Source organism: Coregonus lavaretus (genome assembly GCF_964263955.1).
Source record: "Coregonus lavaretus genome assembly, chromosome: 5".
NCBI classification, from domain to species: Eukaryota; Metazoa; Chordata; class Actinopteri; order Salmoniformes; family Salmonidae; genus Coregonus; species Coregonus lavaretus.
The window spans coordinates 23,545,808-23,606,755 of NC_139992.1; the positions used below are offsets into that span (position 1 = coordinate 23,545,808).

General features: G+C 43.3%; 1 protein-coding gene across 4 annotated transcripts; it reads left to right on the forward strand.

Annotated features, from left to right (window-relative positions):
* The first annotated feature begins 21,612 nt into the window (after nt 1–21,612).
* Nucleotides 21,613–60,110, forward strand: LOC311129736 (M-phase phosphoprotein 8-like). 4 transcript variants are annotated; one of them, XM_084162156.1, is made up of 14 exons: nt 21,613–21,932; nt 28,198–28,359; nt 29,281–30,309; nt 30,459–30,546; nt 30,943–31,179; nt 33,828–33,950; nt 34,552–34,640; nt 51,384–51,524; nt 51,667–51,753; nt 51,959–52,113; nt 58,188–58,345; nt 58,469–58,593; nt 58,710–58,793; nt 58,937–60,110. In XM_084162156.1, exons 1-14 carry the CDS (start codon nt 21,843–21,845, stop codon nt 58,976–58,978), a joined length of 2,610 nt encoding a protein of 869 aa, XP_084018282.1. In that variant the 5' UTR covers nt 21,613–21,842; the 3' UTR covers nt 58,979–60,110. The 4 variants fall into 4 exon arrangements, with proteins under 4 accessions (XP_084018282.1, XP_084018280.1, XP_084018281.1 ...); XM_084162155.1 differs by having other exon boundaries at nt 21,616–21,932; nt 28,198–28,404; XM_084162154.1 differs by lacking the exons at nt 51,384–51,524; nt 51,667–51,753; nt 51,959–52,113; ... (2 more) ...; nt 58,710–58,793; nt 58,937–60,110 and adding exons at nt 39,198–41,427; nt 43,270–45,479.
* Nucleotides 60,111–60,948: the final 838 nt, after the last annotated feature.

Below are 60,948 nucleotides of genomic sequence, written 5' to 3' on the forward strand. Positions count from 1 at the left end.
TATTCCTCTTGTCCAGATGGGATAGGGCAGTGTGCTGTGCGATGGCGATTGCGTTATCCGTGGATCTGTTGGGGCGTTATGTAAATTGCAGTGAGTCTAGGGTTTCTGGTAAGTTGGAGGTGATATGATCCTTAACTAGCCTCTCAAGCACTTCATGATGTCAGAAGTGAGTTCTACAGGGCGATAGTCATTTAGCTCAGTTACTTCCACTTTCTTGGGTACAAGAACAATGGTGGACATCTTGAAGCAAGTGGGGACCACAGACTGGGATAGGGAGAGATTAATTATGTCCGTAAACACTCCAGCAAGCTGATCTGCACATGCTCTGTGTACTAGCTAGTATGTAGTGACGTAATGCTTGTAGTGATCAAATGATCAATTCATCAAATCAAATGTTATTTGTCACATTATGTCACGCCCTGGCCTATAGAACTCTAGCTAGTTTGGTCAGGGTGTGAATATATTCTAGGTTTGTATTTCTATGTTTGGCCGGGTGTGGTTCCCAATCAGAGGCAGCTGTCGCTCGTTGTCTCTGATTGGGGATCATACTTAGGCAACCAGTTTTCCTGCCTGCGTTGTGGGATTTTGTTATGTTCATGTTTAGGCTTGTGTGTTAGCCTTTGGACCGTCACGGTTAAAAAAGTTTGTTGTTTTGGTTACTGTTTTGTGTGTTTATTAGTTAATAAACATGTTCGCTGTTCACGCTGCACCTTGGTCCGTCCCGTTCCTTAACATACGTGACAGAAAATCCCACCAGACCTGGACCAAGCAGTGTGCCGAGGAGGAGCAGAGAGGATGGACTTGGCGGGAGATAAGAGAGGATCTGGCAAGAAAGATGGAGGCCCTGAAAGGGATCAGGGTGGAGAGACAGCCCCAATAAAAAAATGTGGGGGGGCTAAAAGGGTGGTCGGGGAGCGACAGAGAGGAGCCCCGACCACTGCACTCGTGGGGGCTCAAGGAGGAGTCCTCACTGGAGGAGGACGGGGCGCGGAGTGTAAAGGACGGAGACAGTCATAGACCTCCAGCGCCGGTTCCCAGTCCGGTACGCCCCGTACCTGCTCCCCGCACCAAGCCAGTGGTGCGTGTTTCCAGTCCGGCCCGGCCTGTTCCTACTCCTCGCACCAAGCCGGTGGTGCGCGTCGCCAGTCCGGTCCGGCCTGTTCCTGCTCCTTGCACCAAGCCGGTGGTGCGTGTTGCCAGTCCGGCCCGGCCTGTTCCTTCTCCTCGCACCAAGCCGGTGGTGCGCGTCGCCAGTCCGGCCCGGCCTGTTCCTGCTCCTCGCACCAAGCCGGTGGTGCGCGTCGCCAGTCCGGCCCGGCCTGTCCCTGCTCCTCGCACCAAGCCGGTGGTGCGCGTCGCCAGTCCGGCCCGGCCTGTCCCTGCTCCTCGCACCAAGCCGGTGGTGCGCGTCGCCAGTCCGGCCCGGCCTGTTCCTTCTCTTCGCACCAAGCCGGTGGTGCGCGTCGCCAGTCCGGCCCGGCCTGTTCCTGCTCCTCGCACCAAGCCAGTGGTGCGCATCGCCAGTCCGGCCCGGCCTGTCCCTGCTCCTCGCACCAAGCCAGTGGTGCGCGTCGCCAGTCCGGCCCGGCTTGTTCCTGCTCCTTGCACCAAGCCAGTGGTGCGCGTCGCAAGTCCGGCACGGCCCGTGCCCGTTCCACCAGTGCCTGGTCCAGCACCGGTCAGCGGCTCCACTCCGGAGCCAGAGCAGTCCGCTCCACCGGTGCCTGATCCAGCTCCGGTCAGCGGCTCCACGCCGGAGCCAGAGCAGTCCGCTCCACCGGTGCCTGATCTGGCTCTGGTCAGCGGCTCCACTCCGGAGCCGGAGCCGCCACCGAGGCTGGAAGCCCACCCGGACCTTCCCCGATTCAGTCAGGTTTGTGCGGCTGGAGTCCGCATCTTTGGGGGGGGGGGGGGGGGGTACTGTCACGCCCTGGCCTATAGAACTCTAGCTAGTTTGGTCAGGGTGTGAATATATTCTAGGTTTGTATTTCTATGTTTGGCCGGGTGTGGTTCCCAATCAGAGGCAGCTGTCGCTCGTTGTCTCTGATTGGGGTTCATACTTAGGCAACCAGTTTTCCTGCCTGCGTTGTGGGATTTTGTTATGTTCATGTTTAGGCTTGTGTGTTAGCCTTTGGACCGTCACGGTTAAGTTTGTTGTTTTGGTTACTGTTTCGTGTGATTATTAGTTAATAAACATGTTCGGCGTTCACGCTGCACCTTGGTCCGTCCCGTTCCTTAACGTACGTGACACATTATTTGGAAACAACAGGTGTAGACTAACAGTGAAATGCTTACTTATGGGCCCTTTCCAACAATGCAGAGAGAAAAAAAGAGAAATAATAGAAAAATAATAACACAAGGAATAAATACACAATGAGTAACAATAACTTGGCTAAATTGATGGGGTACCAGTACCAAGTCGATGTGCAGGGCTACGAGGTAAATGAGGCAACCGGAAGGAGGGAGATTTTCACTAAGGAGGAGAAGGAGGCCGTGCTGACAGAGATGCATGCTGGACAATTCGGAGTGAAGCGCATGATTGCCAAAATCAACCTACGCTTCTTCTGGCGTGGGATTGTCAAGGATGTGGACAGCTGGGCAAGTGAAATAAACTTTATTACTTTATTTATCAATCACATGCTATTATATATGAAATTATTATGATTTTGATGTCATATCAGAGCGCACACAGTGTTTCAATTTGTCACTTTTTGCTTATAGGTCAGTACCTGTCTAGCTTGACAGAAGTTTGAGAGGGTGAAGACTGTGGCGCCGGAGTTGAAGCCCATCAAAGTTGTTTCACCATGGCACATGATCGGTAAGTATGTCACAATTCACATTTTGCATTGATAAGTTGTTTTTTAATGGTTGCTTTATTTGACCACAGCAGAGTTCAATATTATGAAATGTTTGTGTCAGTAACCTTACAAATTTGAAAACTGCATACTGTATGACACAGATACGGGTAAGAATAAAGTAATCTTCTCTCTAACACTTTAAATGTTCATCGGACCCTTCACGAAATCCAGGAATGGCAACCGCTGGTGTCTGACGGCGACCGATTACTTCACCAAGTGGGTTGAGGCAATACCCATTAAGGTCAGTAAAGGAAGAGAATGTGCTTAACTCTAAATTCCCTTCTGTAACCCATTAAAAAGGGTGCTTGGAACCAAAAAAGCGATTTTCATGTTAAATGATACCAATCAAGGACAAGACTGGTGAGGCCACCTCCAAGGCGATGATGGACATCTTCAACACTCACAGTGCTCCTGAAGTAATCTTGAGTGACCGAGGTCGTGAACTCTGGAATAAGGTAATAATGTGTCTTGTTTGTCTCATGTTGTCAATGTGCATGAATTTGTCTGTCCATCGTGTCCATCGTCCGTCATCTGTTTTATCTGATGTTTTCCCCACCCTTGTTTTCACTGCTTGGCCGGCTCCCCACCACGGTAGGTATTTTACTATATTGCATCTTGTTGTAAATTGTATGTTATTGTAAATAAATAAAAAACATAATAACCTGTTGTAATATTGTTTCTAATTTGTATAAAGATGTGTTCTCTTTCAAGTATTTGTTTCGATATTTCACTTATGGGATATGCCCCTAGTGTATTCGTCAGAAGCCTTTATTACCCTACGCCAACCATGATTGGCTGGACGTCGAGACGTGTGCGTCGGGGAAGGATGTCCCTCCTACCCTATAAAAGGTCTGACGCAGCGTCTCTGAGTCATTCAAACAACTCTTCTCGCTTTTCATCAGAAAGCTTACCTCGACACGAATGCATTTTCCAGAAATAGCTAAACTGTCCACAGACGTGAGCTTACAATTCGCTCACGGGTGCTATTCTCGGGATTGTGCGGTGGTGACAATTTTCCTTTCCCTTCACCATAGCTAAAGGGAAATTATTAGAGGGAGGAACGGGTACAGATGTGACACGACTAACTCGTTCACGACCAAGTTAGCTGTATCCAAACAGTGACTAGTCGCCGGCAAGCAAGCCACCACGCTAGCTTTTGTTTTTTTAATTTCGGAAATAAAAGTCTTTACTAGCTACACCAAGCTATCTTTTCTAACCTGTCCTTTCGGAAATGGTATCCGGCAAACACACAGTGCCATCGTCGGCGATAACCCACAAATTGCTAGCTATCGGACTAGTCTACCACGCTAGTTTTTTCTGACAGCTAAAACCATAGCATCCAAGCTATGGTGACAAAAGCATCTCCCACCCCAAACGAGGAGAAGCTCTCGGCACAAATCTGCTCTTGTGGAAACAAGATATCGGCCAAGGACACTGACTCAGTGTGCTCCGCTTGCCTTGGGCTGCAACATGCCCAGGAAGCATTAGCCTCCCCCGGCTCCTGTCCACATTGTGCCTTCGTCACTGTGAAGAGCCTCCGTCACAGGCTATCACGCCAAGCTAGCCTGAGTCAACAGGACCCTAACATGGGGGCCGGCATCCCCGATGGCGCACCTGAGGTGATGGATATTCCCACGGGAGATCGTGGAGCGACGGCTAGCGTTAGCTGGGGCGACCAGCTCGATGCCATTGCCCCGCTATTGGAAGACTCCAGCAACGACCTTGCGACCCCCCTGTCGGGCTTCCTGATTGGAGATGACAACGACTCCACAGGTTTTTCTGACAGTCTCCTTTCGGAATCATCGGATGGAGACGAAGACTCCTTCAGCCCCTCAGGCCACCAAGCCTCCTGCCGGGGAATCCGAAACCGGACACGCAGGTGGGGCGCAATCCCCACCAGCTCTCGGTGTGGACCTGCAGAACGTGTACAAACACGTTGCGAATAAACTGGTGATTCCCTGGCCCAATGCAGTAGCAGAGACCCCCACATCCCGCTACAAGGGTAAGAGGCTACCCAAGGCCAAACAGGCAGCCAGGCAATTGCTGCCAGTCTTCCCAGAATGCCTGGAGGAGGTTACCCGTACCTGGAGTACACCTTTCTCCTCCAAGAACCCTGTCCAAGGTGGGTCGGTGTTGGACTGCGTTGACATGATGGGGATTGGATTTGCCCACATGCCCCCAATCGAACCCCTGGTGGCTTCCCATCTACACTCCAGCCAGAAGTCCTCCATGACCTCGACTGGCCCCACCTTACCAACCAAGTACGAGCGCTTCCAGTCCTTTGCGACAGAGAAGGTCTACAGGTCGGTCGCCACAGCGGTGAGGGCTCTCAGCACCGCCTCCATACTCTCGGCATACCAAGCTGAGCTACAGGAGGAGCTAGCGGTCACACCGGAGTCAGGTTTATGGGATGAGATCTGTACTGCCACAGACCTCAACCTGCGTCTGCTCAAAGCCGCTGTCCAGGCATCAGGGAGAGCGATGGGGCTCATGATATCCCAGGAGAGGGCTCGATGGCTCAACCTATCCACGGTGTCTGATAGTGAGAAGCTGAAGATCCTGGATGCTCCAGTAGACCCTAAAGGCCTTTTCGGTCCCACTGTTGAGATGATGCAAAAACGGTGCGAGGAGAAAAAGAGGGAGGCGCCCAGCTCCCCAGGCTGCGAACCCAGGGCAGCAGAGAACCTTGGACCCTAAGGGCCCCTGGTCTAAGAAGCCCCCCTTTCCACCCATGGCACCAAGGGGCCAGCCTTCCCCTAGCCCCACCCAGGGGGTGAGGAGGAAGAAGCGAATGGCCTAGCGATGTCCCCATCAGCAGAGAGGTGAGAACAGGCTCCCCCAAGCACTGTTCTATCCCCTCCTCCAATCCTGAGCCTGTTCCAGGGTGCAAGTTCTCAGGTACCTCAGTGTTCTTTCCAGCATACCGGGCCCAAGTTGGTGGTCACAGAGTACAGCCCAAAGAGAAGAGACAATGTTCAGATGGATGCCCTACAAGACCCCCCTCTTGTCTCACAAACACTCCCCAATGTCAGTTCACATAAAAAAATTTAACACTAGCGCAACCAGGCTACAGGCCAAGGGCGCAGCCAGACATGTTGTTTCTCAAAAAATCAAAACATACAGGGTGCCTCCCTATAACGCCACCAGAGGGAGCTACCGCTCCTTCTGTGGTGAAAGGCCACATAAGCGCTCTCCTGCTACGAAGCCGGACATGCACAGTGCGTCACGAACTGTCATACACCCTCCCCCCGACAGAGGGTGCTGTTAAACCTATCGGGGAAAGCCTGACCAGCACTCTCTCGGAGCAGAGAGAGAACTGGCGGACATGCGCAGTGTCAAACTGGGTACAGAGCATGATAGACAGGCGATACAGACTACAATTCCCTGTCACCCCGCCTCGATTCATGGGAATCATATACACTCAGGCTCAGGGTAAATCAGCGTGTGTACTCTATGAAGAAATCACAGAGCTAATAGGGAAAAGGGCAATAAGAATTGTTCCTCCCGAGCAAAGCCACTGCGGTTTTTACTCGAGATATTTCCTAGTTCCAAAAAAGGGTGGCGGCATACGCCCGTTCTTATATATACGTGCTCTAAACAGGCACATGAGAGTACACGTTCAGAATGTTGACACACTGCTCTGCTACGTTCTGTGCGCCCAGGCGATTGGATGCTTACTTTCACGTCTCAATATACCCCCCTCACAGGACATTTCTCAGATTCGCTTTTCAAGGCGTAATCTACGAATTTCTGTTGCTCCCTTTCGGGGCATTCGGCTGATGACGTACATAGACGATTGGCTGCTGTGCGCGCAATCGAGACAAGAGGTCTTATTTCTAGGTTTCAGAATAAACACAGTAAAGAGCGTTCTGATTCCCACGCAGACAATCTCATTCCTAGGTTTAATCCTGGATTCAGTATCTTTCAAAGGTTGTCTTTCGGTGGTAGCACTGTTTTGCAGAGGGAACCTGGTCTCTTTCAAAACATGCCTGAGGCTACTAGGGTTGATGGCATCGGGTTTAGTAGTCATCCCATTAGGACGTTTGAATATGAGAGGGTTTCAACTCTGGGTCTGAGCCCAATACGTCACAAACATCACTGTGTACAGATTTCCATAGACTGCATGGTAGCACTGCGCCCCTGGAGGCACCGGACGTTTCTGTCACAGGGTGCCCAGATGGACACTGTTTTATCCAGAACATTAGTCACGACTGACACATCTCTCTTGGGTTGGGGTGCGACCCACGAGGGCACAGCAGTCAACGCGGTGTGGGGACCCCATCTGCTTCTACTCACATAAACTGCCTGGAACTCCTTGCAGTGTCCCTAGCATTAAAGTCGTTCCTCTCATTTCTGGAGGGTCGTCATGTTCTAGTCAGAACAGACAATACCACTGTTGTGGCTTACATAAACAGACAAGGGGGACTGAGATCCCCTCACTTACACTGGCACACAGACTGATTATGTGAAGCAGTGTGCATCTCCAGTCACTGAGAGCTACTCATGTACTGGGAGTACTGAATCTGGGGTCAGATTTACTTTCCAGGGGGAACCCTCTATATGGAGAGTGGAAGCTTCACCCATGTAGTATCTAGACAATTTATGACTTTGCTGACGTCTGCAAATGTTGTCTTAGAGGATGTTGACTCAGCTTGAGGAAGCATATGGAGAGCATTTCTATAGGGGCACCCTAAAACAGAGGAAGTCTGTTATGTGGAGTCCTGGGATTGGTCTGTAGGGGAAAACACCCATATCAGGTTACATAGGATATATATACTATGGTTTGGGACAAAGGAGGGGAGAACAACATATTAAGAGATTGGGCCGTTGTTCTCCAGATGTCTGCAGAAGTCTGTAAATTGGCGCTGAGATCTTCAATGTAATAAATAATTATAATCGAGGACAGCGGATTTCTTGTTCTCACAGCATCTCAGCATAGTTCTCGACACTACATTAATGGCGACGAGGTATTTGGGCCGTGTTGCGTCTTTTCTCATTCATGGGCGCCGAGCTGACTCTCGCTCCAGAGTCCGGCAGATAAGGGTGAGTTTTCTCACCACTTTGGGCACTGGTCAGTTCGTGTGTCCGTGTGTGTGCGTTGAATGAATGCACCGTTAAGAACTTGCGTGTGTGCTTTGCTGTTATTTGCTGTGGGATAAGAGTACGTTCTAAATTTCTAAATTTGTTTGCATTGAAAGCAACGCAAACAGGGGGGAGTGTCTATAGGTATTGATAATACTGGACACAGGGATATTTTGCTTGAATAAAATTCAAAAAGAATAGAATGAAGAATGGAAGGCCAGGAACTAAGTAAAAATGTATACAAATTAGGACGTCGCGGATCTATGGCAAGCCCTCAAACGAGGCGATCATTAGGATGGACCGAAAATCCTGAAAATTCATTAGATTTTTTTTAGGTCAGTTCCGGGAACTGGAGATTGTGGTAGATACATTCGGTTGCAAGTTACCGCTCGACTTATAGTTGACGAGGTATATGTTCGATGTAACCGCTCATTGAATATCTGCAAACTCGAGGCAGCATAAATTTAGGAACAATGAAAAAACGGCGCGACGGTAGTAGCATGCTTTAGAGGTCCGTAGGAACGGATATAAGCCTCTTAAACTGTGTGTGTGTGTGTGTGTGTGTGTGGAAGAGAGTAGGATTTGTGTTCTATGTTTTGTGTTGGTTTGTGAGCTCTTAAGTGTTACTGTTTGTCTGTGTTGGGGAAATAACGGAGGGACAGCTGGTCTGTCTACTTTCTGTTGTTTAGCTTGGAGAGAGCTGCTTGGGAGCTCTTCTCACTCTGAAATCGCATTGGTGAATGAACTACGCATGCGTGTGATTTTATGAGTTTAGAGTTACGTAGAGCAAATATGCTACTCCCCTGCCTGCACTGAGCTGCTGGGAGACGCAGGCTTAGAGCAGGCAGAGAAGGAGGGGGAGACTTACACACTAATAAAGTGTTCTGTTTGTTAAATCGGCTGTTGCTTAACGATGAAACTATTTGATTGAGCCCTATTGAATTGATAAATGAGAGATATGTTGACGGATTAAAAATAAAAAATAATTAAATAAATAAAATAAAATGTTATTGAGCTATTTATACTATTCCTGAGTTAAGCTGTTTGCTTATTTTTTAGCGCGAATGTGAACAGAGGAGTATTGCATGGTTGAAATAACCCAGTGAGTGCATAAAATACTAAATTCTTGTCTGTTCTTTGTTCTTCTGTGATATGAGAGACGATAAGGAGGGGACAGAGAGAGAGAGGAGGTGCTGACGAGTGCATCACGCGACAGAGTGTGCTGCAATGGATCAAGTCAAATCAAGGCTAGTACTGTTCTATTCACAAAACTTACCTTCCCATAGAGGATATTTTGTGTGCCTAGCATATTTCATGTTGTGACAATTTGACAGGGACTTGGCAACAGACTGATCAATTGATGTAATTAAGAATTGCATTTTGGAGTTTTTTGTGAATGAGTTGGTTTGATTAGAGTTGAGTTGGGAAATCCAGCACTGACATTATTCTGTAAAATTAAGGTAATTCGGTGCTTATTAAGCAATTGGTTTGTGAGTGCTGTAGTGTTGCCGGATTAGAGGTCTTTCTTTTTTGGATTGCTCTGAAGTTGACTATTTTCATTTACTTTCCTGATCGGATGTGGTAAGATTGCCACTAATCAATTATTTGGTAAAATAAAATAAAATAAAATAAAAATGAATAAATACATAAATTGATGAATAAATTAATAAATTAATGGATTAATTAATGAATTAATTAATTTGGGGGGAAATTTTAAAAAAGGGAGGGAAACATAAGCTACATAGTCTAAAATAATAAAATAATTCACAATAAAGGAATATAAAAGAGTTGTTACAATGGGGAAAAAGGACATCAAAACTATGAAAGTAATTACTCCTGTAGATCTAGTAGAAAATAATAATCCTCTTGTTAATGGTATTGCAAGGTTATCTGGAAAATGGAATAAACGTTGGCCTGACATTGAACAACCATGGCCAGTGGAAGGGACTCTTAATCCAGACGTCATCAACATAATGAAAGTGCTTGAATAATAGAGAGAGGAAAAGCAGAAACGACCATAAAGATGAATCCAAACTCCAAAAGTAAGAAGAAAACGAGATGTCTGGAAACTAAGGGTGGAGTAAGGTTCAGGAGGATGGAACTTGAAGATGATGATGATGATGATCAGAGTGATTCAGAAGAGATCATGGGTGGATATGACCCTGTGATCAGACGGAGGTTGGCCAGAGCGAAAAGAAGGGGTGATGGATGTTTGAAGAAGAAGAATACAAGATATTCGAGTTCTGATGAAAGTGAAGATGAAGACACCGATAAAGAGTTGGAGATTAAAGGTGCTTCATATTCAAGAGGATTTTATCCTACAATGATTAGCACAAAATAAATAGAAAGAGATATAGACCGATGCGTATCATGCCTGGATAAGGAGAATAATTTAGAAGAAGTAAGAGAACTGGAAGAACAACTCAAGAAGCTGAAGATACAGAAGAAAAAACTGCTGAGAAAAGGATCCCAAGAATTGGAGAAGAAGTATACATTGAGGAAAGGAAAGAGAGCACAAGTAAGAAGATGATGGAAGATGATATTTCGAGGACAGAACCTAGAATATAAGCCTTTGCAAAATACCGATATGTCAGATATACTTGAGAAGCTGTCTACTCTTCAAGATGGAGCATATCCTTGGATTTAAAAAATTGTAAGAAATTATGGTGGGAACATAGTCTGCCATAGGAGACATTAAGAGACTTTTGGCTAATCTCCTTGGGATTCCAGATATGGAAGACATTTTTCAGAGAGCTGGACTTAATAGATATGTGGGGACTGCGGTGAATGACCCTGAATTGTTGGTGCAAGTAGAAATCGGCTGTGGAGAGCACTGAAACATACGTTTCCAACAAATGTGCATCCTGACAACATTCTGATTGACCCACTAGGACAACAAGAAAATCCGAGAGCCTATGTGTCAAGAGTTCATCAAGTGTGGAGAAATATTACCGGAAATGATCGAGATGTGAGTCAAATTGAGCAGTCAATTTTGAGAGCTAAACTGCAGATGGGACTGCCCTCACCAGTAAGGAGCAAACTGGCAGAGGTGGTTGGACTATACAGATCATATAGCCCATCAAGTGGATCTGTACAGGAAAAAGGAACACAACCAGAAAGAACAGGACCAAGAAACTCTCAGAAAACTCAATGAAATACAACTGGGGGAGAATAAGAAGGAGAAGAAATAAGCTTTGGTTATGAAGAATCAGTGTGCACCAAATCAAAAATCACTGCCACAGCTTCAACTGGACCAGTTCCAACCGCAATTGTACCAGCCACCAATAGCGGTACCAGTTGTTTCATATCCATAGCCAGTCTCTGGACAGACACAGAATTGGAGAGGAAGAGGACGAGAAGGCTTAGGAAGAGGAGGATTTAAGCCATTCTTCCAACAATCTTCAGAAGTGTGTTATGATTGTGGACAGGTTGGTGACTTTGCCTGTGAGTGTAATGGGCCAGAAGGAAACACAAGAGGGAATTTCAGAGGAAGATACAGGGGCAAGTCAAGATCATCTGGAGGACAGGTGAACCCTTATAGGGGCCAGGAGCAAGGATTCTAGGGGTGCCGACAAGATCCGAAAGGGGGGTGTCAGCTGGTAGCACCAGTTAGGGGAAAAAGATCCAACAATTGAGGTGAAAATAAACAACCGACCATTGGAAGTGATGGTGGATAGCGGAGTTGCTTTTATCTGTGTTCAGCCTGAAGAGGTTACACATCTCACTATATCCAATCAACTAATTAGGACAGGGATTTGAGGGAGTGAAACAGTTGATTCCTCTTAAGGAACCAATTGAGCTCTGCTATGAAAATTAGAAAATTACAATACCCATACTGGTATCAGAACATACACCTATTGCATTGTTGGGAAGAGATGCATTGTGTAAATTGAACTGTACAGTAAGATGTACACCAGATGGCTGTCTGGTAGAAGTGCCAAAGGAAAAGGTTTACCAATTGTTGATGATGACAGAGATGGATTCGTCTATAGTATTCTGGATTGGAAATCTCAGTGAAGATTTTTTGAAGCAGGCTAAGATATGGAAGAAATTTAAGGGGGAAAATATGCCAGATGCGAGGCTTCTGGAATATCCATTTCAACTCAGCTAAAGTATTTCAAGAATGCTGCCCAATTGAACTCAGAGGAATGGTTGAGTCATCAACCAAAGAAAGTTCAACTCAGCTTATGTTGCATAGTTTTAGGACCACAAGGAGCAGATATGAAGATAAACACAGATGATTATCTGGATAAAGAATTTGAGATTGAGAAGAATGTGCCACATGTGACCTTGTTTGTTTCTGAAGGCTATGAGCAGAAGCAAGTAGGAGAAATGATGACAGAAGCAGAGAAAGCTGTTTTTGTACTGATGAGAGAATTTGGGGGATTTGGAGGAGTGAAGATCAGCGATTTCTCAAAAGAATGATTTTGGCTCAAGGACAAGGAGAGTCATAAGCTGTACGGATGACACATTAATCTATTTGCAATGTGAAGATGGATTAAGACCCTATGAAAGAGGTGATGTTGCAACAAGTTCCAGAATGTTTGTGGTCTCAACACAGTACCGATATTGGACTTGTGAAATCAGCCCAATTGAGGTGAAAGTTGAACTTTAACGAGGAGCCAGACTTCCTTGGAAGAATCAGTATCCATTGAAAGATTAAGCAATCCAAGGGATTGAACCACAAATTGAAGGACTTTCAAAAGCAGGTGTTTTGAAGACAATGAAAAAATCCTCAGAGTAACAATCCTTTGTTGTCTTTGGAGAAACCATGAGGGATTGATAGTAGCGCCTCTAGACCTAATAGGTCTGATGATTTAGGAAGCTATGGGTTAGCTAATGTTGCAAGGGGGGAGGTTAGGAGAAAGATCACAAAGGAGTATGGTTTTTGGGAACCATATTTGCTTGAACAGATTGACTATGTCATAGGCAGGTGCACAATCTGTCTGAAAAATAATGTTTGCAGGGGTGTGACTGTTATTCTTGGTTACATTCCTACACCAAGAGGTGCATAAGATGTCAAACTAAGCTAAAAGATGCTCAATCGTTTGCCAAGTTTTTGTGTAAAGAAGTCATAAGCAGGTGGGGACTTCCCGATCAAATATCCTCAAATTAGTGGGAAAGGAATTTGTGGATAAATCAGTGAAATGGTTTTTGAAAAAATTAGTGGGAAAGGAATTTGTGGATAAATCAGTGAAATGGTTTTAGAAAAAATTAGTGGGAAAGGAATTTTGGATGAATCAGTGAAATGGTTTTTGAAAAAATTAGGAGAAAAAGTCAGACTAAAAAGTTATGAAAACTAGGGTTGAAGGAACTCTAGGACAGTCAGCTCAGCTTCAATGTTAGTACGAGAAAGAGAACAGTGGTGAAGGGAAATTTTGAGTTCAGTGGAGAGATAATTATGGAGAAGAAGTGCTGTTATCAGGACAAGAAGTAGAAGCTGTTTCACCTAGTCAAAGGAAGTATATTTTGTACAACGATATGAAGTGGAAGAGGGTTATGAGTGATTGCTCACTTATTTTGCGTAATGTTAGAGGGGAAGATCAGGGAGAATACTCTCATGGAGGTACAGGATGAGTTCTTTGATTTTGATGGAAGACAAGAAGATATATCTGATCAATACTGCTCGTTAGGGAAGAGAGAAACTAAATGGAAGGGATATGGATTTGATTCTTCTGTTTTGCAAATTAAAGATGGATGGGCAGGAAGAATCTTTGGTTCGAGCAGTTACCTCATTCTGTAAGATCAGTGAGGAATCTTGAGGGTCCATGTCTGTTGAGAATTCCAGCACCAGGAACATGGGGTTGAATCTTAGAGAAGGTAGCTCAACCTCTATCAAGTATGTGTCAATCTTATGCTTTATCATGGCTGTTGTATCAGCAACAATCATTAACAGATACAATAATGTCATTGTAGAAGCATTTGTTTAGGCCGAGGTTTAAGTGTTCTTGGTTAAATTAATTACCCTATACGAATTTGTTAGATCGGAAGGAAAATCAGTTAACAGCGCTTCATGAAGCATTGGAGGTGAAACCCGTGAGGGCTAAAAGCTGTTTTTGTTCAAATAAAACATATGATGGAAAGGGAATGTTTAGGGGAATATCAGATTGTGATGATTATATGATGACTTTGGGTAAGCATGAACGTAAGGTTAGTAATGAGAAATATAATGTAACTTTTTATGTTCAAGTTAGTAAGAAGAGCAGGACTTTGATAATGTATATGTCTTTTCTTTTCTTCCAGAAGCATATGCGGGAATGTGTAGAGGGGATTCAAATACTCAAACATGGACAATATGAATGGACAATATGAATGGACTGGAGGAAGTGGAACAAGGAAGGTGTGGAAATGTTCAGATTCCATCATCGACGTTGCATTGAAAGTCGACACTGCTAAGGAGATGAAGTGTAGTGGACTACATTCCAGTGTCTGCAATGATATATAGACATATTTGCATGTGTAATACATAATTTGTGTCATATTCTTTCTGTACTAATTTTTTAAGAATGATATTTGCTGTAGTTGGGTACATGTGGGGATCTCAGATGTTTGTTTAGTGGCGCAGGGGTCTAAGGCACTGCATCGCAGTGCTAGCTGTGCCACTAGAAATCCTGGTTCGTATCCAGGCTCTGTCGTAGCCGGCTGCGACCAGGAGACCCATGGGGCGGCGCACAATTGGCACAGCGTCGTCTAGGGTAGGGGAGGGAATGGCTGGCAGGGGATGTAGCTCAGTTTGTAGAGCATGGCGTTTGCAACGCCAGGGTTGTGGGTTCGATTCCCACGGGGGGTATGAAAAAAAAAAAGACAAATAAATAAAAAATATAAAATAATGTATGCACTAACTGTAAGTCGCTCTGGATAAGAGCGTCTGCTAAATGACGTAAATGTAAATGTAAATGTTTATTTCGTTGATGCTTAGGGATATTGGGTCTAGGCAGGGACAGAGAGAATCCACAGGAGGGTCCGATGGGTCGACCAGCCTGAATGTGGACACATTTGATTGTATTTTGTTTGCTGGAGCTTTCATGTGTATTTAATTGCATCATAGTTTAAAATGCATTGATAAAGATGTATGAATTGATCTGGAGTACTTAAGTGGTTGCCTGGGGCAGAGGGGCCGTGAGAGAATATTACTGTCTTGATTGATTGATGGATATTTGGAAAGAAAGCTGCCAGACAGGTTTTTCGCTCTCACATTCCATAAAGATTTGTTCATATTTCATAGAAATGTATTTACACTCCATAAAGATTTGTTCATTTTTCATAGACATTTATTTACACTCCATAGAAAAAATTGTTTTTGGTTTATTGCTAAAGTTACTCAATAAGAGAAAAAATGTTATTTGTCATAATCCTATTCTTTTTGTTTTCGAGACTTAGTTAGTCTCGAAGGGGGGAAATATGTAGTATCTAGACAATTTATGACTTTGCTGACGTCTGCAAATGGTGTCTTAGAGGATGTTGACTCAGCTTGAGGAAGCATCTGGAGAGCATTTCTATAGGGGCACCCTAAAACAGAGGAAGTATGTTATGTGGAGTCCTGGGATTGGTCTGTAGGGGAAAACACTCATATCAGGTTACATAGGATATATATACTATGGTTTGGGACAAAGGAGGGGAGAACAACATATTAAGAGATTGGGCCGTTGTTCTCCAGATGTCTGCAGAAGTCTGTAAATTGGCGCTGAGATCTTCAATGTAATAAATAATTATAATCGAGGACAGTGTCAGCGGATTTCTTGTTCTCACAGCATCTCAGCATAGTTCTCGACACTACACCCGGAAGTAGGCAATCAGGTTTGTATGCACTTCGGCATTACAGTAGTGGATCTTTATGCATCGATGGAAAATACTCAGTGTCCACTGTTCTTTTCTCGGAGGGATTGGGAGGCACCGATGGGAGTGCGGGAGAAGGGTCTATCTCTCTTACTAATAGCGGCACATTGTCCAGGGAATAACTGGCTAGCGGAGATCACTCAACTGCTATGCAGCCATCCGTGGCCCCTTCCCTTGCGTCAGGACCTACTGTGCCAGGCGCGAGGGGAGATTTTCCATCCTCAACCAGAATGGTTGGCACTCTAGGCCTGGCCCGTGAATGGTTCAACTTGAACACTGCCGGGCTTCCTCAAAATGTCATTTAGACTATTCAGAGTGCTAGAGCCTCATCCACCAGGTCCCTTTATAATTGTAAATGGCGAGTGTTTGAGGAATGGTGCACTGTATCACAGGCAGTGCCATTCCAGTGCTCTGTCCCGGTAATCCTGTCGTTTCTACAGGAATTATTAGAAGAAGGAAAGGCTTTTTCTACTATTAAGGTATGTCTAGCAGCTATTTCGGCTTGTCATGTGGGTTTTGGTAGCACGACAGTGGGGCAACACCCCCTTGTCGCCCGTTTTATGAAGGGTGCACGTCACTTGCGTCTGGTGTACAAACAGCTTGCCCCGTCATGGGATTTATCAATTGTTTTGGATGCTCTATGCCAACAGCCTTTTGAGCCCCTGGATCAGGTGGAGCTGAAGATGCTTTCATTTAAGACCACGCTATTACTAGCATTGGCCTCCGCCAAGCGTGTAAGTGACATTCACACACTCTCGGTGCACTCGTCATGTGCACAATTTGCACCTGGTAACAATAGGGTATCGTTGCGGCCTAACCCCGCCTTTATCCCTAAGATTGTTAACCCATCTTTGATGTGTCTTCCTCTGGAGCTAGTAGCTTTTTATCCCCCACCGTTTTCCTCTCCGGAACATCAACGGTTGCATATGTTGTGTCCAGTACGCGCTCTGCGCATCTACATGGACAGGACTAAGGGATTTAGGAAATGTGATCAGTTGTTTGTTTCCTGTGCGAAACCTCACACAGGTAAAGCCCTCACTAAACAACGCCTATCCCACTGGATAGTGGGGGCTATTGCTTTGGCCTACTCAAGTAGTCTTCAGTCTCCTGCTGGCCTATGGGCTCATTCCACTAGAGGAATGGCTACGTCCTGGGCTTTATTTAAGGGCATATCTATCCAAGATATTTGCTCAGCAGAAAGTTTAGCTTCGCCTCATACATTTGCAAAGTTTTATAGGCTCAATGTCACTGCACCGACCCTGGCGCATACTGTTTTATGTGTAGTATCTTCTGAAGGGCAAAGCCCATTTGTGTGGTATATCACACAGGGCAGTCGGTCGTCAGGATAAGCTTGTCTGGCAATACGGGAGTCAGTATATCCCATAAGTGAAATACCGAAACGAATACTTGAAAGAGAACTTTAGGTTATGACTGTAACCCCGGTTCTCTGATAGTATGAGTGAGGTATTTCACCAGACCACCTTCCTTGCAAGAGCGAGGAAGAGGTGTGGCTTATTTTTGAGTGACTCAGAGATGCTGAGTCAGACCTTTTTTAGGGTAGGAGGGACATCCTTCCCCGACACACACGTCTCGATGTCCAGCCAATCATGGCTGGCGTGGCGTAGTGTAATAAAGGCTTCTGACGAATACTCTGGGGGTGTATCCCATAAGTGAAATACCTCACTCATACTATCAGAGAACCGGGGTTACAGTCGTAACGTAATGTTTTCTTGCAGACATTGGCTGTGAAGTTGGTAAGTTGGTTGGTAAGTACAGTTGAAGTCGGAAGTCTACATACACCTTAGCCAATATATTTAAACTCAGTTTTTCACAATTCCTGACATTTAATCCTAGTAAAAATTCTCCGTCTTAGGTCAGTTAGGATCACCACTTTATTTTAAGAATGTGAAATGACAGAATAATAGTAGAGAGAATGATTTATTTCAGCTTTTATTTCTTTCATCACATTCTCAGTGGGTCAGAATTTTATATACACTCAATTACCCCCACAGCATGATGCTGCCACCCCCGTGCTTCACGGTTGGGATGGTGTTCTTCGGCTTGCAAGCATTCCCCTTTTTCCTCCAAACATAACGATGGTCATTATGGCCAAACAGTTCTATTTTGTTTCATCAGACCAGAGGACATTTCTCCAAAAAGTACGATATTTGTCCCCATGTGCAGTTGCAAACCGTAGTCTGGCTTTTTTATGGCAGTTTTGGAGCAGTGGCTTCTTCCGTGCTGAGCGGCCTTTCAGGTTATGTCGATATAGGACTTGTTTTACTGTGGATATAGATACTTTTGTACCTGTTTCCTCCAGCATCTTCACAAGGTCCTTTGCTGTTGTTCTGGGATTGATTTGCACTTTTCGCACCAAAGTACGTTAGTCTCTAGGAGACAGACCGCGTCTCCTTCCTGAGCGGTATGACGGCTGCGTGGTCCCATGGTGTTTATACTTGCGTACTATTGTTGTGGTACCTTCAGGCATTTGGAAATTGCTCCCAAGGATGAACCAGACTTGTGGAGGTCTACAATTTTTTTCTGAGGTCTGCTGATTTCTTTTGATTTTCCCATGATGTCAAGCAAAGAGGCACTGAGTTTGAAGGTAGGCCTTGAAATACATCCACAGGTACACCTCCAATTGACTCAAATGATGTCAATTAGCCCATCAGAAGTTTCTAAAGCCATGACATAATTTTCTGGAATTTTCCAAGCTGTTTAAAGGCACAGTCAACTTAGTGTATGTAAACTTCTGACCCACTGGAATTGTGATACAGTGAATTATAAGTGAAATAATCTGTCTGTAAACAATTGTTGGAAAAATTACTTGTGTCATGCACAAAGTAGATGTCCTAACCGACTTGCCAAAACGATAGTTTGTTAACAAGAAATGTGTGGAGTGGTTGAAAAACAAGTTTTAATGACTCCAACATAAGTGTATGTAAACTTCCGACAAGTAACGTTTACAACCATGTAAATATTTGTATATTTTTCCATTTGTTTGCTGATAAATATTTGAAACTTGCTTGAATCGGCTGTAAATGTATACATTTGCATATTAAATGCAAGTACAATTTTCAATTGACTGAAATTGACTGTTCAGTTGCCCAGTTCCTTACTGGTCTTAACCCCTTCCCCCTAGCCATTAATATTTTGTGCCCAATTCCAAATCAAATTTTAGGCCAGGGTTGGTATGGAATTGGACATTGGTTTCTAGTTAGTGTTTGCATATCTGTATGTTCTAGATTTATGTACGTAATACGGCAGAAGTGTCCCGGAGTCCATTACACAGCAGGGTTGAGTCATCACCATATTGCTACACCTATCCAAGCCCCATCAGGTCAAACATTAAAAAGATAGAGTAGGGGGTTAAAGGCCTTAATTAAACTGGGTTTAAAAAATATATACTTTTAAAAAAAACGTATCTCTGCCTGTACCTTGATGTGGTGAGAGGGCTTCCAACTAAACCAGGCCCATGTTATTGAAAATGAAGTATCCATTATGTTTGCTTTTCCATCCCACCACCCCTGACTGAGACTGGCTGCCTGTTGAGAACAAGTAACAGACAGAACCTCCCAACCACACAGCACCCACCTCTCTATTCCACACACCAGAATTAAGTATTACAGTCTGATTGCCAAAAGTATAAAAGTTTATGTATTAAAATCTTAAATATTGCCAGGTTTGGTTTCACAGCTGTTTCACAAGGTGTTCATTATTGTAAGTTGGAAGGTATCCTTTGATGGTATTTATTTGTTCCACATTATTCATTGTTGTATCCTAGGACCTACAATAGACACATATACTGTATATTCAACCACAAGGGTGTACTAATGAGCTATGCGAGATATAATTTTTTTTATCATAATAGAGGACTACTGAAATTATATTATTTCAGTGTAGATAAGGGAAGGGCAGGTTAAAATAAAAACATGACAGCCAGATAAGCCAGTGTATGATTCAAACGGATTTGCATATGAATGGAGTGGAAATTAGCTGACTTCATGATCTGTAAATTAAGTAACTTTAATGTGTCAAGCAGATTACAAGTTTTCTTTGCCATTTCCGAAACGTAGCAACGTTTAAGACATGGATTTCATGTTGTAATGTTAACAAGGTACCCAAAACTGGTTAGAATTCATGTTTTCATTTTATTAGCTAAACAAAACTTGTTTAAACAGCAAAATTGTCGTGGAAATCAGCCTTGTTTGCATAGCGATGATGAAAAGAACGTAATTTAGGCTGTAATGATCTCCAAAATTCGAATCATTAGCTCATCACACCGTTGATATAGCAACGGACTCTAATAGTTTATCGAATCCCATTGTGACACAGAGGGGGACACTATTTGGCCGGGGGAGATTATTTGGCATGACAGGCCCATGCGTATCTTTTCAGCCTCCTGAGGGGGAAGAGGCGTTGTTGTGCCCTCTTCACAGCTGTGTTGGTGTGTGTGGACCATGATAATTCCTTAGTGATGTGGACACCGAGGAACTTGAAGCTCTCGACCTGCTCCACTACAGCCCCATCGATGTGGATGGGGCCGTGCTCGTGTAACCGGTGTGAAATGGCTAGCTTGTTAGCGGTGCGCACTAGTAGTTGTTTCCCTTGGTCTGCAAGGGTCTCTGCTTTTGTGGAGCGACGGGTAATGGTGCTTTGAGGGTGACTGTTGTCGATGTGTGCAGAGGGTCCCTGGTTCAAGCCCAGGTAGGGGCGAGGATAGGGACGGAAGCAACACTGTTACACTCAGCCCTGCGTTTCCTGTAGTCCACGATCAGCTCCTTTGTCTTGCTGACGTTAAGGGAAAGGTTGTTGTCTTGGAACCACGCTGCCAGGTCTCTGACCTCCTCCCTGTAGGCTGTCTCATCGTCGTCGGTGATCAGGCCTACCACCGTTGTGTCGTCTGAAAAGTTAATGATGGTGTTGGAATCGTGCGCGGCCACACAGTCGTGGGCGAACAGGGAGTACGGGAGGGGACTAAGCACGCACCCCTGAGGGGCCCCCGTGTTGGGGGTCAGCGTGGTGAATGTGTTGTTGCCTACCCTCACCACCTGGGGTGGCCCGTCAGGAAGTCCAGGATCCAGTTGCAGAGGGAGGTGTTTAATCCCAGGGTCCTTAGTTTAGTGATGCGCTTGGAGGGCACTATGGTGTTGAACGCTGAGCTGTAGTAAATGAACAGCATTTTCACATAGGTGTTCCTTTTGTCTAGGTGGGAAAGGGCAGTGTGGCGTGCAATAGAGATTGCATCATCTGTGGATCTGTTGGGGTGGTATGCGAATGTGGTTTCAGGGTGGGTGAAAATAGAGTTGGGTGCTGTGGAATCGGTGAAGGTAACCAGAAGTGGTCTTGTGGTAATTGTTTGTGTTTCGAGCATTTGTGCCGAATACATTACGTTGTTACAGGTGTCAAGCTTATGGGCATGTGGCAGCAGTGTGTAGGAGGGAGGTGCCTAAGTGTGAGAAGTGTGCAGAAGGGCATGAGACCAAGAATTGTGTAGCATTGGGGAAAGTAGTGGTATGTGTTAATTGTAGGAGAAAATGCAGGTTGTGGTGGCAGCTGCAGAGAGGTATTTGGGTGTACGAGAGTTGACGTCAGAAGAGTTACAGGGTGTGTTGATTGGTTGTTGTCCTGAGGTAGGACTAGATATATTTCAATAATAGAGTAGGGTGGTGGGTTTTTAGTGAGTGTAGGGTGAGATGGTAGGGTATTTGTTGATTTATTTTATTTTTGATTTATTATTATTTATTTTTTCAAGCGAAGTAAAAGGGAGGTATACTCCAGTCTAGTAGGTGGCGGTAATGCAAAATGTATTGGATGCCAACCGACGTTCAATCTCATCGAATAAGAAGTCAGCCACACGAAGAAGACGTATCTCAGGCTGGTCTATCAGCTCCCCGCTCTTTAACGTTAGTTAACCAGCTAGCCTAACAGAGAGTTGTTGTGGCTAACAAAGCTAGAAATTGCTAGCGTGTACTGTAGCTAGTTAGCTATCTCTGGGCTTGGCTCTTATACCGGCGAAGTCATAATAAGATAATTACTGTTGTTGTTTATTCCTGTGACTATAAAATGGCGGAAAAGCCAGAGGCTGGAGACAGCGAAGACGAGGTTGAAGATGTATACGAAGTGGAGAGGATTATTGACATGCGAACGGAGGAGGTACAGTAACGAAGCAAGCATGTTGTTAACTAGCTAACTTGGCTAACTGAACGTTCGAGCAAACTGAACGTTGTTGCTAGCTAGCTATCTACACAATTTGACAACAATGAAAAGGTTTAAACACTAGGAACCGTGTTTTCTTAAGTAAACTGTAAATATATGGCTAGCTAACGTAGAGAAATGCTTAAATGTCCACGCACAGTTCACTTATGTATAATAACAACAGTTAGCTAGCTAACTAGCCAACCGCAAAGGAAATGTCAATGGCTGCACAACTTTGCCCAGGCATCCGACGCCCCCCTCCTTGTACGAACAGTAAAGCTAGGCCAGACAGACTGGTGTTATTATTTCATCCTTCAGGACTTCAGCTAGCCCCACTGTTGCACAGACTTGCCAAATACAACAAACCCTCCGTGCTAACGCATGTACAACCAACTCGTAATTGTCTTTAATTAGCTAACTAGCTACATGTGCTAGTTAGCTTACTACGTTAGTTTGTTAGAAAGCGCTAACGTTAGCGCTAACTGTCCGTAGTAGGCAGCTGCGGATTACTATATTCTGCTGTCATCTTTGTTTTGGTTATGTTGGCTATATATTGACAGTCTCTAGATATGTTCTAGCTAGCTAAATACATTAGCAATGACGCTCTTTTTTTCACGGTACCTAATACAATGGTACAGACCTTTCCTTTTCACGCCTATGAAAATAATGAACAGGTGATGGTGCTCTACAATAATGAGTCGGCATTCTTTGAGTTGTGGGTACAGCCAGGTGTCCTTGCAGAACATTACACTGCTCTCTTCTTGCAGGGTTGCACTGGTTATTCAGTGTTGCAGAACTGCAAATTAGTTTGACATGGACCAGCTGCCTTACCTGATTGACTGCCACAATAACACAGTATAATTAGTCATGCACCGATATGACATTTTTGGCCGATACCGATATCCGATACTTTCTTTGCCAAAAAAAAGATACCGATATTAAAATTTTTAGCGGCCTTTTAAGCGTTCTAGTACAGTTAAATAGTTGAAACAAATTGTAATATGTTCATTTGTTCAGTTAGGAACAGATTGTTTTATAACTTGTAAATGAGAAAAATGACAAATCCATTAATGTATTTTATCGCACAACAGATATTCATGACACAAATATTTTAGCTGCCCCGCATTACAAAGATGGTTAAGTTGTTGGTGGCTCTTCTTACTATCCAATCTTGACTGTATGGAGAAACTTAAATGCTTTGAAATAAATATTGGTTTAAACTAAAATGCAGTTAATCATTTTAGCTTTAACTGCTTGAAAAAAAATACTGTCTCTAGGCTATGTCATAAACTGCTATAAATGGCACAATTTAAACTTTTCAAATGTGCTCAACTGACTTGACTAGTAAAATCCAAGCAAATTTACAACACATCTCATCTTTCATTTAGGAAATTAAAATGTAATACAACATATTGCATTATTCTTGCATTCCAAAGGATTATTAGGCATAGATCAACGTTGGCCGATGTAGTAACAGAAAATGAAAATACAACGCGTCTCTCTCTCACAGAGATACACACTCTGACCAAAAAGTTATTTTGTTGGCATTTACGTATGTCCCCATTACCAGTAAAACATAATCAAAACCTATTTCTTTCACTTACTTGCTGTGCTGTTTCGTTGTTCATTTGTTCAGTCGTTCCATTCTCAACCAGAATTTCATCATACATATCAAGCAGTGACGTTTCAGCTCTGTCTGTCTGTGGCCTCTTCTGTCGTGGGTCCTTTTCCTTTGTGCGCACTGTCACTGTGTCCGTTTCCATCTTGTCCAGCTGTGTCTGTAACATTTCACGTAAACACTGTTTCTTGTCTGCATCGAAGTAGCGGTCCTTGTACCTAGCATCGAGCATGGTGGCGACACAGTAAAGAGGCTCAGAGAGAATGCCATCGAATCGCTTGTTCACAGCCTCTAGTAGAGTTTTTTTGCAAGTTTTAACCCCACGGTCTGTGTCAGCAGTTTTGTTGAGCAGGCGTTTCAATGCCATGACATAGGGTATCACGTCTGCTGCAGACGCAGTTGATTAGCTTATTTCTCGAGTCAGTTGTTCAAAGTCCACTGTCAAATTGTCAGAGAACTCTGCAGCCCCTCTCCCTTATCCCCTCTGACTGGAGCTCTCTGTTGTCCCAGTGCACTGGATAGGAGGGTGGGGACTGGAAATACTGGCTGTATGCGGCAGTGCCAGACACAGCCGTTCAGCTGAATGTGTGTTTATCTCAGACGGAGAGCTCTATGAGTAGGCATGGGTCAAATCAGATATATTTGTCACATGCTTTGTAAACAACAAGTGTAGACTAACAGTGAAATGCTTACTTAAGGGTCAATTTCCAACAATGCAGAGTTAATATACAAGGAGTACCGGTACAGAATCAATGTGCAGGGGTACGAGGTGAGGTAATTGAGGTAAGATCTACATGTAGCAGAGTTTCCGTTAGGAAAATGGATACAACGGGGTCGTCATTCTTACCAAATTCCGATGAGCAATTTGAAGACGTTAGAATACATAAGGCTAGTGGAAGCTAAGCTTTCCCTAAAGTAAATTGAATTAAATTGCCAAAATTAGATAGCCTAATTAGTTTACTCATGTCTATACAGAAAGAAAGAAAATCATTTAAAATGGGCTACTACACTAGAAAGCGTAATTTGGCCACAGAGGATCATTTAGCTTCTTTGTTTTAAATCGCGTTGCCTACTGTCAGAAGGGCCCGCAATTTGGGCAGAACGCGCGGCAAATACCAAATGGATGATTGTGGATTTGCGACTGTCAATGAAAAGCTGAGAACCAGGCATATCGCAATATTTAAAAATACAATCGTTGAAAAACAGTTTGGAAAATAAATGGCTATTGCTGTAAAGAGAAGACAATGAAAATACTCTAATCTGTCTTTCAGTTATCAAAATTCTCAACTTAATTGAGGGAAAAGTACCGTATCTTATTAGCACCAGCGGAGAACATCGGCCATATCCCCGGTGAGTGTGCATATTCACTGTCTTTATCATTGGGTCGGTGCACTTTTGTTTTTGGACAATAATTCCCTCCATCAGGTTAGAAGGACATCATATTGTATTTGTCTGGCCTTTTCGTAGGCCTAATATATGGATCAGGCAAAGTTGTTTTTATTGATCTGTTTGTCAGTGTATCTGATATAGCCTACTCCAAGCCATTACAAGCTGCATTGAACAGTATTTTTTGCGAACAGTGATTGAGTTATATTACTATCCAATCTAATCATCACGTTAGGAATAGTAGGCTATCTTACAAAAGTCTGCATTTTTATGGTGAAATGTCCTCAAAGCTTGAAACCCACACACTGCCTATGTTAGAATAACTGCCCATATTTACTTCTCCTCAGCCAACAAGACCAGTAATGAACAGCAAAATCACTAGCCTATGTCAATCTACTATCCCCCATAGTAGAAAAGTTGACCTATTCTATTGGTCAGCTTGTCGTTCTGAGCGAGAAAGATATAGCCTATTCCAAACAGACTCTGGGACCGTTGTGGGACGATAATCCCAAATTCATACAACCATTAGTCCTAGGTTATATCCAAAAAACGTTAAAAAGCAATGAGGATAGATAATAAAGAGTAGCAGCAGCAAATGTGAAAGTGTGTGTGTGGCGTTGGGTTTCCATTAGCCGGGATAAGAGCGTCTGCTAAATGACTAAAATGTAAATGTAATAGCCGGCTTTTGTCAGGTGAAAAATAAATAGAAAAGCCAATAAAATTGGCTCCGGGCCAATTGTCCAGGAGAAGAAAAAAATCCCATTACGATATAATGCTTTTTAATCTATTCATTGATGGAAATAGCAGTTGATGTCAAAAGTTTGACTGGTAATGCTTATCAGTCTATAGGTACATTTGCATAATTTAGTGGAATTTAATTGGGGCTTGTGTACAGTATATTTGTTATGCATCCTATTTATCACACGTGTACAGCATACAGAGCCTTTGAGTGGAAAATCTGTCAGTTGGTGTAAGAGCTACTGCTGCAGCATCTTGTGGTGCCTTCAAGAAAACTGGGAACTCGTAAAATACGAGGTCAAATCATGACGTCAGTGATCTTCAGTTCAGAAAGTTGAAGCTTTAGAAAGAGGCCAGAGTTCCTGAGTTGGAATTCTATTCAAAACTATTTTTCCCAGTAGGAGCTCGTTTTTTCCCCAGTTCCCATTTGTCTTGAAAGCACTGAAGTCGGAAGTCTGAGATTTCCGAGTTCTCAGTTTTGAACACCGCATCAAATGGCAACAGAAGCAGGCTTCATCACATCACTTTGCAATGAGCTGGAGGCAGAATGCATTTTGAAAATGTATACTTAATTGTTTGAAACCTGAACGTTTTAATATATATGAGGCATGTCTTGCCTTGATTCAAAGTAGCCTATTAGATCTCCTCTTTTTGTACATTTCTAATGGATATTTTCAATTCTGTCATATGAAACCGCTTGCATGTGCAGTGCCCATTTGACAACTGTGTTTTCCTGCTAATTGCATTATGGAATGAACATTCGCTCATAGCCTACTGCCTTGTGCACCTTGCTACGCTTATAATGTGAATAATAGTTTCTCAATTTTAAGCTAAACGTTTTGATCTGTTGCATCAGACTCATTGCTTTTTAACATTTTATTATGTAGCCTAGGCCTACTGGTTGAATGAATTTGGGATCCATCGTCCCAGACTCTGTTTTGTAATAGGCTATTTCTTCTTCGACAAGCTGACCAATAGAATTGGTAGCCTAAACTTTTCTACTATAGTAGATAGAAGTAGGCTAGTGATTTTGCTGTTCGTTACAGGTCTTGTTGGCTGAGGAAAAGTAAACGTGGACAGTTATTCTAACATGTTCAAAGTGCACATCAGAATTCGGTAAGAAGGACCGCACATCGTTACATTCTCGACTTGCATGTTCTGTTAATATGAATTAACATATTCTAAATGTGATTTCTGTCATTCTGAGCACCGTGGGTGGACACCCTAATCAGTTTACGCACCCAATGCATATGGGATTGGTCAATTTCTCAAATGTCCGGTAAATGAAAATGTTGCAGGTCAACTGTCCGGTGCCAGATTTTCCTAACAGAAACCCTGGTGTGGCATCTATGCGTGTGTGTGTGTGTGTGTGTGTGTGTGTGTGTGTGTGTGTGTGTGTGAGCGTATGTAGTTGTGTATATAGTCTGTGTGTGTTGGAGTGTCAATGTAGTATGTGTGGGAAGAGTCCAGTGAGTGTGCGTAGAATCAGTGCAAATAAAAAGGGGGTCAATGCAAATATTCAGGGTAGCCATTTGATGAACTGTTCAGCAGTCTTATGACTTGGGGTTAAAAGCTGTTCAGGAGCCTTTTGGTCCCAGACTTGGTGCTCTGGTACTGCTTGCCGTGTGGTAGCAGAGAGAACAGACTATGACTTGGGTGGCTGGAGTCTTTGAAAGTTGAGGGCCTTCCTCTGACACCGCCTGTATATAATTTTGTTTTATGCTTATTGCACATTTATAAAGCAGACTACACATCTAGTATAACAGTCTTTGGCAAAAATTCTGCTAGCGGTACCCCAATGCCACGCTTGACTAACTGAATCAATGTTCATTGATACTCACGTTTTAGTAGTGTCTGCTCTGCATGCAATTTGAGGAGTTGAGACATAAAAAGGGTATCGTTGGAAAGGTTAACCTGTCCTCTATTACAGTAAAATAATGTCTGTGTTTCGGTGTCCATATGACCGTTTCTGTTGGACCAAACCTCAAAGGAAAAGAGCGAGTTGAAACCGCTTGTCAGAGAGGAGAAGTGATCTCTCATATTTGTTGTGAGGGGGAGTGGCTTGGTGTGTGTGTGTGTGTGTGTGTGTGTGTGTGTGTGCGCAAACAGAGAGGAAGACTAGAGGTTTCACTCCCGCCAAAATCTGTCCAAAATAAGCACAAGTCATTGGGACAATGACTCCCATTCTTAGGGCGGAGACATGAGCATGTTGTCATTATATACAGATCTCTGGTGTAAATGGAAGGTGCACAGAAGGAGACAAGATCAAAAATACAACACGAAAAGAAGCGGACATAAACACAAAAAAGTGGTTCTTGCGATACAGACATTTGGAATATCACGCAAATACATAAATCCAAATTTAATTTGATATATCACCATGCCCTAACAGTCAGTCAGTCTTCATATTCTGCAATGAAAACATTTCCAGCAAGCATTCTCATATTGCTCTCACCCACATGTATTTGTCCTTGTCTTTAGGGGGAGGTCCTGTACCGCGTTCGCTGGAAGAACTACTCATCTGACGATGACACCTGGGAGCCTGAGGCCCACCTGGAGGATTGTAGGGAGGTGCTGCTGGTCTACAAGAGGGCTCTGGCAGAGGCTAAGGTCAAGAAAGACCAAGATGCTAAGAAGGGCATGGTAAGTCCTATCCAGGAGGATCACAGCCACCATAAGAAAGGCTTGGTGAGTCTAATTGCTGGGATGGAACGTTTTAGATTTTTAGAACTGACTGTTACACTAACTACACAGAACAAAAATATAAACGCAACATGTAAAGTGTTGGTCCCAGGTTTCATGAGCTGAAATAAAAGATCCCAGAAATTTTCCAGACGCACAGAAAGCTTATTTCTCCAATTTTGTGCACAAATTAGTTTACATCCCTGTTAGTGAGCATTTCTCCTTTGCCAAGATAATCCATCCACCTGACAGGTGTGGCATATCAAGAAGCCGATTAAACAGCATGCTCATTACACAGGTGCACTCTGTGCTTGGGACAATAAAATGCCACTCTAAAATGTGCAGTTTTGTCACACAACACAATGCTACAGATGTCTCAAGTTTTGAGGAAGCGCGCAATTGGCATGCTGACTGCAGGAATGTCCACCAGAGCTGTTGCCAGAGAATTGAATGTTAATTTCTCTACCATAAGCCGCCTAACGTTGTTTTAGAGAATTTGGCAACCTGCCTCCCAACTGCAGACCATGTGTAAACACGCCAGCCCAGGTCCTCTACATCCAGCTTTTTCACTGGACAGCTGATGAATCTGAGGAGTATTTCTGCCTTTTTGTGGGGAAAAACTCATTCTGATTGGCTGGGCCTGGCTCCCCAGTGGGTGGGCCTATGCCCACCCATAGCTGCGCCCCTGCCCAGTCATGTGAAATACGTAGATTAGGGCCTAATGAATTTATTTCAATTGACTGATTTCCTTATATGAACTGTAACTCAGTAAAATCGTTGAAGTTGTTGCATGTTGAGTTTATATTTTTGTTCAGTGTACATTTGATGAGTAACTGATTATCACTTTCTATGGCTGATGTGAATGTCCCCTCTTCTCTGTAGAAGCTTCCCATGAAGAGTGACGTGTTTGATGCCGACTCTGACAGTGACAGTGATAAAGACAAGCCCACAGACCTGCCTGTCAAGAAGAAGAAAAAGAAGAAGCCCCAAGAAGAAGAAGAGGAGGAGGCACCTCCCCCGAAGGAGAAGAGGAAAAAGAAGAAAGACAAGCGCAAGGAGGACTTCAGGCCTCGTCCGGCACCAGAGTCTGATGAAGAGGAGCTTTCCCCTCCCCCGACTCCGGGCCGCAGTACCAAGATGTCCGACTCCAAGAAGAGATTTGTCGAATCTGATGAAGAGGAAGAAGCCCCCGTGCCCTCCAAGAAGCACAGGAAGGACAAGGCCAAGGATGGAGGGAAGCATAGGAAAAAAGAGAACATGGAGGAAGGGAATAAGAAAAAGAAGACAAAGAAGGATCAAAGGGGTGATCTGGAGTCCACTGAAGATGAGGCCACCGCCCCCCTGGAAGAGGAGCTTAGCGAGGGGCCATCTGAGTCCCAGACGGATGATACCACAGCAACTGAAAAGTCTCGCACTGATGACAAACCCAAGAATAAGAAGGGGAAGTCAGAACTGAAGCTGCAGGGCATCAAGGACTTCCTTCAGGACAGGAAAGGCAAGAAGCCGGAAACTACGTCGCCCACGCTCTCCGCAAGCGGACTCGCAAAACTCAAGAGCCTTGCCTCCTTCAAGACCCAGAGCCGGGATGAGCCCACACCAACCTCTGACTCCAGCGACACCCCCGCCCCGGCCCACGTCCACAAGAAGGCCAAGGGCAAGAGCCAGGAGGCCACCCCTGCACCACCAAAAATCCCCTCTTCCTCATCCTCCTCTTCCTCCTCTGGTGCAGGGGCCAGCACTAGCAAGGCCCGAGAGGAGGAGTCTAAAGAGGAAGTGGGCGGGGATAAGGAACCAGCCGCCTCCACTAACCTGTTTGAGAAGTTTCTGCTGAACTGCGAGGCCAAGGACCGTGTCCCCCGCAAACAGATGGTCCACCAGCCCACCCCTGCAGAGAACACTAAACCACCGAAGGTAAACCAAGCAGCTTTGCACTAAATGTAGCGGGGTTAGCAAATCAATGCTGGTGATATAGCCAGCGGCAAGGCCCTCTCTGTTGTGGTGAAAGTCTATCTTAAGCTGCATCAAGTAAAATCTTAAATATATTTCTGTAAAAATTTCAGCTCATAGGAAAAGTTGAGAAAAGGACCAAGCCGACAAAGGAGTCACCTGCTCGGAAACCAGAGCCAGACAAGGCCAAACATACAGACGGTGAGAGGAGTTACAAGGCTCCATTGTTAAGCTTACACTATCGGGCAGGGGTGTCAAATTAATTCCATGGAGGGCCTAGTGTCTGCTGGTTTTAGTTTATTCCTTTCAATTAAGACCTAGACAACCAGGTGAGGAGTTCCTTACTAATTAGTGTCCTTTATTCATCAATCAAGTGCAAGGAAGTAGCGAAAACCCGCAGTCACTCGGCCCTCCGTGGAATGAGTTTGACACATGCTATAGGGCTTTCATTGAATTACCTATGAATGTAGTGGACGCAGCCACTACATAGTGACTCACTCAAGATGTTTTAACTGACATGATGCCTGTTGCGTATTCGACCTTTTTATTTGTTTATTTTCACTTCTCTAACATTATTTGTTCCTCTCCTTTTAATAGCATTTCGGCCCAGTCAGAGCCTCGCTGCTGTGGAGACTAGTGACAAGGCGGAGGCAGAAGAGGAACCTGCCCAGAAGTCAAAGTTTGGCGGAGAGGACCGGAGGGAGGAGGCTCAACGCTGGGAGAGGAGGACCCAAGACGATGACAGGAGGAGGAGGAGGAGGGAAGACAGCGAACCACGCCTCTTCATCGCCTGCGATGACAATCAAGACGCCTTGGAGAGCGGCGACAAGTCTGGTACGCCGTCTGGTACACCACAGAACCATCTCACATGGAAAAGTCAACACACATACAAACACTCAGTGTAGACATGCATCCGTTACAAAAATATCATATTGCTTACACCTACAGTGCATTCGGAAAGTATTCAGACCCCTTGACCTTTTCCACATTTTGTTACGTTACAGCCTTATTCTAAAATGGATTCAATTGTTTTTTCCACTCATCAATTTACACACAATACCCCATAATGACAAAGCAAAAACAGGTTTTTAGAAATGTTTGCTAATGTATTACAAATAAAAAACGGAAATATAACATTTACATAAGTATTCAGACCCTTTACTCAGTACTTTGTTGAGGCACCTTTGGCAGCGATTACAGCCTCGAGTCTTCTTGGGTATGACGCTACAAGCTTGGCACACCTGTATTTGGGGAGTTTCTCCCATTCTTCTCTGCAGATCCTCTCAAGCTCTGTCAGGTTGGATGGGGAGCGTCGCTGCACAGCTACTTTCAGGTCTCTCCAGAGATGTTCGATCGGGTTCAAGTACGGGCTCTGGCTGGGCCGCTCAAGGACATTCAGAGAGTCCTCCGTTGTGTTGGCTGTGTGCTTAGGGTCGTTGTCCTGTTGGAAGGTGAACCTTCGCCTCAGTCTGAGGTCCTGAGCACGCTGGAGCAGGTTTACATCAAGAATCTCTCTGTACTTTACTCCATTCATCTTTCCCTCGATCCTGACTAGTCTCCCAGTCCCTGCTGCTGAAGAACATCCCCACAGCATGATGCTACCACCACCATGCTTCACCATAGGGATGGTGCCAGGTTTCCTCCAGACGTGACGCTTGGCATTCAGGCCAAATAGTTCAGTCTTGGTTTCATCAGACCAAAGAATCTTGTTTCTCCTGGTCTGAGAGTCCTTTAGGTGCCTTTTGGCAAACTCCAAGCTGGCTGTTATGTGCCTTTTTACTGAAGAGTGGCTTCCGTCTGACCACTACCATAAAGGCCTGATTGGTGCAGAGATGGTTGTCCTTCTTGAAGGTTCTCTCATCTCCACAGAGGAACTCTGGAGCGCTTTCAGGCCGCTGTGTTCTTGGGGACCTTCAATGCTGCAGACATTTTGTGGTACTCTTCCCCAGATCTGTGCCTCGACAAAAAATACAGTTCAATGCATGACTGGGCACGTATAGCATGAAGTAGGCCTAGGCTATATCAGATACTGTAAGTTTCTTTTGCATGGGAAAAATGTGGCCTTTTATTAACACATTTCATGGAATTCTACTACACTTTATATGACTGGAGACAGTAGCAGAATCTTTTTTTAATACGACAAAATATAGGGTAGCCTACTCTGCTGACACTGAAAAACCGATCAATAAAAACGACGTTGTCCATATAATAGGCCTACGAGAACGGGTGTCACAAATTGAATATGACGTCCATCTAAACTGGAGGAGGAAGTTATTGTTAAAATAACTACTTTTAAGTAGCACTGACCCAACAATGATAAATAGTGAATATGCGAAGTGCGCAGTCACCGGGGATATTGCAGATGGTCTCCGCTGGTGCCAATAAGAGAGGCTATACTGTTGTCCGCTAATTTAAGATCAGAATTTTGATAACTAAAAGACAGATTAGTATTTTCATTGTCTTCTCTTTACAGCAAGAACCATTTGCTTTCCAAACTATGTTTTCCTGCGATTGTATTTTGAAATATTGCGATATGCCTGGTTTGGCCTCTACTTTTCACAGACGGTCACAACTCAACAATAATCTACCCAAATTGCGCGCTGCCTTTCCGTCCGACTGTAGGCAATACTATTTAAAACAATCCACAACTTATTTTTTTTAAAGAAGCTAATGATCGTCTGTGGCCAAATCATGCTTTAGTAGCCTATTTTGAATTATTTTATTTCTGTGTAGACAGGAGTAGGCTAATTAGGCTATATAATTTTGGCAATTTACTTTAGGAAAAGCTTCCCCTAGCCTTATGGACACGCGGCCTATGTTTGCATATTAAACATATAACTGCACGTAACCTCCATTCGCTATTCGAGTGCAGGCTACTGTTTTTTTTCGCACTCCCTCGGATATCGTTTGGTAAAAATGTCCTTTCTATTTTATTCAGCTATGTTCAATTCTATTCTTCATACTATAAAATAATATATAAAAGAATGCCCTGGAATTCTAAGCAAATCTTTTCTGCTAAATGAGCTAGTGTAGCCCACAGCCATATGGCATAGCCAGATCAGGGCCTAACATAAGGATAACTCAGAATATGCTATTCTGTTCTTCTTAAATAGGCTAAATTTTCTTATGTTTCTTTAGACCGGACTAAAATAAATAATGGATTTGTTGTGATGGTGTAGGCAATATTAAATTGATTTATTAGACTTTTTTAAATGTAGATGTTCCAACTGTCTGCATCAGTGGCTTGTAGGCTATGCATAGAAACCAGGAGATGCTAAACGTGTTTATGTTAATGAATGGTCAATTACAGACAGGCAGTTATTTGCATGACAATCACCGGCTGACAACATTTCATGACCGCTACACCTATCCAATCCTTTCAGATTTACTCTAGGGGTAGGGGCTGTTTCTGGACAGAGCCCCTCCAAATGGCCATGTGAAATAATACTAATGTACTATTGGATGTGGTTTGTGACTGACAGACAAAGGACAAGCCTCTCTTAACCTTGGAATGGACCTCAACTTGGACTGGATGACACTGGAGGACTTTCAGAAACATTTGAACGGAGAGGATGAGATTCTCTCTGCTCCACCGCTATCTCCCGGTAAGTGTCTACCATAAAATAAGAATACTAGAATGGACATAAACCTTCATATGGTGGTATAAAGGTCAGCCATTTTGGTCAGGGAGTTGGTCAACCATGGTTTGCCAGTGCTGTGATAAAAGCTAGCTAGCAGACCAGTTCTAGAGGAATGATTACATTAATTTGTCAAATTAACTGCCAATATGCCAACATTCCATTCAAACAATGCAGTCAATCCACAGCCATACACTGACTGAAATCAGTTTATAGGACTTGGACAAGTTGTAAAAGCAACAAGTACTGATATTGTACTATATGATAGCATTGAGAAATGTATGGTCTGTTTACATATATTTTAGATGCTATTTATACAGATTTTTTAAAAATAAAACCCATATAAACTATTTATAACCAATATAGCTGCCATTTTCACCCCATTCTGGAACTTTTAGGGTTTATGACATAACCCCTCTAGTAATTTAATAGCATCTGTATGTTGTCTACCCTCTGTATCTCATGTTTTCCCAGATGTCTCTCAACATCGGCTGTACATGAACCTCTCGCTTCCACACACTATGTAGGTAGATAGACAACTACTGATGTGAATCTGTGTGTCCCTCAGGTGAGCTGCGGGATGCAGTGAAAAGCGGGGATTACATGTCTGTGAAACTTGCACTCAATTCCAAAGAGGACTACAATCTAGACCAGGAGGTACGTTCCGTGTTCTAAATAATATTTTTAGCCCAATCCCAGAGTACCTATTACCATTATTCTCCTCCCCACTTCCCTCCTGTCTTTGGGGAGCCCCAGCTGTTCCACCTATTTATTCAGCACTAACTAGTCACAACTAGTCAAATAAAGATGTTTACCTTTTGTTAGTGTAGCCTATGTGTGTGGTCATACTTGTGAGTTCATTCAAATGAGGACAATTTTGGGACCAACATCACAGTACTCTTTCCAACGAATACATACATTAACCAACTTGGGCAACGACAGATCTGCTTTTGAAATGTATTTTAACTACTGGATATACATCAGCGCCAAGTGCCATAATGCATTACTCAATTAAAGCCATAATATGTAACTTTTATTCCAGAAATGATAGCAGGGGAAGTACCAATGACTGGAAATGAAGTTACAGATTGCTGCTTTAATTACATTTGTGTGTAAGTGTAGAAAGATTTTTCATTTTGCCAGTCTGGTTCAAACTTGATCAACTTAGCCACTCTGATCGAGTTATAATGCAGTTTAAACATAGCACAAAACGTGAGAGCCAGTAATGGCATGCGGAGGTTGAATAGCAGGACATCGATTGCGAGGAGAGAATCCGACTGCAATACCTGCTGACTGCATCCATTGAGGACCAGTGAGCCAACAAAGGTAAGCAGATTATGCCCTTCAACTACTCAGTTATTTTAATTTAGCCTAATGGAGCTACATATGGTTTTGTGAAGCTTGAATAGGAAAATGCAGTTTGTGAAATTAATGTTTATTGCATTGCTTAAAATAATTAAATAATTGGCTATCATCATACTTCATAAACTGTTGTGCCAACTTGATGCCTGGAATTAATGTCCAAGCTTTACATTGAAATTTATGTTTTTTGTTGTGCATAGTTGGCAGATAATTTTCATACATTACTATGGAGACTGCTAGAGTGATCTAAGACGGATATGTTCTTCTCATTTACAGACCAAGGACATGATGAGCAGTAGGTTAAAGTTCACAAGAAGCTATAAGATACAACCTTTGCCTCAGGTACAGTAATGCCTTCAGAAAAGTATTCTTGTACCACCGCAGAGCATGTAAAAATGCTGCTGACTTTCGGTCATAGCACTACTGACATTTCACTCATCTTCATTATCAACAACAACGAATAGCCCAAAGCTAAAAGGAAAAACCTTACTTTGAGTCAATCATTACAATACTGGTAACACATTTCAGCTTTTGCCATACCGTTTTATTTGTGTACAATAAGAATTAGATATTAATCGAACAAAGCCTTTGTTCACCGTTTTAACAAACTGCTGCCATAAGCATGTATTCCGTGGAAAAGCCTTTCTTGACCGTTTAACATGTACCACTGTTTAACATGTACCGTTTAACATGTACCACTGTTTAACATATACCGTTTAACAAACTACTGCCATAAGCATGTATTCCGTGGAAAAGCCTTTCTTGACCGTTTAACATGTACCACTGTTTAACATGTACCGTTTAACAAACTACTGCCATAAGCACGTATTCCGTCACTTAACCAAATATTTATTTACAAATTACGTAGGCTACTATTACTTGCCCAGTGTGACAGTATGCTTTTGTTTGGGTTGTTAAATATAGGCTTCTTTACTTGATGTGCAATTATAAGGACTCAATAGTATTATTACGGTCCAATCAGTGTTTTTAAGGACGCTTTCATATAAATGTAGTACCCTGCTGCTTTTAAGAGAATGGAAAGAATTATATTTCTCAAACTTACTGCTGCAACTGGTACCTGTTGGGCAAGTACCAGAATTAAGTTGGACCAGGGTTAACTCCTGAGTGGCGCAGTGGTCTAAGGCACTGCATCGCAGTGCTAACTGTGCCACTAGAGATCCTGGTTCGAATCCAGGCTCTGTCGCAGCCAGCCGCGACCGGGAGACTCATGGGCGGCGCACAATTGGCCCAGCGTCGTCCAGGGTAGGGGAGGGAATGGCCGGCAGGGATGTAGCTCAGTTGATAGAGCATGGCGTTTGCAACGCCAGGGTTGTGGGTTCGATTCCCATGGGGGGCCAGTATAAAAATAAAAATAAGTATTCACTAACTAAGTCGCTCTGGATAAGAGCGTCTGCTAAATGACTAAAATGTAAATGTAAAATGTTTGTTTTGCATCTTCATAGGCTTCCAAACGCTCTAGGATCTTATTCCGGTCTAATTTGTGAAAACATTCCTAAATCACCCACCAAACACTCATTATTGCATGCATGTCACAAAATACTGAATATAAATACTGAATATATATATATATACAGGTAAAAGTCAGTAAATTAGAATATTTTGAAAAACTTGATTTATTTCAGTAATTGCATTCAAAAGGTGTAACTTGTACATTATATTTATTCATTGCACACAGACTGTTGCATTCAAATGTTTATTTCATTTAATTTTGATGATTTGAAGTGGCAACAAATGAAAATCCAAAATTCCGTGTGTCACAAAATTAGAATATTACTTAAGGCTAATACAAAAAAGGGATTTTTTAGAAATGTTGGCCAACTGAAAAGTATGAAAATGAAAAATATGAGCATGTACAATACTCAATACTTGGTTGGAGCTCCTTTTGCCTCAATTACTGCATTAATGCGGCGTGGCATGGAGTCGATGAGTTTCTGGCACTGCTCAGGTGTTATGAGAGCCCAGGTTGCTCTGATAGTGGCCTTCAACTCTTCTGCGTTGTTGGGTCTGGCATTCTGCATCTTCCTTTTCACAATACCCCACAGATTTTCTATGGGGCTAAGGTCAGGGGAGTTGGCTGGCCAATTTAGAACAGAAATACCATGGTCCGTAAACCAGGCACGGGTAGATTTTGCGCTGTGTGCAGGCGCCAAGTCCTGTTGGAACCTGAAATCTCCATCTCCATAGAGCAGGTCAGCAGCAGGAAGCATGAAGTGCTCTAAAACTTGCTGGTAGACGGCTGCGTTGACCCTTGATCTCAGGAAACAGAGTGGACCGACACCAGCAGATGACATGGCACCCCAAACCATCACTGATGGTGGAAACTTTACACTAGACTTCAGGCAACGTGGATCCTGTGCCTCTCCTGTCTTCCTCCAGACTCTGGGACCTCGATTTCCAAAGGAAATGCAAAATTTGCTTTCGTCAGAAAACATGACTTTAGACCACTCAGCAGCAGTCCAGCTCTTTTTTTCCTTAGCCCAGGTGAGACGCTTTTCGCGCTGTTTCTTGGTCAACAGTGGCTTGACACGAGGTATGCGGCAGTTGAAACCCATGTCTTTCAAGCGTCTCTTGGTGGTGGATCTTGAAGCCCTGACTCCAGCAGCTGTCCACTCCTTGTGAATCTCCCCCACATTTTTGAATGGGTTTTTTTTCACAATCTTGACTAGGGCGCGGTGATCCCTATCGCTTGTACACTTTTTCTGACCACAGTTTTTCCTTCCCTTTGCCTCTCTATTAATGTGTTTGGACACAGAGCTCTGAGAACAGCCAGCCTCTTCTGCAATAACCTTTTGTGTCTTTCCCTCCTTGTGCAATGTGTCGATGGTCGCCTTTTGGACAGCTGTCAAATCTGAAGTCTTCCCCATGTTTGTGTAGGCTTCAGAACTGGACTGAGAGACCATTTAAAGCCCTTTGCAGGTGTTTTGAGTTAATCAGCTGATTATTTTGTGGCACCAGGTGTCTTCAAAATGTAACCCTTACACAATATTCTAATTTTGTGACACACGGAATTTTGGATTTTCATTTGTTGCCACTTCAAATCATCAAAATTAAATGAAATAAACATTTGAATGCATCAGTCTGTGTGCAATGAATAAATATAATGTACAAGTTACACCTTTTGAATGCAATTACTGAAATAAATCAAGTTTTTCAAAATATTCTAATTTACTGACTTTTACCTGTGTATATATATGTATATATATATATATATATATATGGAGGATTAGAAACACAGTCACTGGCAAAATGTAGGCCTAGTTGCATGGCGTTTTCTTTTCTGTACCTTCCTGGTCTCCATGCAGCATCTCATCCAACATCACAATATTAATTCCTCGTCCGACATATTTACAATGTGAAAACGCTGTAGTTCGCTGCTTAATACAATAAATCCATAAACTATTCCTTGAATGAGTCACATGTGGTTTTTATTATGGAAGTATTCAAAGTCTACACACGGTTTGGTGCTGTGTAACCATTGCATTGATTCTCGCTTGACTGTGATTGAAGTTTGAGAGCATTGTTGAGGTGCTCTTAGGCGATCATTTGAATGACTCACAATGTGTACCGCACTTGTTTTCAATTAGCTATACTATGTGGTTTTCACCATTTAGATTTCTCTGCATATGAAATGGGTCAGGGGACCCCAGATGTCTAGTATGATAGTATAGTTAACCTAATTTCTCTTTGCCACAAGTGAAATACTAACTCGCAACAGCTTTCAAGCTACTTGTGCTTTTACGTCCCACTTTTCATACATTTTAAACCAAATGCATCATGAGATTAACCTTTCATAAGGTCTTATGAATCTTACGTTTACTTGTTCTTTTACAGGCATGCACTGTTGAACAGAAGAGTATAAGTGGCAAAGATAAGCATTTAAATGAGGAAAAGAAGACTTTATGTGATGAAGAGAAGACATTAAGTAATGAAGAGAGGCCTTTATGCACAGCAGATAACCCTCACCGCAAAGGGAACCCTCACCGCGAGGGGAGTCCTCTATACAAAGAAAATAATTTACACAAGGAAGAGAATCCTTCACACGATGAAGAGAAGACTTCATGTGATGTGGAGAAGACTTTATGTGACATGGAGAGAGCTTTGTGTGACATAAAGAATTGTGCTGAAGAGAGCAGTTCAAGTGATGACGAGAACAGTTCAGGTGATAAGGTAGAAGGACAAAGACTGGATTCAAACGTCCAAAGTGGGTCAGATCCTCTTCCATCTAAAGCAGAACTCCCCTGCGATAATAATGAATCTGAGCAGCCCCCTCAAATGTCACAAGCTAAAAAACCTCGCCGCAAAAAATTTGTGCCACGGAAAGGTACAAGGTCAAACTTACGTTCTAGCTCAAAAATGACAGTCAGCACATGTAGTACGACAGATGATGGTAAAAGAAAATGGGACAAAAAGTACTTCTGCCTGTATTGCAATGAACCACACCATAAAATTGCAAGACATTTAGAAAGGATGCATGCAGAAGAAGCAGCTGTCGCTCATGCTATCAGCTTCCCCAAACTCTCCAAAATCAGGTCTCTCTTGCTTGACCAACTCCGTAACAAAGGCAACTATCTACATAACTTGGAAGTTCTTCAAAGTGGAGATGGAGAAATTGTGACAAAGAAAAGACCGTCTTACAATGGTGTTTCTGTGCGTGACTACCTGCCCTGCCAACACTGCTTAGCTTTTTTCAACAAAATAGATTTATGGAAACATGAGGGCTCATGTAAAGCCAGAAAAGGACAAGATGAAAAGAGGGGAGGAAAAAGGGTGCGGGTCCAGGCTGCGTCCTCTCGACTTCTTCCATTGCCGGTCTATTCTACTGGAGGATGTGAAGAAATAATACACAATATGAATCAAGATGACGTTCAATGCCACATCAAAAATGATCCCCTGATATGTAAATATGGCAATGCACTATCTGCAAAGCATGACCATGCCAAGTCACAGTTTACATACATTGGATCAAAAATGAGGGAATTGGCTAGATTTGTACTTACTGTAAATGAGATGGACTGTGGTGTCCAATACCTGCATGAAGTATGTGTACCATCCAAATTCAAATTGGCCGTTCATGCTGCCAGGAAAATGAGTGGTCATGATCCTGCCTCTGACAGGTACAAGACCCCATCTCTTGCTTTAAAGATTGGCTATTCCTTGAAAAGAGCTACCGAAATAGCTTTTGGGGAGAGTCGTATGACCGAGGACCGGGAGGCAGAGGAACAAGCCAAAAGGTTCATTGAGCTTCTTGAAAACAATTGGAATAACTGTTTTTCTGGTCTATCCCTGAGCGCTGTCCCTCAGTGTGAAGTTGATGTGTCTTCACTTACTGAGGATTTGATCAAACTTCAGAAGTTTCTCAAGGTTGCAGAGGACACAACAAAGAAAGAATTGCTTGAGAGCCCCACCAACGCTGTCTGGAAAAAGCTCAATGAAACTCTTCTTGCAGAAATAGCTCTCTTCAACAGAAAAAGGACAGGAGAGGTTGCGAAAATGCTGTTGGAAACATACACAAACAGAAAGAAAGCTCCAGCTAGTGCAGACATTTTCAATAGCCTCTCAAGGCTGGAGCAGGAGCTTGGTGACGACAAACTAACCAGGGTGGAAATAAAAGGCAAAAATGGTAGAAACATGCCGGTCCTACTAACAGAGAGGATGATCTCATCTCTTGAGATCCTTATTGCAAACAGAGACAAAGTTGGTGTATCAAAGGACAACCCTTATGTCTTCGCACGGAGCCTGGACGCGGCAAGCTACGTCAGAGGGTCTGACTGTCTGAGGAAATTTGCACGTGCGTGTGATGCAAAGAATCCTGAAAGTCTGATCCATGCGACAGTAAGGAAAGAGGTTGCTATCCATTGCCAAATACTGAACTTAAATGAAAGTGAATTGGATCAAGTGGCAAAATTATTGGGACATGACACCCAGGTCCACAAAGAGTACTACAGACTCTCTGAAAATGCAGCACATCTAGCAGAAATCAGCAAATTGCTGCTTGCAATGGATCAGGTTCCAGTTGTGATTCCAGGGCCATCTGAGGAAAGGGTTGTTTCCCCTACATGTGGTGAGTATCAGTTACTTTACAGGGTATTGGACAACATTTTCATTTTGTTTCAAGGGTTAAATTATAAATATTGGGTGGATAAATCCCAGTTTAATTTGTTTTGTGCCGTTTACATGTTAACTAGATCTACATTTTTGATAAGCTTGCAACTTATTACCCTATAGTATTTGCTCTGTTCCTCTAAACAATATACAGTTAAAGTCGGAAGTTTACATACACCTTAGCCAAATACATTTAAACTCAGTTTTTCACAATTCCTAATATTTAATCCTAGTAAAAATTCCATGTCTTAGGTCTGTTAGGATCACCACTTTATTTTAAGAATGTGAAATGTCAGAATAACAGTAGAGAGAATTATTTATTTCAGCTTTTATTTATTTCATCACATTCCCAGTGGGTCAGAAGTTTACATGCATTCAATTCGTTTTTGGTAGCAATGCCTTTAAATTGTTTAACTTGGGTCAAACGTTTCGGGTAGCCTTCCACAAGCTTCCCACAATAAGTTGGGTGAACTTTTGCCCATTCCTCCTGACAGAGCTGGTATAACTGTGTCAGGTTTGTAGGCCTCCTTGCTCGCATACGCTTTTTCAGTTCTGCCCACAAATGTTCTATAGGATTGAGGTCAGGGCTTTGTGATGGCCACTCCAATACCTTGACTTTGTTGTCCTTAAGCCATTTTGCCACAACTTTGGAAGTATGCTTGGGGTCATTGTCCATTTGGAAGACCCATTTGCGACCAAGCTTTAACTTCCTGACTGATGTCTTGAGATGTTGCTTCAATATATCCACATAATTTTCCTTCCTCATGATGCCATCTATTTTGTGAAGTGCACCAGTCCCTCCTGCAGCAAAGCACCCCCACAGCATGATGCCTGCACCCCAGTGCTTCATGGTTGGGATGGTGTTCTTTGGCTTGCAAGCCACCCCGCTTTTCCTCCAAACATAACGATGGTCATTATGGCCAAACAGTTCTATTTTTGTTTCATCAGACCAGAGGACATTTCTCCAAAAAGTACGATCTTTGTCCCAATGTGCAGTTGCAAACTGTAGTCTGGATTTTTTATGGCGGTTTTGGAGCAGTGGCTTCTTTCTTGCTGAGCGTCCTTTCAGGTTATGTCGATATAGGACTCGTTTTACTGTGGATATAAATACTTTTGTACCTGTTTCCTCCAGCATCTTCACAAGGTCCTTTGCTGTTGTTCTGGGATTGAGTTGCACTTTTCGCACCAAAGTACGTTAATCTCTAGGAGACAGAACGTGTCTCCTTCTTGAGCGGTATGACGGCTGCGTGGTCCCATGGTGTTTATACTTGTGTACTATTGTTTGTACAGATGAACGTGAACCAGACTTGTGGAGGTCTACAATTTTTTTTCTGAGGTCTTGGCTGATTTTTTTTTTCCTTTTCCCATGATGTCAAGCAAAGAGGCACTGAGTTTGATGGTAGGCCTTGAAATACATCCACAGGTACACCTCCAATTGACTCATATATTATGTAAATTAGCCTATCAGAAGCTTCTAAAGCCATGTCATAATTTTCTGAAAGTTTCCAAGCTGTTTAAAGGCACAGTCAACTTAGTGTATGTAAACTTCTGACTCACTGGAATTGTGATACAGTGAATTATAAGTGAACTGTAAACAATTGTTGGAAAAATTACTTGTCATGCACAAAGTAGATGTCCTAACCGACTTGTCAAAACTATAGTTTGTTAACAAGAAATTTGTGGAGTGGTTGAAAAACGAGTTTTAATGACTCCAACCTAAGTGTATGTAAACTTCCGACTTCAACTGTATAATAATGGAACGTTGATTAATCCTTTTCTTCTGTATTTATTAATTTCATAGGGACATATCCAGCAGGGACAGATTCTGCAAGTACATATCCTACTGGCACATATCCCACTGGGTCATCATATCCTACAGGGACATATTCAGTGAAGTCATATACTGTAGGGGCACAGCCTTCAAGGTCATATCATGCTGGGACATATCCTGAAAAGTCATATCCTTCGGGATCGCATTCTCCGAGGTCATGTTCTGCGGAGACAGATTCTGCGAGGGCATATCCTACTGTGACACATCCTGCAGGGACCTATCCAGTAGGTTCGTATGCTTTAGGGACATACCTAGCAGAGACGCATGATGCAAGGTCATGTACTGGAGGGACACAACACGCAAATGCATATCCTACAAGTCCTTATGACCTCTCATCTCCTGCAAGATCATATTCTTCAGGTACGAATCCTGCGAGGACATATCCTGAGGGGACATATCCTGCACAGACACTTCCTGCTCAAACACTTCCAGCACGTACAGTTATTACGCCAACACTTCATGCGCAGACACTTCCTGCCCAGACACTTCCATCACAGACATTTCCTGTCGGGGCAGTGCCTGTGGGTGCAGTTCTTTTGGGGACTGTTCCTTCGGGGACAGGTTCTGTGGGGATGGGTAAGGTGGGCACAGTGTGGAAACAGAGGATGTGGAGTGATGCGGCTAAGACTGCGGTGAACCGTCAGATGGGACACTTTATCTCAATGATGGAGGTTCCAGGTAAACGGGACTGTGAAGTATGCCTGCACAATGAACCAGCTCTACGAGACAGGACATGGAGGGACATCAAAAACTATGTGCACAACACAGTAAAATCTATAAAACGGAAGAAGGGCCTTACAAGAGTGGACCCCACAAAACAGACAAAGAAAGGAGCGGCAAAGAAAGAAAAAGAAACCATAGAGGCTAAGAGTGCTAAGGACTGGGTTGGTGAAACAATGACAGTACCTAAACAGGGTCAAGAGGAGAGACTTGAGGCAGGTCCTGTGGCAACACCAAGGAAACAGAAGACATGGAGTAATGAGGCTCAGGCTGCGGTGAGGCGGCAGCTAGGAGACTTCACTAAACTGATGAAGATTCCAGGTAAAAGGGAATGTGACGCATGTCTTGCAGCTGAACCAGCTCTACAAGGCAGGACATGGAAAGATGTAAAAAACTATGTACATAACACATTAAAGACAATGTGCAGGAGGCATAGTTCAGGCAAACAAAACATGGACCATGAAAAAACAAGTCCATGGACACAGAATCCAGGGGTGCAACAGAATCCAGGGGTGCATCAGAAATCAGGGGTGCTGTTGGGACTACCAGAAGAGCCTCCTGTTTATCTGTCCTTATGATTACCTTGAACTAGAACCTCCCAGGGTTCAAGGTAAGCAAGGATGGAGAAAAGGATAGCTTTTGATTTAATCTGACCATCCTTGCTCACTCTGATCTCACTTTATAACGTAAAGCAAGAATGAAGTAGCATTTTAAGGATATCACTACCTACTTTATTCTACGAAGTATCTGTAGCAACGACATAGTGACATATTATGCATGAAAACTTGTTTAGTCGATAAGGGAATTTTCAGAACTTCTTTTGAACTGCAAAATGTAATTGGCAAAGTCCTTTGGCAAAGGCTACACATTTGCAACCTTGGTGAGAGGAGGCAAGTAAAGATGGACTCATACTTGTTTAGTTTATTAAACAATTCCAATGGTCCTTTATGTAAAGCCTGTCAAACTGAATCTTCTGGGTCAGCAACGGCAACAAGGCCTCATGGACGCACATTCGGAATCCAAACGCACCCCATATTTCCGTAAGACCCATGTTGCATAATAATGCCCAAGATAACTGACTGAAATATATGCTCCGCATGCATAGATAACATGTACCAAGTACAGTGAATGTTTAGTTTTTCTTCATAGATGAAAAAGTAGTGCAAACCTAGCCAGTTAATCAGATGACCATACCTTTTTAATCACATTACTGTTATACTTTACTTTCACCAAATGGATCTGGATCCAGATGTATAAAATATTTTATGTGTAGTCTTGCCTGTACCGTTGCATGTGTAGCTAATATATATGTATATGTGTAGGTTAGGTTTTGAGTTAAAACAACTGACCAGCAAACCTGGGAATTAATCAGGTTATTCCTGGTAGAAGTGTGATATGAATGAGTTTCAGGGCTCCAGACTGCGTCCTTTTAGTCGCATTTTGCGACCATTTTGTCTAGGCTGTGCAAAAAAAAAAACATGGTCGCATCGGTGCGAGCTGCACCAAACCTTCCTATTTTTTGTGGCAGCTAAAACCATGATTTGGTCAAACCGTAAAGAGCATTATCCTCATGATTCCTGTAATGGAAACCTCTTCCCCTGTGCCTGTTTCGCTGGGGCCTGCTGATGTGATGAGCAAACGGCTCTCCTCTCTGGGAGAAAACGATTTGTTCTGATTGTATAACCTTTCAAAATGCAGTTGCGGTATAAACACAGCATTAGAAGTAACTACTGTTGTCCCTGTCGAAGAGAGGAGGGTCTCGGCGTTCTGTAGGCATACTTTTTATTTCTCAATATTGAGCTCAGGAGCAACTATTTTACAAAAGCTTTTTGATATGGCTTTGCGATACGGAGCGGTGCACGAAATACACATCGGTCGTTGCGCGGGCATGTACAGTGCATTCAAAGTATTCAGACTTTTCCACATTTTGTTACTTTACAGCCTTATTCTAAAATTGATGAAATAGTTTTTTCCCTCATGACTCTACACACAATACCCCATAATGACAAAGCAAAAACTGTTTTTTAGAAATTTTTGCAAATGTATAAAAAAACTAAAAAACATTGTTTACATAAGTATTCAGACCCTTTGCTATGAGACTCAAAATTGAGCTCAGGTGCATTCTGTTTCCGTTGATCATCCTTGATGTTTCTACAACTTGATTGGAGTCCACCTGTGGTAAATTCAATTGATTGGACATGATTTGGAAAGGCACACACCTGTCTATATAAGGTCCCACAGTTGAGAGTACATGTCAGAGCAAAAACCAAGCCATGAGGTCGAAGGAATTGTCGGTAGAGCTCCGAGACAGGATTGTGTCGAGGCACAGATCTGGGGAAGAGTACCAAAAAATTTTTGCAGCATTGAAGGTCCCCGAGAACACAGTGGCTTCCATCATTCTTAAATGGAAGAAGTTAGGAACCACAAAGACTCTTCCTAGAGCTGGCCGCCCAGCCAAACTGAGCAATCGGGGGAGAAGGGCCTTGGTCAGGGAGGCATGAACCCGATGGTCACTGACAGAGCTCTGGAGTTCCTCTGTGGACATGGGAGAGCCTTCCAGAAGTACAGGACAACCATCTCTGTAGCACTCCACCAATCAGGCCTTTATAGTAGAGTGGTTAGACAGAAGCCGCTCCTCAGTAAAATGCACCTGACAGCACGCTTGGAGTTTGCCAAAAGACACCTAAATGACTCTCAGACCATGAGAAACAAGATTCTCTGGTCTGATGAAACCAAGATTGAAGTCTATGGCCTGAATGCCAAGCGTCACGTCTGGAGGAAACCTGGCACCATCCCTACGGTGAAGCATGGTGTCAGCATCATGCTGTGGGGATGTTTTTCAGCGGCAGGGACTGGGAGACTAGTCAGGATTGAGGGAAAGATGAACGGAGAAAAGTACAGAGAGATCCTTGATGAAAACCTTCTCAGGACCTCAGACTGGGGCGAAGGTTCACCTTCCAACAGGACAATGACCCTAAACACACAGCCAAGACAACGCAGGAGTGGCATCGGGACAAGTCTCTGATGTCCTTGAGTGGCCCAGCCAGAGCTGGGACTTGAACCCGATCGAACATCTCTGGAGAGACCTGACAATAGCTGTGCAGCGACGCTCCCCATCCAACCTGACAGAGCTTGAGAGGATCTGCAGAGAAGAATGGGAGGAACTCCCCAAATACAGGTGTGCCAAGCTTGTAGAGTCATACCCAAGAAGACTTGAGGCTGTAATCGCTGCCAAAGGGGCTTCAACAAAGTACTGAGTAAAGGGTCTGAATACTTATGTAAAGGTGATATTTAATTTTTTCGTTTTTAATACATTTGATAACATTTCTAACAACCTGTTTTTTGCTTTGTCATTATGGGGTATTGTGTGTGTAGATTGAGGGGGGGGGGGGGGGGGGACTATTTAATCAATTTTAGAATAAGGCTATAACGCAGCAAAATGTGGAAAAAGTCAAGGGGTCTGAATACTTTCCGAATGCACTGTAGGTTATTACATTTACTGTTGGATTAATACATGGATACTAGCAGTGGTTATATTTATTCATGAGTTTGTGATCTAATGTGTTTTCACTTCCTCAGGTGTTGAATTATCCCCAACTTTATGTTGTAGATGTAGGCAAATCCATCTCTATTGAACAAAAAAATAACCAAATATTCTGAAGCCCTATTTTGACAGTCAAATATAACAACAGTATCCATATTGTAATCCCAGAATTCATGACAATCACAAGTATTTCGCTACACCCGCAATAACATCTGCTAAATATGTGTATGTGACCAATACAATTTGATTAGGTTGCACATCAAAATATATTGAATCATGCATTCCTGCTTGGACATGTTAGATGAAACAACGTATATCTTGAATAGCAACTAGGGCTGACTTTATAAAATGATTACAAATGTGTTCTATTGCGTGAGGCAGTTTTTGGGGGGTGAGACCAAATCATGGGCTGGTGGCACCAACTGAAAACGTTAGTGCCACCAATGGGAAATGTTAGTCTGGAGCCCTGGATTTACATACTACATTTGTGCCCAGCTATTGGTTAAGCTGCTTAAAATCCACCAAATACGTAACAAATGTTTCTTTTGGCTGTTCTAGAATTACTATCTTCAGATGAAGACCCAGACCACCAGCTCCTTTTGAAAATGTTTACATGTTATAAATGGATTATAAATACATGGCACATACACTATCCACATTCAATTGCTTTTGAAGCATGGTTGAGTTTATTATCATGGATATTTTACTCATGTCATTAATGTTAGTTAGCTAGTATTCCTAGCTACTGGTATGTATCAGTAGTTTTTAGATATACTGAACAAAGATATAAACGCAACATGCAACAATCTTCTAGATTTTTCAGAGTTATAGTTCATAAAAGGAAATCATTATATTGAAGTAAATTCATTAGGCCCTAATCTATGGATTTCACATGACTGGGAATACAGATCTGCATCTGTTGGTCACAGATTCCTTAAAGAAAAGTAGGGGCGTGGATTAGAAGACCAGTCAGTATCTCGTGTGACCAACCATTTGCCTCATGCAGTGCGACACATCTCCTTCGCATAGAGTTGATCAGGCTGTTGATTGTGGCCTGTGGAATGTTGTCCCACTCCTCTTCAATGGCTGTGTGAAGTTGCTGGATATTGGCGGGAACTGGAACACGCTGTCGTACACGTCAATCCAGAGCATCCCAAACATGCTCAATGGGTGACATGTCTGAATATGCTGGCCATGGAAGAACTGGGACATTTTTAGCTTCCAGGAATTGTGTACAGATCCTTGCGACATGGGGCTGTGCGTTATCATGCTGAAACATGAGGGGATGGCGGCGGATGAATGGCACGACAATGGGCATCAGGATCTCGTCACGGTGTCTGTGCATTTAAATTGCCGTCGATACAATGCACTTGTGTTCGTTGTCCGTAGCTTATGCCTGCCCATACAATAACCCCACCATCACCATGGGGCACTCTGTTCACAACATTGACATCAGCAAACCGCTCACGCACACGATGCCATACACGTGGTCGCGGTTCTGAGGCCGGTTAGACATACTGTCAAATTCTCTAAAACAACGTTGGAGGCAGCTTATGGTAGATAAATTTAACATTTAAATTCTCTGTCAGCAGCTCTGGTGGCCATTCTTGCAGTCAGAATGCCAATTGCACGCTCCCTCAACTAGAAATCTGTGGCATTGTGTTGTGTGACAAAACTGCACATTTGAGTTGCTTTTGTCTCCAGCACAAGGTGCACCTGTGTAATGATCATGCTGTTTAATCAGCTTCTTGATATGCCACATGTCAGGTGGGTGGAGTATCTTTGCAAAGGACAAAACGTGCACTAACATGGATGTAAACAAATTTGTGCACAAAATTGTTTGAGAAATAAGCTTTTTGTGCGTATGGAAAATTTCAGGGTTCTTTTATTTCAACTCATGAAACATGAGACCAACACTTTACATGTTGCGTTTATATTTTTGGCAATGATTGGGTTTTATCATTCATTTCAATCTTGCTTGTTTTTGTGGATATTTGCATCTAGATGTCATTTATTTTCTTTACTAAGCCAGATTCCCCCAGCTGCATGACCCAATGAGCCATCTCACTCCTGGCGAGTTGCTTTATTCAAAAGGCACTGTTGATTAGGCTTGTCAGGTGGTCAGCGTTTGCGCTTTAGGACCATTGAAAGGTTCTGTAAGGGAAAAATCTGTCCACCTAGTGCACCAGGCAAGGTCAGTGACCGATCCTAGCAAAGGGCCCATTTATGGCTGCATACCGGTTTTTCACCCTTCTCCCAAAGTGACTGGGAGTGTGCAAGTAAACACTTTTAAAGAAGTGTGGAGAATCCGGATGCAGCGTGAGTGATGGCTGATGGGTTTGGCAAGGATAGGGGTGGACTTTTCAATGGCCATCCCTTTATGTGTGGAGGCTCTAACATGATTCCTAAACCAAAGCCTTGTTTACGGTCACTAGTAACTTTACTGTAATGTTCACTAAAGTTGGTTGACTTTTCATCCTATTTGAAGCAGTTTTTGGTTCTCCAATCCACTGACTTGACCAAAAGTTACAAAATGATAAGTAACTGAAATGTGCTTTGCGGATTGGAAACAGTTCCTTCATTCTGCATGTGGAATTGGTTTCAGAGAATCACACAAACTATTCCTCTTGTACTTCAGTATTTCCTACAAATTTTGATGTGGATTATAAGGCTTTAGCTGTCCATCTACTTGTTTTATTACTAATGTCAAATTATAAACCTTTCAACGTTTTAAATTAATGTTGCTATTATTCACTGCTGTCTTAACCATATTGATTTCACAGCAGCCGTTTAAGTTCCTCAACACTAATTTAAAAGGACTAACTTGTATAGGGTTTGATAGCTGTTGCTTCTCTTATTTAATCCACTTGACTACTAATATTATATATTATGATATAATATTATTTCATCCACTTGCTTACTATTGAAAGTGCTTCTAATTGGATCAAGGTTCAAAGAAGAATCATGTAAATAATTGCTTAGTTTATAGTTATCAGTTCATGTTATAACTGCAACTGCTCTGTTAGGTGTTAACTGAGAAAAATAATCAGGGGTTTCAACCACACCCCACTTTACTGTCTAAAGACACTTACACTTTTTTTTTTTTTTCACCAACATGTATTTGTTATCAAGCTGCCTTTCGTTACCCCCGGTGCTCATTGTGTGTACTCTAAAATACTATATTTGCTTGGTTAATAAATTGTTACTTGACGTAAACTTATTAAGCTGCAAGATTCATATTCATATAGCCTACTTGATGTCTATTAGTGTTCCAACGGATTTAGAATTGTACCAATAACATTTTATGGAAAACCGCTTTGATATTTTATTATGTAATGCTAGGAATCTATCATCACCATTGCTCAGTGCTTTATGCTTTTACGAACTTAAAACCCTTTTGGATGAAGAGACGACACCCTAGGTAAGTCGATAAGCTTAAAGTAGAAGTTAGCTTTTTTATAACCAAATCTCTTTTTGATGTAAATAGCAAGTTATAGAAGGGTCCAGACACGTTTTACGAATTATTTTTGTTTTTGAGAAACTTCCTCCAACCAGCGATTCACTTCCTCATCCTCGTAAAAAAAAAAAAGTGTCTGGACCCTTCTATAACATGCCATTTACGTCAAAGATAGAGATTTGGTTTAAAAAACATAAAAAATAAAAGCTACATTCTCCTTTAACTTTCAAAAAAGTGAACTCCCTTTTAATTATTTAAACATTTACACAGATACATTTGGATTGCTGCCCCCCTCCCCATAGTATTTGCTACCAGAGGCTTTGGTCCTGAGTAATGAAGGAGTCTGTGTGTTGCCTCCCGCAGGACTCCAGTGGTATGTCCCTGAGTATGCTGGCAGCAGCAGGGGGACAGGATGACATCCTGAGGCTGCTGATAAAGAAGGGGGTGAAGGGGAACGGACGGCAGAAGAACGGCACCACTGCCCTAATGCACGCTGCAGAGAAGGTAACACAGGACAGACTGGTTTCAACCACCTTATTACAAACAAAGTACACATGTATAAATTCCCCTTGTTTGTATGTTAAATGTCTGTTATGCTATGTTTACTTACTAACTTAACCCCGTATCCTTTAATTTATCATTTCAGAACTTCCTGACCACAGTTGCTATCCTCCTGGAGGCAGGGTCCTACGTCAACGCTCAAACACTGGGAGGAGAGACGGCCCTGATGAAGGTACGGAGGAGGAGAACAAATAAGGGGAAAAGGGGGGAGGTGATGAAGATAAATGCTGTGTTTAATTAGGACGCAACATATCACCCCTAAAGCACAGAGATTAACCTTGTCAATTACCCCTATTTGTGAATAGCCTCATCTCTGCTGAAGTCCTGTGTGACAGATGTATTGCTATAGTTCCTTAACAGTAGCCTTGGTTCTGTAGGCATGTAAGAGGGGAAATGCTGATGTGGTGCGCCTCCTACTCGAGTATGGAGCTGACTGCAACATCCTGTCCAAACACAAGAATACGGCCATGCACTTTGCCAAGGTCAGCAACAACCTGCTGGTGTACGACCTCATCGAGGACCACATCAACATGTGAGTGTTGCTGCCATGTCACACACACACACTCTCTCTCACTCGCTCTCTGTAAACGTATGAATCGGTTTGTATAAATAAAGGTACATACAGTGGGGGAAAAAAGTATTTAGTCAGCCACCAATTGTGCAAGTTCTCCCACTTAAAAAGACGAGAGAGGCCTGTAATTTTCATCATATGTACACGTCAACTATGACAGACAAAATAAGAGAGAAAAAATCCAGAAAATCACTTTGTAGGATTTTTTATGAATTTATTTGCAAATTATGGTGGAAAATAAGTATTTGGTCAATAACAAAAGTTTCTCAATACTTTGTTATATACCCTTTGTTGGCAATGACACAGGTCAAACGTTTTTTGTAAGTCTTCACAAGGTTTTCACACACTGTTGCTGGTATTTTGGCCCATTCCTCCATGCAGATCTCCTCTAGAGCAGTGATGTTTTGGGGCTGTCGCTGGGCAACACGGACTTTCAACTCCCTCCAAAGATTTTCTATGGGGTTGAGATCTGGAGACTGGCTAGGCCACTCCAGGACCTTGAAATGCTTATTACGAAGCCACTCCTTCGTTGCCCGGGCGGTGTGTTTGGGATCATTGTCATGCTGAAAGACCCAGCCACGTTTCATCTTCAATGCCCTTGCTGATGGAAGCAGGTTTTCACTCAAAATCTCACGATACATGGCCCCATTCATTCTTTCCTTTACACGGATCAGTCGTCCTGGTCCCTTTGCAGAAAAACAGCCCCAAAGCATGATGTTTCCACCCCCATGCTTCACAGTAGGTATGGTGTTCTTTGGATGCAACTCAGCATTCTTTGTCCTCCAAACACGACGAGTTGAGTTTTTACCAAAAAGTTCTATTTTGGTTTCATCTGACCATATGACATTCTCCCAATCCTCTTCTGGATCATCCAAATGCACTCTAGCAAACTTCAGACGGGCCTGGACATGTACTGGCTTAAGCAGGGGGACACGTCTGCCACTGCAGGATTTGAGTCCCTGGCGGCATAGTGTGTTACTGATGGTAGGCTTTGTTACTTTGGTCCCAGCTCTCTGCAGGTCATTCACTAGGTCCCCCCGTGTGGTTCTGGGATTTTTGCTCACCGTTCTTGTGATCATTTTGACCCCACGGTGTGAGATCTTGCGTGGAGCCCCAGATCGAGGGAGATTATCAGTGGTCTTGTATATCTTCCATTTCCTAATAATTGCTCCCACAGTTGATTTCTTCAAACCAAGCTGCTTACCTATTGCAGATTCAGTCTTCCCAGCCTGGTGCAGGTCTACAATTTTGTTTCTGGTGTCCTTTGACAGCTCTTTGGTCTTGGCCATAGTGGAGTTTGGAGTGTGACTGTTTGAGGTTGTGGACAGGTGACTTTTATACTGATAACAAGTTCAAACAGGTGCCATTAATACAGGTAACGAGTGGAGGACAGAGGAGCCTCTTAAAGAATAAGTTACAGGTCTGTGAGAGCCAGAAATCTTGCTTGTTTGTAGGTGACCAAATACTTATTTTCCACCATCATTTGCAAATTAATTAATTAAAAATCCTACAATGTGATTTTCTGGATTATTTTTTCTCAATTTGTCTGTCATAGTTGACATGTACCTATGATGAAAATTACAGGCCTCTCTCATCTTTTTAAGTGGGAGAACTTGCACAATTGGTGGCTGACTAAATACTTTTTTTCCCCACTGTACAAGGTGCTGATCAGCCTACGGAACCCTAACCATGGCAGCAGTGAGGGGGCCAGCACTAAGAGTCACTGGGGCCTCATCCAGGCTCCCCTCCACGTCAGAGACATACCTCCGATGGAAACACTGTGTGTGTGTGTCTGAGTGTCTATGTCTCTGTTGTAACTGTTAATGCAGTTAAGGTCTGACAATGTTTTGGACACTTTTGGGTCTGTGTTGTGTGCCGTGTGTGTGTCCTTCCACAGGTGGTAGGAGAAACACTTGACCTGACTATATGAGAATAGAAAGGTTCAGAACTTTTTTGAAGCATCACAGCAAAGTGGAGAAATACACTGCTCAAAAAAATAAAGGGAACACTTAAACAACACAATGTAACTCCAAGTCAATCACACTTCTGTGAAATCAAACTGTCCACTTAGGAAGCAACACTGATTGACAATACATTTCACATGCTGTTGTGCAAATGGAATAGACAACAGGTGGAAATTATAGGCAATTAACAAGACACCCCCAATAAAGAAGTGGTTCTGCAGGTGGTGACCACAGACCACTTCTCAGTTCCTATGCTTCCTGGCTGATGTTTTGGTCACTTTTGAATGCTGGCGGTGCTTTCACTCTAGTGGTAGCATGAGACGGAGTCTACAACCCACACAAGTGGCTCAGGTAGTGCAGCTCATCCAGGATGGCACATCAATGCGAGCTGTGGCAAGAAGGTTTGCTGTGTCTGTCAGCGTAGTGTCCAGAGCATGGAGGCGCTACCAGGAGACAGGCCAGTACATCAGGAGACGTGGAGGAGGCCGTAGGAGGGCAACAACCCAGCAGCAGGACCGCTACCTCCGCCTTTGTGCAAGGAGGAGCAGGAGGAGCACTGCCAGAGCCCTGCAAAATGACCTCCAGCAGGCCACAAATGTGCATGTGTCTGCTCAAACGGTCAGAAACAGACTCCATGAGGGTGGTATGAGGGCCTGACATCCACAGGTGGGGGTTGTGCTTACAGCCCAACACCGTGCAGGACGTTTGGCATTTGCCAGAGAACACCAAGATTGGCAAATTCGCCACTGGCGCCCTGTGCTCTTCACAGATGAAAGCAGGTTCACACTGAGCACGTGACAGACGTGACAGAGTCTGGAGACGCCGTGGAGAACGTTCTGCTGCCTGCAACATCCTCCAGCATGACCGGTTTGGCGGTGGGTCAGTCATGGTGTGGGGTGGCATTTCTTTGGGGGGCCGCACAGCCCTCCATGTGCTCGCCAGAGGTAGCCTGACTGCCATTAGGTACCGAGATGAGATCCTCAGACCCCTTGTGAGACCATATGCTGGTGCGGTTGGCCCTGGGTTCCTCCTAATGCAAGACAATGCTAGACCTCATGTGGCTGGAGTGTGTCAGCAGTTCCTGCAAGAGAAAGGCATTGATGCTATGGACTGGCCCGCCCGTTCCCCAGACCTGAATCCAATTGAGCACATCTGGGACATCATGTCTCGCTCCATCCACCAACGCCACGTTGCACCACAGACTGTCCAGGAGTTGGCGGATGCTTTAGTCCAGGTCTGGGAGGAGATCCCTCAGGAGACCATCCGCCACCTCATCAGGAGTATGCCCAGGTGTTGTAGGGAGGTCATATAGGCACGTGGAGGCCACACACACTACTGAGCCTCATTTTGACTTGTTTTAAGGACATTACATCAAAGTTGGATCAGCCTGTAGTGTGGTTTTCCACTTTAATTTTGAGGGTGACTCCAAATCCAGACCTCCATGGGTTGATACATTTGATTTCCATTGATAATTTTTGTGTGATTTTGTTGTCAGCACATTCAACTATGTAAAGAAAAAAGTATTTAATAAGATTATTTCATTCATTCAGATCTAGGATGTGTTGTTTAAGTGTTCCCTTTATTTTTTTGAGCAGTGTATATGTCAGCTAGAAATCCAAACTGGATGGTCTTCAGAGATAGATGGGAGGGGTTGAGGGTAGCTGAAGGCTGGGACTAAAAACAAGCAAAAGATAACTAATGTAAAATATACTGCCTGTGAAATGTATGTAGTATGTATAAGCTGGAAGTGGAAGTATTCTTGTCCATTAGTTTACTCCAATTAGGGGAGAGGTGGTAGGGTTAGCAGAAAATAATAAAGAAGGAAAATATATTTAATTAGTTTACTCAAAAAACAAAACAAAAAACAACAACAATTGACCTGTACCATCTGTATGTGTCGAAACACAATATGTGTGTGTGTGTTTATACATTTCTACTGCCTCTGTAGAAGCATAATTCATGAGTCATCCTATATCCTTTAGGGGAACAGGAACTATTTGTCTGCATGTTTACATTCATACCGTGCACGTAATGTTCCCGAGTGGCGCAGTGCCACTAGAGATCCTGGTTCGAATCCAGGCTCTGTCGTAGCCGGCCGCGACCGGGAGACCCATGGGGCGGCGCACAAATGGCCGGCAGGGATGTAGCTCAGTTGGTAGAGCACGGGGGGCCAGTATGAAAAATACAAAAATAATGTATGCACTCTAGATAAGAGCGTCTGCTAAATGACTAAAATGTCAAATAAAGGAAACACCAACATAGTGTCTTAATAGGGCGTTGGTCCACCACAAGCCAGAACAGCATCAATGCACCTTGGCATAGATTCTACAAGTGTCTGAAACAGGTTTAGCCGGCAATTGATGGATTTTGAAAATTAATTAGCGAATGGAACTCATAGCCTATAGGCCAATGCAGCAGTAGAACTATAACTTCCATTGCTCTTGCCCACCGAAGAATAGTGATTATCGAGGGGATTGTTGTAAAGATTTTTCAAATAGCTTACTGTGAGGAACTATAGTTTTTAAAAAAACACTTTCCTACATTTCCGCGCAGCAGGCTCCCTCAACATTATCAGGACAGAGAAACCAGACACATGCTTATTGCTCACATGGAGTACTCCGATCAAAAGACAATGAAAACATTTACAAATCTCGTAAATAATGGTTATGAAATAAACAAAAACTTGTTTCTCACAAGTGTAGCAGGTCGTGAACTCTGCAAACAACATTTCCACTCTGAGAATGAGAACTGTAAATTACAGAAAATAATGTAACCAAATGACGGGGTTGACGGTACGTTTACTACTGGTGACATATGTAATGGGGAATTGATTAAAAAAAAAAAAAAAAAAAAACATTTAAAGGGCAAACGATTCACAAAATTAAACGACGAATGCGCAAGAATTGGCGGGAGACGGTTGAGCCATTCTGGAGAGAGACTGGCCTATATCTTCACCACACACCCTTCCTCTTGTCTCAAAGGTTTAATTATACTCAAGACACATCATTACATTTACATTTACATTTTAGTCATTTAGCAGACGCTCTTATCCAGAGCGACTTACAGTTAGTGAGTGCATACATCATTTTTTTATACTGGCCCCCCATGGGAATCGAATCCACATCCCTGGCGTTGCAAACGCCATGCTCTACCAATTGAGCTACATCCCTGCCGGTCATTCCCTCCCCTACCCTGGACGACGCTGAGCCAATTGTGCGCCGCCCCATCATCTTCACACATTTTTGATGCTTTTCACTGACAGCTGCAACTCAATAGTCAGCTAATCCTATTGCCGCGGGCTTCCCAAATAGGCATAGGCCTACGAGCTTATGATTTGAAACAAACCACAGCAATTTTTAAAAAGAAGCTAATGATTCTCGATTGTTCTGTGGCTAAGTCATGCTTTCTGCTGAAGTATTTTGAATGATTTGTATTTATTTCTGTATAGACAGGCGTCATTTATATAATTCTGGCAAATGTATTTCCATTTACTTCCCTATTGGACCCACCGCTATGCCATTTTTCTCCTGGTCTATTGGTTTTCATATCAACTTTATTTTGTTGTCTAGAAGCCAAAGGCACAGTCCTAGTCATTGGTGGTGGAAAACACTGTCCCAGGCGCGGCTCCAGAATCTCCCATAAGTGTTCAATTGGGTTGAGATGTGGTGACTGAGATGGCCATGGCATATGGTTTACGTAATTTTCATTGTTTCCACTTGTACCTTGTGGATGGAGGCATTGTCATCCTATGGGGGCATCGCCATGGTAGCCAAAATAATGACCTGCCCAGCATTTTTATATGTGACCCTAAGCATTATGGGATGTTAATTGCTTAATTAACTCAGGAACCACACGTGGGTGTGTGTGTGGAAGCACCTGCTTTCAACATAGTTTGTATCCCTCATTTACTCAAGTGTTTCTATGATTGTGGCAGTTACCTGTATGTAACAGAGTTAAGATCGTATACCGTTTCCTCACATACTGTTAGCAGCACAGTGACGCCGGTTACACATACATATAAAATAAAATGTTCTTTCTCTCACATTCTGTCCCTCACACACACACACTCAGGTTGTCGAATGTGGCAGAGGACACTATCCGGGTGTACTTTGAGACTCGGCTGGCCCTGCTGGAGCCAGTGTTCCCTCTGGCCTGTCACAGACTGTGTGAGGGACCAGACTTCTCCCTGGAGTTCGCCTACAAACTATCGCCTCACACACCTGGAGAGGGTAGGATACACGCACAAACAGTGCATATCCCCTCCACACTGTCTGGGGAGTGTTTAGGGAAAGCATTTCATCCCAACTAAATCTCTGTGTCTCTCCCTCTCCTCCCTCTCTCTCTCCTTTCAGGCTCAGGCATCCTGCTCTTCATCTTCCATGGTAACTTCCTGAGTGAGATCACAGCCAGGCTGTGTGGGCCATGCAGCGTCCACGCAGTGGTACTCAACGACAAGTTCCAGCTGCCTATCTTCCTGGTGAGTCTCACTCTAGATCAGGAATACTCCAGGTCTGGAGTATAGGGCTGGTTTTCTGTTCTACCTGGAAGGTGATTGAGTCACTCACCTTTTCCTCTTTCAATTACACCCCGCAGGATAGTCACTTCATCTACTCATTCAGCCCAGTGCCAGGCATCAACAAACTCTTCATTCGCCTGGCAGAGTCACCTACAGCCAAGGTACACACACACACACACACACACACACCAGCAGAGTAACCTATGGCCATGGTGAGAAGGGCTCTAGGCCTAGTTACTGTAAAAGACATAGATAAGTTGTTGATCAATTACGTTTGATTAATGGACTCTTTCTCTCTCCCCAGGTGAAGCTTCTCATCTGTGCATACCGTGTTCAGCTACAGTGATGCGTAGAACCTGCCCAGTTTAGAGTTCGCAAGTTGTCTGGACCCCAAGCACATCATGGGAGATCGCATACACGCACACACACACACACACACAATAGAGATTCACACACATGCACAATCTCACAACATGGAGAACAGTTCGAGCCACACTCCAGGCTACCTTCAGATAAAGTTGTTGGACATTCAGCATCCACCCAGAGTTTGAGAGACTGTTTCTCTGGCAGAGGATTAAAGGACAAGAACAGCATCTCAACCCTGTCCAATCATGTCTATTTATGTGTGTGTGCGATTAACAGTCTAACAGAAGTCTGAGTTCTGCTTGTGTGTGTGTGTAGGGGGACAATAGCCTGATGTTGTTATGTTTGTGGGACCTGTGTGCTGTTGATGGCATCACAGGCAAGGAGTGAATGTCAGATTCTTTGGACCAAGTTACAATTACACCATTTTAGACCTTTTTACATTTTTGAAATGAAGAATTTTTGCATTTTGCCTTTCTGGAGTTGTCTATATTTTATGGTCTGTACGTACATGAGTGGGGTGTCATACATTTCAAGGATTATTGTTGATTTAGGCACCTTTGCCACTATTGGAGTGGGTTGAATTATAGCATGTACAGTGCAAGATGCTTCAGATGTTAATTTACTGAAGGGTTAACGTCACTCATGAGTGATGAATCCGGCTTCTTGGGATAAGAGGAAAACTGTTCTGATGAATCCGTTAGTCTAGGACTACATGAGCGCTTTCTAGAATGCATGATTTTAACTACTTGAACAAAATAGTCATCCAGATCACTTGTAGTTGAAGTTGTGGTTGCAATGACGATAATGCAGAGCACATCCTGGCAACGACATGCCATTGTAGACATACAATAAATATGGGATAAACATCTACTGTAATATGAATAGGAATTGCGTCCTTGTTTTATAAGATGTGGGAATTAATTTGATTCATTTGAGGATTCCTTCAGCCTTAACAGCCACATCATTGAAATAATTTACCCTTTTTTTGTCAACTGCTGTGCAAACTGGCAACAAAGTAAAACTGGGTGTAATTCACAAAAGGATAAACATGTCTGTAGTTTATTCTGAAGATTTGTCAATTTTATGTAATTTAATTACATTACTGGTCTGTCAACATTTTCCTGACGTTGTCTTTGTTTGTCTAATGTTGATTCTGCTTGATTCTACCATTTCCGGAGACCTTCTCCCTTACCTCACCTCGCTCATCAACTCATCCTTGACTGCTGGCCATGTCCCTTCTGTCTTCAAGAGGGCGAGAGTTGCACCCCTCCTCAAAAAACCTACACTCGATCCCTCCGATGTCAACAACTACAGACCAGTATCCCTTCTTTCTTTTCTCTCCAAAACTCTTGAGCGTGCCGTCTCTAGCCAACTCTCCTGCTATCTCTCTCAGAATGACCTTCTTCATCCTAACCAGTCAGGTTTCAAGACTGGTCATTCAACTGAGACTGCTCTTTTCTGTGTCACGGAGGCTCTCCGCACTGCCAAATCTAACTCTCTCCTCTGCTCTTATCCTTCTAGACCTATCTGCTGCCTTTGATACTGTGAACCATCAGATCCTCCTCTCCACCCTCTCCAAGTTGGGCATCTCCGGCGCTGCTCACTCTTGGATTGCGTCCTACCTGACAGGTCGCTCCTACCAGGTGGCGTGGCGAGAATCTGTCTCCGCACCACATGCTCTCACCACTGGTGTCCCCCAGGGCTCAGTTCTAGGCCCTCTCCTATTCTCTCTATACACCAAGTCACTTGGCTCGGTCATATCCTCACATGGTCTCTCCTATCATTGCTACGCAGACAACACACAATTAATTTTCTCCTTTCCCCCTTCTGATAACCAGGTGGCGAATCGCATCTCTGCATGTCTGGCAGACATATCAGTGTGGATGTCGTATCACCACCTCAAGCTGAACCTCGGCAAGACGGAGCTGCTCTTCCTCCCGGGGAAGGACT

What these genes read in the sequence shown, in the direction of transcription:
- LOC311129736 (XM_084162153.1), top strand. Translation starts at nt 21,843, where the DNA reads ATGGCGGAAAAGCCAGAGGCTGGAGACAGCGAAGACGAGGTTGAAGAT. An exon ending in TGCTCCACCGCTATCTCCCG is followed by an intron (nt 33,951 to 34,551) that starts GTAAGTGTCTAC and finishes TGTGTCCCTCAG; the next exon opens with GTGAGCTGCGGGATGCAGTG. An exon ending in GGTTGTTTCCCCTACATGTG is followed by an intron (nt 41,428 to 43,269) that starts GTGAGTATCAGT and finishes TTAATTTCATAG; the next exon opens with GGACATATCCAGCAGGGACA.